At 46.8% G+C, this 69,773-nt stretch overlaps 7 protein-coding genes across 10 annotated transcripts; 3 read left to right on the forward strand and 4 right to left on the reverse strand.

Annotated features, from left to right (window-relative positions):
- Positions 1-13,521: 13,521 nt before the first annotated feature.
- LOC100275497 (uncharacterized) lies at positions 13,522-15,920 on the forward strand. Of its 2 annotated transcripts, XM_008678692.4 has the most exons (3): positions 13,522-13,820; positions 14,285-15,299; positions 15,533-15,920. In XM_008678692.4, the coding sequence occupies exons 2-3, from the start codon at positions 14,353-14,355 to the stop codon at positions 15,567-15,569; spliced, it is 984 nt and encodes a 327-aa protein (XP_008676914.1). In that variant the 5' UTR covers positions 13,522-13,820; positions 14,285-14,352; the 3' UTR covers positions 15,570-15,920.
- Positions 15,921-22,887: 6,967 nt separating this feature from the next.
- LOC100282462 (disulfide oxidoreductase/ electron carrier/ oxidoreductase) lies at positions 22,888-26,284 on the reverse strand. Of its 2 annotated transcripts, none has more exon segments than NM_001155372.1 (4): positions 22,888-23,360; positions 24,628-25,079; positions 25,174-25,430; positions 25,864-26,027. In NM_001155372.1, coding segments are annotated over 4 exon segments (1,077 nt in total). In that variant the 5' UTR covers positions 25,974-26,027; the 3' UTR covers positions 22,888-23,102.
- Positions 26,285-26,537: 253 nt separating this feature from the next.
- LOC100277818 (uncharacterized) lies at positions 26,538-28,519 on the forward strand. Its single transcript, NM_001151287.2, has 2 exons — positions 26,538-26,751; positions 27,070-28,519. Exons 1-2 carry the CDS (start codon positions 26,722-26,724, stop codon positions 28,291-28,293), a joined length of 1,254 nt encoding a protein of 417 aa, NP_001144759.2. The 5' UTR covers positions 26,538-26,721; the 3' UTR covers positions 28,294-28,519.
- Positions 28,520-31,105: 2,586 nt separating this feature from the next.
- On the reverse strand, positions 31,106-32,547 carry LOC103654916 (putative homeobox-leucine zipper protein HOX26). The gene is made up of 2 exons (XM_008681725.3): positions 31,872-32,547; positions 31,106-31,775 (listed from the first exon to the last, which is right to left on the reverse strand). Exons 1-2 carry the CDS (start codon positions 32,349-32,351, stop codon positions 31,446-31,448), a joined length of 810 nt encoding a protein of 269 aa, XP_008679947.1. The 5' UTR covers positions 32,352-32,547; the 3' UTR covers positions 31,106-31,445.
- Positions 32,548-36,934: 4,387 nt separating this feature from the next.
- Positions 36,935-40,343, reverse strand: LOC542176 (putative protein phosphatase 2C family protein). Its single transcript, NM_001399038.1, has 8 exons — positions 40,008-40,343; positions 38,880-39,013; positions 38,659-38,757; positions 38,408-38,566; positions 38,023-38,109; positions 37,834-37,925; positions 37,572-37,646; positions 36,935-37,487 (listed from the first exon to the last, which is right to left on the reverse strand). Exons 1-8 carry the CDS (start codon positions 40,049-40,051, stop codon positions 37,305-37,307), a joined length of 873 nt encoding a protein of 290 aa, NP_001385967.1. The 5' UTR covers positions 40,052-40,343; the 3' UTR covers positions 36,935-37,304.
- Positions 40,344-45,080: 4,737 nt separating this feature from the next.
- LOC103654917 (exocyst complex component EXO70A1) lies at positions 45,081-48,828 on the forward strand. 2 transcript variants are annotated; one of them, XR_004857987.1, is made up of 3 exons: positions 45,081-47,314; positions 48,007-48,349; positions 48,480-48,828. XR_004857987.1 is itself a non-coding variant. In XM_035967561.1 (2 exons), the coding sequence occupies exons 1-2, from the start codon at positions 45,343-45,345 to the stop codon at positions 48,159-48,161; spliced, it is 2,127 nt and encodes a 708-aa protein (XP_035823454.1). In that variant the 5' UTR covers positions 45,081-45,342; the 3' UTR covers positions 48,162-48,462. The 2 variants fall into 2 exon arrangements, 1 of the variants encoding a protein (XP_035823454.1); XM_035967561.1 differs by lacking the exon at positions 48,480-48,828 and having other exon boundaries at positions 48,007-48,462.
- Positions 48,829-49,694: 866 nt separating this feature from the next.
- LOC542450 (Eukaryotic initiation factor-5) lies at positions 49,695-53,022 on the reverse strand. Its single transcript, NM_001112008.2, has 2 exons — positions 52,892-53,022; positions 49,695-51,596 (listed from the first exon to the last, which is right to left on the reverse strand). Exon 2 carries the CDS (start codon positions 51,297-51,299, stop codon positions 49,944-49,946), a length of 1,356 nt encoding a protein of 451 aa, NP_001105478.2. The 5' UTR covers positions 51,300-51,596; positions 52,892-53,022; the 3' UTR covers positions 49,695-49,943.
- Positions 53,023-69,773: the final 16,751 nt, after the last annotated feature.

Below are 69,773 nucleotides of genomic sequence, written 5' to 3' on the forward strand. Positions count from 1 at the left end.
ATCGCCGATAATATCCGGCCATTCCAATGAAGCTCTTGATTCCTCTAGCATCCGTTGGCGCTTTCCAGTTCAAAATGTCTGCCACTTTCTTCGGATCCACAGCCAATCCTTCTTTGTTGATTATGTGACCCAAGAACAGGACTTCACTGATCCAGAACTCACACTTGCTCAACTTTGCATACAACTGGTGCTCTCGCAATCTCTGCAATACCATCCTCAAATGATCTGCATGCTCTTCTTCACTTTGAGAATAAACCAGAATGTCATCAATGAATACCACCACAAACTTATCAAGGTAATCCATGAATACACTGTTCATCAAGTTCATAAAGAATGCTGGCGCATTGGTCAAACCAAAAGACATCACTGTGAACTCATATAAACCATACTTGGTAATGAATGCCGTCTTCGGAATGTCCGAAGGTCGGATCCTGAGCTGATGATAACCTGACCTCAGATCGATCTTGGAGAACACACTGGCTCCTCTCAACTGGTCGAACAGATCTTCTATTCTGGGCAAGGGATACTTGTTCTTGATCGTGACTTCATTCAAAGCTCGGTAATCAATACACATCCTCTTGGTGCCATCTTTCTTCTCCACAAACAAGACAGGGGCGGCCCAAGGCGAGGTGCTTGGCCGGATGTAACCTTTCTCTGACAGCTCATCAATTTGCTTCTTAAGTTCATCCAACTCTGGTCCAGATATTCTGTAAGCTCTCTTGAAGATAGGGGCGGTTCCAGGAAGAAGCTCTATAGCAAACTCAACTTTTCGCTCTGGTGGCATACCCGGTAAATCCTTTGGAAACACATCTGGGAATTCAGACACAACCTTGATACTCTCAATTGGATCTGCTTCACTGCTATCGACAGCCATCTGATAACAACTTCCTTTCTTCGGCTCAGGTGGGACTAACTCGGTCACCACTTCCTCTCCTAGTGGGGACACCAACTTGATTGTCCTTTTATCACAACTGATAACTGCCTGATACTTATCTAGCCAATTCATCCCTAGGATGACATCTATTCCCTGAGTACCCATTACTATAAGGTTGGCGGGAAATGCTATCCCCCTTATTTCCACACTTACATTTAAACAAATGCTATCAGCTCGAATTCTACCACCGGCTGAGTCAATTTGAATGGGGGTTAACATGGTTGTAGTTGGAAGATTATGTGCTTCTACCCATGATGCAGTAATGAAAGAATGTGTTGCTCCAGTATCAAATAACACTTCTGCAATATGGGAATCGACTGGGAACATACCTACTGTCATGTCGGGGGTCTCCTGAACTGCTTCAGCCTCCAAGTGATTCAATCTTCCATGATTATAGCGCTGCTGAGAGCGATTGCCTGCTCCAGGCTGAGGCACATTCTGCTTTGCTGGGGCATTGGGGCCTGACTGCTGCTGGGCTGCCTTCTTCGGACATTGCATCACCCAGTGGCCTTGCTCTCCACAGTGGAAACATGCCCTGTTTCCAACTTGAGCTGGTGCTGCCTGACTGTTCTGCTGATTTGCTGGGGCAGGAAGACGAGGTGCTTGCTGATTCTGCTTTTGAAACTGACCTCCTGACTGATTGCTCTGACGGTTCTGGTACTGATTCTGAGGGTACTGCCTTTGGAACTGCTGATACTGCTGACGCTGCTGATGCTGCTGAGGTGGACGCTGGTTCTGCCTGAACTGCTGAGGTTGATTGCCTGAGAAACGGGGACGGCTGCTGCTTCCAGGCTGGGGTCCACTGATCTTGCGCTTACGATCTTCCATCTCCTTACGCTTCCTTTCTGTCATGATCGCTCTGTCAATCAGGTGCTGGAATGTCGGGAAGGTGTGATTCATCAGTTGGTACTGCAGGGGGTCAACCAAGCCTCTCAGGAAACGGTACTGCCGCTTGGCGTCGGTGTTGACATCTTCAGGAGCATAGCGAGACAATTGCAGAAACCTGTCTCGGTACTCACTGACAGACAATGGCCCTTGCTTGAGGGCCAGGAACTCCTCCTTCTTCACTGTCATCAGACCTGCAGGTACATGGTACTGGCGAAAGCTACTCCTGAATTCTTCCCAAGTGATGGTGTCGGGGTTGGCATGGGTGGCGAGTTAAGACTCCCACCATGATTGGGCTGCTCCTCTCAACAGACGGGGACCATACAAGACTTTCTCCCTGTCATCACACTGAGCGGTATGCAACTCCCGCTCCACAGTGCGCAGCCAATCTTCAGCATCCATGGGGTCAGAAGAATGAGCGAACGTTGGTGGATGACCTCTCATGAATTCAGCACGCTTGTTTCTAGGCATCTGAGGCATCTGAGGCTGGGGTGGAGCCTGCTGCTGTTGCTGCTGCTGCTGCTGCTGAATGGCGGCCAGAGTCTGACCGATGGCTTGAACTGCCTGAGTCTGCATCAGAAACATCTGCTCAATCGACATCGGGGGCGGGGGCGGCAGGTGCTGCTGCTGGGGCACCTCATCCTGCGGAGCGGCTCGCTCCTGCTGAGCACGCCTTCCTCCTCTGCGCCTGTTCTCTGACATCTGCAGAACGCAACCACACATCAGAACTGATCTGGCAAAGCTTGCAGCATAAGAAAAGAGTATAGAATTCTCCAACAGCACTGAACAGATGAGCATCTTCACTGATCTCCAACACAGACCACACAGCTTCTCAGATAAAGAGGAAAGGAGAATAATGGGTTTCCCAACTATATAACTAACTTTATTGACATAGTATGTAAACCAAAATGCAGGGGATACCCACACTCTGGTGACAATCATTACAAAGATCCAAACCAAACATAGTTCATCATGACAAACATAAATGCACAGGATGTAGCAAACTACCCTGTCTAACTAAAACTAACTAAGACCGAGACTAACGCTAAGACTGAAGCTTCTATGTATATATTTTCGTATTAATTACAAGATCCAACTCTAACGATCTATGGTTCTAGGTTGATCTTGGTCTTGCAGGCGGGATTGCCATAAGACTGGTGTCCACGCTGAGGTGAGCGGTACGGGTGCTGAGTTCCAACGGGAGCGGGGGAACCACCGTCCAGAAAACGACGTTCCGCGCGCTCAGCCCGCAGCAGGGCGATCTCAGCACGGGCCCTACTCAGCTCGTCTAGTGCATGGTCCAGCTCCGTGTTTAGCACGGCGGCTAGGTTGACTGTGCTGCTCAACCTAGGATTGCCCTCACCGACAGGTGAGACAATCACGCCTCCTGTGCTGCCAGATGAACGGCGGGGGTAATACTTCAGGTCAAGACCGTCAGCTGCCCCACCGAAAACCGAGCAGTAGTGCGAAAGCGCACGCCGTGCAGCATCTTGCATGGCTGCCTCAGCTGAGTCCCGCTCAGAGATAGAATAGTGCTCTGAACAGGCCTCTGCACCCTGGAGACTGTCCTCCGGGCAGCGCACCAAGCAAGTTGCCTCCCAGCGGTCCGGGTAGACCCCGCGACTATGCTGGTAGACCACACAGCGATACTCGACGGACCAAGTATGCCGGTCAAATGCCCGACGTAGCAGGGTGTCGAGCGCATCATGGAAGTGACACCCGCGAGCAGCGTCGCGAGTGATGGGTCGAGCAACCCATCCTTCCGGCTCAGGGTTAGCAGAGAAGTCGGTGTCGTGGCTCGAGCTGTCGTCGCCTCCTTCGTCGTCTGGGTCTCCTCCAGCAGCTACTTCAGAGGCTGGGGCGCCCAGTGGTGGTGCAGGGGGCGGCTCCAGAGGAAGCACAGGGGAGCAGCTCCTCACAGACTCTATCTCCTGGTGGAGCGAGAAGGAAGAGCTCTGCTGCTCCTGTCGTCGACGCTCCTGCTCCTCACGCAGGCGGTGGTGTAGTCTCTCCAAGTGGCTGGACTGTCCGGCCACGGGACGGCGAAGCGGACGCTCAGCAAGGCGGGAAGGTAAGAAGGGGATGACTGACTTTCGTGCAGTGTGTCTAAGTCGAGCCATCTACAAAAGACATCGCAAGCAAAAGGGTGAGAACAGAATTAATATGACCAGCAAGTAATGAATCATAAATAAATGAAGGATCAGAATAAAACATAATTTTCAGCAAGGTATAATATATAGTAGAACATAGGTTTGGTCAGTAGGACCAACTTTTGAAGGGATATCAAAGTCAAGGAAGAGACAGAGGTCTATAATCCTTAGAACGACCATTCTACTCTAGGTTAGCGGTCCTACAGTCAGCACGCCTTTGATACCACTTATGTCACACCCGGTTTTAGAAGGCAAACCGAATGCGAACCATGTACGTGCCAGGATCAGTTATTCACGTACACAGCAGTTACATAATATGGACATCATCACACAGTGCTCAAAATAGTATTAATAAGGGAAATAGTCGATTACATCATACGTCTGAGACGTCCATATAGTTCTTACAATAAATCAAAGTGCGGAAAAGAAACGTAGATAACACGGCCTTCACAGGCAGCCGACTGGGGGTTGCCGCTAACCCACACCTAGAACTCGTCGTAATCTTGGAACTCCTGGAAGTCTCCTTCCACAGCTTCATCTTCTCCTGAGCAGTGGTTGCAATGCTGACAACCTGGGGGGGGGTTTGGTGTGTAGAGCAAGGGTGAGTACACATCAACATACTCAGCAAGTATCCTGTTTGGCTGTAGTGGACTAGCTTTATGTGGGGATAAGTCAAGCAGTTGCTTTTAGTTGGTCAGATTATTATTTACTAGTAGAAAGCCAAGTTTTAGCATTAACCCAAGTTATTAACCCGATGTACCCTTTCCAAACGGAAAGAATACCACTTACCAGCACCATAGTCATAACCAGAACCATCAATCTCATAACCACCTGTACCACAATGTCTCTGATCAAGTATCACTAATCTCTGGAGCTCCCTTGGCCGCTCATAACCGCGAGCACGGCTGATATATCAGTTTCATAACACTCTGCAGAGGTTGTGCACTTTACCCACAAGCCGTGATTCCCTCTCTGGCCCGGGCTTGCAAGACCCTTATTCACTCCCGAGGTGAATGGCCAGGGATTCACTACGAAGCCTTTACAAAGATTCCCCGGGGCTGTAGCCACCCGTTAGGTTTCCTAAATGCACCGCACTCCTCCCCAAGGGGCGAACCCAAACTTGGCAGAGCGAGCCGCATACACCGAGCCCCATTGACGGCACGACGGCTAAGTGAACTACACCCCGGATCCTCTAATTATTCAGCTAAGGGCACCCCATTCCACCCTCATGGTTGCACTGTTTTCCCGGGCGGTCATCCATAGAACAGGTCCTTACGGAGAGGCACTCGAGAAACCGCTCGAGTCCCCTTGAAAACCACAAGTATAATCATAAAGAAGAACGGGAAAACAGCGTATCATAGATAATCACATCATGTTCATTGATTAGAGTTGAGCAATAGCATCAGACTAAGTAGTAATAATCCGACCCAAATAGGTAAACAAGGACATGGATAACAAAAGCTAGTCAATCCTTAGGTTTAAATGTGTAATGCGGGAGGTGAATTAAAGAATAAATAGGACAGAGATAGGTCAAAGGACACTTGCCTCCACCAAACGACTGCTGCTCAGGGGCTTCTCCTGCGAATTCCTCGGGCTCTTCGACCGGATCGTTCTCTATGCGAGCGCAAACATACATACATACATCCACATATTTAATACAAAAGAACAGTACACCATACAAGATAACAAATAAAGCGAATATGCATCAAGTATGACGTTCGATAACGCATTTGTTATGGTTAGAAAGAAACGGGAAAGGTCTCGCAGGGGGTTAAATCTTATGCACTAATGACACAATTGGTTTTTAACAAAATAATTCTGTTATACATATTTATATATACTAATGGAAACCTAATCACTTTTAGTTGATCAACATTGCACAGGGTAAACAATTAACTACGTGAATCAATAGCATAACGGAATTTTAAATTAAACTTCCTATTTTCCCATAGCATGAACAGTGATTAGCCTACTTAAAATACGGTAATTATGATCACAGAAAGTAAATAAAATAAAATAAAAAAAATAAAAAAAACAGAGGGGGGGGGGCGGTTGAACCGGCCCTAGGGGCGGTTGAACCGGCCCGGGGGCAGGCGGCCGAGCTGGGGCGGCCGAGCGCGGGGGGCGGCCGAGCTGGGGCCGGGGGCGGCTGAGCCGGGGCCGAGGCCGGCTGAACCGGCCCGGGACAGGGGGGGCGCGACCAGGGGCCAGGGCGGGCGGCGGGCGCGGCCAGGGGGCCGAGCGGGCGGCGGACGCGGCCAGGGGGCCGAGCGGGCGGCGGACGCGGCCAGGGGGCCGAGCGGGCGGGGCTGGGGGCGGCCGGGCGGCCGGGCGGCGCGGCCAAGGGCCAGCGGCCAAGGGGAGAAGGAGGGGAGGGGGAAGGAGAGAGGAGGGAGAAGGGGGAGGGGAGGGGGCTCACCGGCGAGGGGGGGTGGCCGACGGCGAGGGCGCGCAGCCGGGGTCGGGGCAGCGGCGGCGGCTAGGGCAGGGAGGTGGGTGGGGGCGGCGGCTTGGGTGGGGAGGGAGAGAGGGAGAGAATGAGGGAGAGGGAGAGGGGATTTGGGGAAAAAGAGGGGGGGGGGGGTGGGGGCGGCTGGGCCTGCTTTGGGCCCAAGAGGGGGGGGGCGCAAGGGGGCGGCTGGGCCGGCCGGGGTCGGCCCAGGGCGCGGGAGAGAGAGAGAGAGGGGAGAGAGAAAGAGAGAGAGAAAAGAGAAAGAAAGATCTTCTTCTCATTTTCGAAATCCGATCTTTCTACATGAATGCATTTGCACTTTCAAAGCAATCAAAAGAAATGCAAGGTTCGGCATGGTGCATCAAGCAACATAAAGCATTTAGGGTTTTTATACGTACGGGAATTCCAAACCGGATCCCGCTAGAACTTTGGAAAAGGTCAAGGTTTAGCGAGGGGAAAAAGAAAAGGAAAAGGTAACGCCCGAATTTTGGCAAGTAAAGAAAAGAAAAAATTCAACTGCAAAATTCGGGGCGTTACATGTAGGCTCCTCCTTCTTTTCCTCTGTCGCCTTGAATGCTACGGGTTGAGCTTCGGACGTGGAGGGATCATCAAGCTCGTTGATCTTCCTCGAGCCTTCGATCATGCACTCAAAACTTACAAAATTCCCGATTACTTCCTCGGGAGTCATTAGTGTATATCTAGGGTTGCCACGAATTAATTGAACTTGAGTAGGGTTAAGAAAAATAAGTGATCTTAAAATAACCTTAACCATTTTGTGGTCATCCCATTTCTTGCTCCCGAGGTTGCACACTTGATTCACCAAGGTCTTGAGCCGGTTGTACATATTTTGTGGCTCCTCCCCTTTGCGAAGCCGGAACCGACCGAGCTCCCCCTCGATCGTCTCCCGCTTGGTGATCTTTGTAAGCTCATCTCCTTCGTGTGCGGTTTTGAGTACATCCCAAACCTCCTTGGCGCTCTTCAACCCTTGTACTTTGTTATACTCCTCTCTACTTAGAGAGGCGAGGAGTATGGTTGTGGCTTGGGAGTTGAAGTGCTCGATTTGGGTCACCTCATCCTCATCATAGTCTTCATCCCCTACAGATGGTACCTGTGCACCAAACTCAACAACATCCCATATACTTTTGTGGAGTGAGGTTAGATGAAATCGTATTAAATCACTCCACCTAGCATAATCTTCACCATCAAATGTTGGTGGTTTGCCTAATGGGACGGAAAGTAAAGGTGTATGTTTAGAAATGCGAGGGTAGCGTAGGGGAATCTTACTATACTTCTTGCGCTCTTGGCGCTTAGAAGTGACGGACGTCGCGTCGGAGCCGGAGGTGGATGCCGATGAAGAATCGGTCTCGTAGTAGACCACCTTCCTCATCCTCTTTTTCTTGTCCCCACTCCGTTGCGGCTTGTGGGAGGAAGACTTCTCCTTCTTCTCTTTGTGTGAAGAAGATTTCTTATCCTTCCCTTTGGAGGAGTCCTTCTTCTTCTCCTTCCCTTTGGAGGAGTCTTTCTTCTCCTTCCTCTTGGTGCGGGACTCTTCCGATGAAGTGCTCCCGTGGCTTGTAGTAGGCTTTTCGCCGGTCTCCATCTCCTTCTTGGCGTGATCTCCCGACATCACTTCGAGCGGTTAGGCTCTAATGAAGCACCGGGCTTTGATACCAATTGATAGTCGCCTAGAGGGGGGTGAATAGGGCGAAACTGAAATTTACAAATATAAACACAACTACAAGCCGGGTTAGTGTTAGAAATAAAAACGAGTCCACGAGAGAGAGGGTGCAAAACAAATCGCAAGCAAATGAAGAGTGTGACACGCGGATTTGTTTTACCGAGGTTCGGTTCTCGCAAACCTACTCCCCGTTGAGGAGGCCACAAAGGTCGGGTCTCTTTCAACCCTTCCCTCTCTCAAACGGTCCCTCGGACCGAGTGAGCTTCTCTTCTCAAATCACTTGGGAATCAAACTTCCCGCAAGGACCACCACACAATTGGTGTCTCTTGCCTCAATTACAAGTGAGTGTTTGATCACAAGAAAGAATGCCAAAGAAAAGAAGCGATCCAAGCGCAAGAGCTCAAATGAACACTACAAATCACTCTCTCTAGTCACTAAGGCTTTGTGTGGAGTTGGGAGAGGATTTGATCTCTTTTGGTGTGCTTTGCAATGAATGCTAGCTCTTGTATAGTGGTTGGAAGCTGGAAAACTTGGATGCCATGAATGGGCTCGCCTCGATGTCCGGTGCACACCGGACATGTACTGTTCAATGTCCGGTGTGCCAGTGCGCGTGTGCCTAGAGATGGCAACGGGTACAAACCCGCTGGGTTTTGCCGTCCCAAACCCGTACCCGTGAAAAATTTCTATGCCCATTAAAAAACCCGTACCCATGACGGGTTTGAGATTTTGCCCAAACCCGTACCCATCGGGTTAGCGGGTACCCATGGGTTACCCGCGGGTTTGATCTCTAATATACTTGTTCTTCTCATAATCAATAAGTATCGTAATGATTAATGATATCATGATCCAAAATCTATGTAATGAACAACGAGTTCATGATTTGGTATAAAAATTATTAGTAAAGAGAATGAAATATAAATAATAAGTTGTATAATTAAGTAACCTTGCACTAAGTTATCTATCCACCACATATATAACGCTAGTAAAAACTATAATAGCAAGCAAGCAACACTCTCACCGACTACTGATACATTAACCGATTGATAAAAAATACGAAGTAAATAAGGAATAACAAGTTTATTGTTCGTTTATAAAATAAAATGATAATATGCACTAGGTTTGGTCGGGTTTAAAAAACCCACGGGTTCACGGGTTTGGGTACTATAGGAACAAACCCGTACCCATAAACCCGTCGGGTATAGATTTATGCCCATTAACAAACCCATGGGTATTAAAATTGACCCAAACCCGTACCCTAATGGGGTAAAAACCCATCGGGTTTCGGGTTTCGGGTACCCATTGCCATCTCTACGTGTGCCTGACTTCTGCGCGCTTCTGGCGCGCATTAAATGCGCCTGCAGGTGACCGTTGGCGCGAAGTAGCCGTTGCTCCGCAGTCGCACCGGACATGTCCGGTGAATTATAGCGGAGCAGCCGCTGCGTTTTTCCCGAAGCTGGCGAGTTCCTGAGGCCGCTCTTCCTTGGAGCACCGGACACTGTCCGGTGTACACCGGACAGTCCGGTGAATTATAGTGGAGTGCCTCTGGAATTTCCCGAAGGTGGCGAGTTTGAGTTGGAGTCCTCTGGTGCACCGGACACTGTCCGGTGGTGCACCGGACACTGTCCGGTGTACACCGGACAGTCCGGTGCGCCAGACCAGAGGTGCCTTCGGTTGTCCCTTTGCTCCTTTGTTGAACCCAATGCTTGGTCATTTTATTGGCTGAGTGTGAACTTTTTACACCTGTATAATCTATACACTTAGGGCAAGCTAGTTAGTCCAATTATTTGTGTTGGGTAATTCAACCACCAAAATCAATTGGGAAAATAGGTGTAAGCTTAATTCCCTTTCACTAAGAAAACAATATTATCTCACACTAGGTATATCTTAGAAATTGGCTTAAGAATATTAAGGACTTGATAGTTCCAGGCCTCCAAATATAGCTAAAGCCAGTGAGCTATAGCTTACAAAAATAGTGAAAATATGGAAATCTATCCAAGAACATCGAATATCAAAAGTCCACAATAAAAAGTGAGTCCAAGGAAAAATATGGTTGAGTCCCTAGATTGTCACGTTTGATATGTCAGGACAAATACACAGAGATCAAGTAATAACAAATCCAAAATAGCAAAAAAAATCATAACCCCGTGTATTTAAGTTCCTCGCGGGTGTAGTAAATATAAATAAATTATTATTTGTGAGCAGTGTTTACAAGTCGGATGACCAGCTGGTCGAGCTAGAGCAGCGACCAGACGCCTAATCGTGATTAGGGCGACGATTAGGTCGACTAATCGGTCCTGGTTGACCTCTCGTCGTGCGTTAGTCGTCCTATAGATTTATGGACATATGTATATGTATATAACTATATATTAACTATATAAGCACTGTATTTCTGTAATAATATAGGCATAATTAGTAGCAGACTAGCAGTAATTCAGTAAAAGTGTAAAACTGAATCCATCCAAAGTCCAAAGTCCAAAGTGAAAGTAATATAGGCATAATTACTAGCAGTAATTCGGTAAAAAGTATTGCATTACCTGCTGGCTGCTACCTAGAGCATATCAGCATCCAAACAAAATGCATCAACAGCAGCACCAGTGATAATAGAGGGAAGGTAGACTGGGAGATAATCAGAGAAGGGAGAGCAGGTGCTACCTTCAGATGAAGGGCTCATCTTCAATTCTTGACTAGGTGACAGATGCCGGAGCACTGGAGTACTGGACACCGGTGGCAGACGCTGGACGACTGGAGTACTTGGAGCAGAGACGTTGACAGAAACTAGAGAGGACAGAAGAGAGGAGTAGGGTTTACTGGCGGCTGGGAGGGTTTATGGCGGCTGATTTACTGCTGGAGGGGCGGGCTACTGTAGATGGGCCAAAAACTAGAGTGAAGCCAGGTACCAAAATTGCGACGACAAGAAACGACCAGGAAGCTTTCGACCGGACGACTAATCGCCCAGGTCGACGACTAGTCGGACGACTTGAAACCCTAATCGTGTCGTCCACCTAATCGCCCTCTTCCAGGCGACCAGCCTGAATCGCGATCATAGTAATCAAAAATCCAAAATAGCAAAAAAAAAATCATAACCCCATGTATTTAAGTTCCCCACGGGTATAGTAAATATAAAGAAATTATTGTTTGTGAGTACAAACTAGCTATGAAAATGTTGTCTCGAACTAAGTACATCCTGATGACCTTAATAGTGTTATAAGAATGCCCGAGACTCAATAGTTTCGAGCCCCTCAAAACTCATGAAACTAGTGAGTTATAGCTCATAAATATGATGAATTTTGGGATAGGCTCGTATAAAAACTTTGGAAAATGGTGTAATCTCAAAACCCAAACCAAATAACCTACTCTATTAAGTAAATTCCAATCCTTTCAAAATAAAGGATCCAAACGACTCCTAAGGGTTTGTTTGAGAGTACATGTATTGGAGGAGACTGAGAGGGCTAAAATTTTAAACAGTAAGAGATTCTAGCTCTCTAAGAGCTAGTTTGGGAGCCATAAAACCGGAGAGAATTAGAGAGGATATAATCCTCTTTTTATTCAAATTTGAATAAGAAGAGGATTCTGTCTCCTTCAATCCCCTCCGGTTTTGTGTCTCCCAAACTAGTCCTAAATCCCCTCAATTATCCTTACTTCCGAACAAGACTTTTAAGAGAATAATAAAGTTTCTCTCAAGATTTACATTTTCTATACTAACAATAACGAGCCCAAGTCTATGAATACGAGGTCGTCAGGCCGAAAGCGATCCAGAGAATAGCACAAGAGCAGAAACGGTAGAGCCGCTGGAATCTTATTCTATTCCGGCAAGGGTCGTATGGGGCATCGCAAACAAAGATTATTAGGCACATCTCCATGGCTTTCCACACTTTTGATTCTTTCCACACACCAAGTCGCTTTCTTTGCTCCCTTTATGACGCGCACCTTCCCTCCGCCTTCAACTTAACAGAAGAGCAAAGTAAAAGGTGGCGACGGAGTTAGTGATCTTGACAGAGGTTAATGAAGATGCATGCCCCCTTAAACTGCATGCTTCTCTTAATTATATATATGTGTATTATGTGCCATCCACATGTGTCTTTGAGATGGAGAGAGGAGGCCGGCGCTGATTCGTCAGACATTTGCACGGGGACTCTGAATGATTGGCTGATATATTATTATATGGATTCGACGACTGAATCATGCTTGTGGAGCTTAGCGCATGCCACCTCTGATCGATCTCGACAAAAGCTCAGCAACATCTTTCAGCTCTAAAAATGCATACTTTGCATGATAGCTTTTTGGGGACATGTTGCATTGTTGATGTAGACATGTAGGCATCGTCGACAGCATTTTGCTGATCGGCCGCGAAAGGGCCTCTAGCTGAGTTGGTTAGGTGGTCTGAGTAGCACTCCTCAGGTTCTGGGTTCGACTCCTCGTGGGAGCGAGTTTCAGGCTGTTGTTAAAAAAATCCCCTCGTCTGTCCCACGCCAAAACACAGGTCTAAGGCTCAGCCCCGATCGCGGTCGTTCTCAATGGGCTTCGATGCCGCTGTGTATGAGTGGGGCAGGGGTTCGGGGGTTTTCTCGACCTGCATGAGAAAGTCTTTTTCTTATTAAAATGCTCGGGGGTTGTCTTACCCGCGCTGGTCGAGTTTTTTATTTTGCTGATCGGCCAGGCAGAGCTACCTGTTGTGTCGTGTGTAAATTATTGCAGGTGTGTGATCACTGATCACCCAAGTTGAGATTAGCTAGCTAGGGCGAGGGGAAACAATCCTCTTGGGCCACTGCGATTGAATAATGAGTGTATTTATTTATTTATTTTTGGAAAGAGGGAAACAAATACAACTTTTTTTATATTCATTTTGTCCTTTGTGTGTTGCATTTGATTGCTGATGTTTCATTGTTGGACACACATATTGGTGGGAGAGGACACCTTGTTGTAGTCATTTTCTCTCATCTGTTTGTTGCATCTGATGATGTACATCTCTTCTCTGCTATAAAGAAATAGTTTCCATCGTCTCCAAGCACAAATAATGATTCAAACTGTAGTTGTTAACTCCAAACCAACATTTACATCCACCTAATCAATAAAACATACATATTTATATTTTATACTCTATATTTAAACATAAATAAATAAAACTGTAGCAACATAGAGTTCTGTTTTCATAGTGAGTTGATATTCCATCTACGGTTGTTGAGACATGAGCCACGGGGACACCGGACACCTCCTAGACAAGCTATAAAAAAAATAAACATAAACACTCTCTTCTCTTGTGTGCTAAGTGTTTGGTTTTTCAGTAATTTTAGATAACATTTTTTATAGAAATATAGAACTAATTAATAAAAAATATATTTTTTTATAATTTATGATTAAAATACAGATGCCTAAATTTTTAGCAAAATTCTAAATTTAAATGGTTGCTTGTCAAACTTAATATAACTGAACCACCGGCAACCGCGTGCTCTCCTCCACAGGACCACCGCCGCCTCCTCCTCCTCCTCTCTGCTGCGGCCGCTGTACCGTCGGTCGCCTGGACGGGTGCGGCGGCCACGTCTTCGTCTTCATCGTGACCCACGACGGAGAGGACACACACACACACAGAGAGAGAGAGAGGCCTGGCGTCAGGGAGGAAGACGTCTCGCCTCGTCTCGTCGTCTTCTGCGGCGTCCGTTCTTCAAGCCCTCCCCCGTCGCCCACCAGTAGCCCGCCCGCCCGCTCCCCAAGGAGGACGCAGCGGTACGGCTCGTCCCCTCTCCTCCGCTTCGCCGACTTTTGGCCGGTCTGCGTGCGGTTGTGCGCCGCCGATCACGTGTTCTTCGTCTTTTTTTCCTTTTTTATTTCAACTAAGTAATTCTTCAGTGGTACAGGGATTGTATAGTCGTGGGAGCGCTGGTTTTTGGGAGTAAAGGATTTTGATGAAGTTTCGTATTTACCAGTCGATTTCTTAACCCGATGCCTGTCGATGGTTTTGACATTTGGATTCAGTATTGTTCTTCAGAGGATTTATCGAGTCCCCCCCCCCCCCCCCCCCCCCCCCCCCCCCCCCCTACCTCCCGAAATCTGTTTAATTTCTAGTTTGGAGGCGTGCTGTGGATTCAAAACCGCATCTGTCTGATACTGATAAATATGGGGAAATCCATGCGACATGCTAAAAACTATAGCGTTGAGAGGCTAATTTTCTTGCCGCTTGATCGATGCAGGTTTGCCATGAGAAGACAGCTTTGGTTGTGCCAAAGCCAAACACGAACACCAGCCTAGGAATTCCAGCATGGGTTCAGGGAATCTGGTAACGAAGAAGGTGGTAAGGAGGCCCAGCTCCATCGACCAGGACATAAAGTTCGATCAAAGCTGGGTGGAGGATGTCGCGTGCCCAATCTGTCTCGATTCCCCCCACAATGCAGTGTTGCTCAGGTGCGCCTCGTATGAGAAGGGCTGTAGGCCTTTCATATGCGACACCGACCAGACTCGCTCCAACTGTCTCGAGAGGTTCAGAGGCGCTCATGGACTGCCACTGCCAGTGCCAGCCAACGCCAGAGCCTCCTCCCGTACCGTGGCTCCTCTCAACAGCATCCATACCATTACCATCTCTTCGTCGAATGCAAACAACAACCGCCCGGCTTGCCCGCTGTGTAGAGGCGATGTGATGGGGTGGTTCGTCATCGGCGAGGCTCGCTCGCACCTTAACCAGAAGAGAAGATGCTGCGAAGAGAGCCGCTGCTCGTACGTCGGCAGCTTCCACGAGCTCCAGAGGCACACCCAGCAAAAGCATCCGGACTCGCGCCCTTCCGCGATCGACCCTGCTCGCCGGGCCGATTGGGAGAACCTGCAGCGGTCTTCCGACGTGGTAGATGTCCTGAGCACAATACACGCGCAGGTTCCAAACGGTGTGGTTCTTGGAGACTATGTCATCGAGTACGGGGACGGTGACGAAGCTGGAGACGACGACTACGAGGTTTACCACGGGGTTAGAGCAAGCTGGTGGACGTCCTGTATCTTCTGCAAAGCGTTCTGTAGGTCTTCCCCCCCAGGAGGAGTCCGGAGAAGGACGAGAACAGGGGAAAGGAGAAGCAGTGGTGGAAGTGGAACAAGGAGCAGCAGCAACAGGTCTAGCTCTAGTCAAGAAAGGTTCACTCTTGATGAAGTTGACGATGGATATGTAGTTGCAGGGGCCATGGCCAGGGCTGCCGTGTCAGGGACAATGGATGCTCGTTACAGGTCTGTTTGGTAACTGTGCTGTTGTTTCCTGCTTTCTGTTATTCATCAGAGATCATATGGTTAAATGCCATGCACACATACAGAATCGAAGATATCATGAGAAATGACTTTGTTTTATTTAAGTTCTCCATTTGTACGCATTTTTTTTTTTGTTTCGTCGATGTAAAAGTGTGTCCAATTTTAGTACCCTGTCTCTGATATATATGAACTATTTCATCCATTCATCAATTCAGGGATCCAACACTTGGACACCGACGTTCGCATTCCTAGGAACATTAACCGGGGAGGAAAATAAGGAAAGCTGTGCTGGTGTAGGATGCAACAAAAAATCAGATCCGTTCTACCTCTGCTCATTTTTATTCTTTTTTTTCTCTTGGGAGCTTCATGTACATATATATATAAATATATAAAGATTGTAGGGAACTTTTTTTTACTGTTGATTCACAGCAGGTTCCAGCATGTTAGGTTCTTCGGTGTAAATATTTAGCTTCCTTCCCACTACCTGGTGGCAACGCTGGAGACCGACCAGCTTCTCCTGCCTTGGAAATCCATCCTTTGTATCTCAGATTGCTTCTCTGAAATACAGCCACCTGTTAAGGCGCTTCCAAGCTGGTTTTCTCACCCATCTCTTTCCAATCCAAACACTGTGACGCTGAGATCACAGGAGTGGACGTACGGCGATACAACTTCTGCATTTTTGGATTTGGTTTGGACGACGCTTGTGTTGCTGGAACTGTGAGAGACCTTCCGTGTCGGGAGGCGCTGAAAAGGACCTGTGCTTGGGCTTGTCGAGAGCTTTCGTGTGCTACCCTGCCGGCTCTGATGGCTTCCATGGTGTGTCTTCTTGATTCCGGTTGCTTGCGTGGTGTGTCTGCTTGATTCCGGTTCGCTTTGAAACACCGAGTGGCTAGAAGAAAGATGCCTGGCTTGCCAGGATGGGCAGCTCGTTGCCGCTTAATCTTCGTTTATTTGTGGTCGACTTTGTTACGCATCAGCATCCCTTTTTTTCTCTCTGTGACCCAAAAATAAAAGGAGACTTTTTAGAGACGGCGAAATAGAAAACTCTGGACCGGTTACAGTTATCGATCAATATGAACAGCCGGTCAAGCAGTTTCTGGATCAATATTAACGGCGAGTTTTACTTTTTAAACTAAAACACGACAAATAAAAAAGAACTAATGAAGTACTAATTACACAATGAATCGTCGTAAGATGATGGAAAGCAAATAAATCTTTTGAGAGAATAATCACATGGCTGTCGCTGGATCCTCACTTGTTGGTTTGCCACTACCAATCCTAATCCCAGCTAAGAGGCCTAGGGGGGAAAAATCTAATATTTACAAGACCATACGGATACTCGCTGTGTCTCTATCCCTCTATCCAGGTCTCTCTCATCACATCTATTTTAAACTTGGGTAATTGTGGTTTGTTATGAGATTTTTTATAAAGCTATACAAGATGGTGCTAAAAGGATTTAAATGCTAAATATAACAATACAGTTAGATCTAGATTTAACAGAACAAAAGACCTGTTTACCGCTTACACGATGGCACCTAATGGTTGCTTACATATTAGTCGATGCCTTTAAACTTTACTCTGTAAACAGCACAATCTACTGTGTAAAACAGTGATCTACATTACAAAACAATATTTTGCATAACTGACGGAGACGGTAGATTTTTTTTTCCTAGAGACAAATTGCAATTGACATTCAGCGTCAGACCGAAGTCATTAACGCACGATAAATGTACAGATAAGACGGAATTGCCGATATTCATCCTTTGATGATCAGATTAAAAAGAAAAATGTTACAAGTATCACTATCACCTGAGGTAAGCATAACATAAAGTGATACAAAAGCAAAACTAAAACAACAGGTGTTTGTGTTACACTGTTACAGCTTCACCGGAAAGCAGCAGTTGAGTAAGCACGAAGTGAGGCAAAAGCATTGCTAAATACGATAGTGTTACAGCTTCGCCAGAAAGCGGCAGCTGATGGGTCAAAAATCAGAAGACCACAGAGTCATTTGTCACGGACGATGGCGCAACCACAAGGCAGAGTACCTGTTGCATTGCATCGGGGGCTCCAGCTACACAATGCGAATCCCCTTGGCAACATGATAAGAACTGTGATTAGCTAATGGACGGGTGCCAGCTATTTCATCATGGTAGAAGAACATATAAACAACAACGGCAGAGGTTACTTCTAGACCAGCCTGCCTACTCCCAGGCATGGCACAGGTAATCAGGTCTGGTTGTCCACTTCACCAACCCTTTTGCTTGCACGTTGCACCCCACTGTTGAAAAAAAAACAAATAATCAGCCTCAGTCACATGAAGAGGTAGCTGCCTGGTCTCCAGAGGCATTGCTACAAGGAAGACGCAAAGCTTGCTGGGACCTTCCCATCTTCAGACTAATGAGCTTGCTAGAGAAAGCTCATGTATTTCTGTTAGTGTCCACTCTTCTCCAGTTCCTCCTCCAATAACTATTGCCTTTGTCCCTCCAACAACACAAGTACTATGGCCCCAGGCGAACCGTGGAGGATGCCCTGGAGCATTCAGAAGCCTCCAGGTCAGCTTCTCTTCAGTTGGATCCAGGAGGTAAAGTTTTGAAGCAGAATGAAGACCTGCCACAGACCCACCAAATATCAAAACTCTCCCACCAGGAAGGCTCACAGCAACATGGTCGAGGCGAGGAAGTGGGCCAACTCCAGCAGGATTACCAGCTCCTGGCATCTTGCTGCCAGTGATGCACAACCAGCGAGGTTTTGTTGGTGGTTTGTGGGAAGGACAACAACAGTCTTTTTTGGTCTTTGCTACAGGACAGCAGCCCTGCAACCTATTTGGTCTTTGCTACAGGACAGCGGTCCTGCAGTCTGCTGGTCCTTGCTGCAGGACAGCAGTCCTTTGGTCTTTGTTGCAGTTGGTCCTTACTACAGGACAACAGTCCTTTGGTCTTTGCTGCAGTATGGACAGCAGCAGTCCTTGCTGCAGTGTGGTGTGGACAGCAGTTAGCATCTGCTTTTGTAAAGATGTAGGATGCTGCAGTATGGACAGCAGCAGTTCTTGCTGCAGTGTGGTATGGACAACAATTAGCATCTGCTTTAGTGTGGACACCAGTTAGCATCTGCTTTTGTAAAGGTGTAGGACATCATCTACGAGCATATGATCGGCACTTCGGCAGCTCCTTGGGCTATAAGTATGTATCTCAACCCTTAAAAGGGTGTGACATTGTGTAGTGTTTGAGAAATAAACAGAAAAATTGCCCCAACTCATAGTGTCATCCTCTTGATGAGAGTTAGAGTCCCTCTACTTACAATTGGTATTGGAGCCAAACTATCCTGCAGCCTAAACATCTCTTGCTCATCTCCTTCCCGCGCCTCTCCCCACACTCAATCGGCAACAAGAGCTCCAAATGTTCCTTTCTCTCCTGCTCAGACGAGCAGTCTTTCGTCTGAGACAGCCTCTTCCACTCGCAGCGACCCCTCACTAGCTCATCATGTCCCTACGCTCGGTCACTTCGAGTGCGCGGCGCCAGCAGGAGGCCGAGGTCGCCGAGGCACAAGAACGCGAGCGAGCAGCAGCAGCGGCTGCAGCGACAGCGGCGAGGGCAGCACGGCTGGCGGTAGCGGAACTGGCAGCAGCGAGAGCGGAAGTAGAAGCAGCGGAGGCGGCAGATGCTGCATGTGCGGCGGTAGCAGAGCTCGAGGTTCTGCGCGGCAGTAGAGCTGGCAGCTCTGCTTCTGTCGACGACAACACTGACGAAGAGCTCAAGCTGGCGAGGGAAGCGGCGCGAGAGTAGGCGGCACAGTGGGCAGCCGCGCATCCCCATGAGGGCGCGCGTGGCGGCAGCCCAGATAGGCGTCGACGCGCCGACGACGCTCAGGGCGAGGGCGCACGCGGCAGCAGCCCAGACGGGCGTAGACACGCCGGCGGTGCTCCCGACGGCGGCAACCGAGTCGACGGAGATCGCGGCCTCTACAGGCGGCGCGATTCTCCCTCCTCGGATCGGTACCATGGTCGCCGCATGGCCCAGGCCATTGTCTGGGACATCGGTCCCGGCGGTGGGTGGCTTACCCTCACCAAGACCAACTACGTTGAGTGGGCCACGGTGATGAGGGTACAGCTCCAGGTTCGCCACATGTGGGAAGCAGTTCGGTACGGCGACGTCAACTACCACGAGGATCGGCGGGCGCTGGATGCCCTCATTGCTGCAGTCCCGCCCGAGATGCAGTTTTCGTTTTTCAAGAAGCGGGCTGCCAAGGAGGCCTGGGACGCCATTGCTGCGACCCGCATCGGCAGCGACCGTGCCCGCAAGACCACACTGCAGGCACTTCGCAAGGAGTGGGAGAACCTGGCCTTCAAGCCAGGTGAGGATGTTGATGACTTTGCTCTCCGCATCAACACTCTGTTGCAGAAGATGGTGCAGTTCGACGACGACACCTACGATAAGGAGAGAGCTGTTGAGAAGCTCTTCCGTTGCATCCCCGAGAAGTACAAGCAGATTGCTCGCTCGATCGAGTCTCTGCTAGACCTCTCGACGATGACGATCGAAGAGGCGATTGGTCGTCTCAAGGTGGTCGACGGCGATGAACCACAGGCTCCCTCTGGGACTATCACTATCGGTGGGAAGCTACATCTCACTCGGGAGCAGTGGGAGGCCTGCCAGGGTGACAAGAAGAAGGGGGAGTCCTCCTCGACAGGAGGCCGCAAACACGGCAAGCCGCAAGGCGCGTGGAGGCGCCCAAGCCGGGGCGCGAGGACATGCTGAGGGTGGTGCCCGTGGAGGTGCCCAAGGCGGCGCCGTCGGCAACTAGAAGCCGGCACGAGACGACGGCTGTCACAACTGCGGCAAGCTTGGCCACTAGGCCAGGGACTGTCGACAGCCACGACGTGGCCAGGCCAACGTCGCACAGGCGGAGGCGGAGGAGGAGGCTCTGCTCCTAGCACATGCAAGCATCGAGCTATCTCCAGCGGCACCGGTCGCAGTGGCACTCCTCCACCTTGATGAGTCGAAAGCACGCGCTTTCCTCGGCGATGGCTCCAACAAAGACATGATCGAAGGATGGTGCCTTGACAACGGCGCCACTCATCACATGACCGGCCGACAGGAGTTCTTCACCGAGCTTGACTCTAGCATACGAGGCTCCGTCAAGTTTGGGGACGCCTCCGCCGTAGAGATCAAGGGCGTCGGCTCAGTCGTCTTCACCGCTGCGTCTGATGAGCACAGGCTGCTCACTGGAGTTTACTACATCCCCGCGTTGAGGAACTCTATCATCAGCTTGGGACAGCTGGATGAGAACGGTTCGCGCGTGGAGGTCGAGCACAGAGTCATGAGGATCTGGGACCCCTCTCGTCGCCTTCTTGCCAAGGTACGCAGGAGTCCAAATCGGCTATACATCCTCAATGTGAAGGTGGCACAACCTTGCTGCTTGTCGAGACGACGGGGCATGGCAGTGGCACAAGCGCTTCGGGCACCTTAACTTCGAGGCCCTGAAGCAGCTCAGTGCCAAGGAGATGGTACGAGGCCTGCCGTGCCTTGACCATGTGGAGCAATTCTGCGATGTCTGCGTGTTGACAAAGCAGAGACGGCTCCCCTTTCCCCAACAGTCGAGCTTCCGAGCCAAGGAGAGGCTCGAGCTCGTGCATGAGGACTTGTGTGGCCCAGTGACACTAGCCACACCAGGAGGACGACGCTACTTCTTGCTGCTCGTTAACGATCTCTCCCGCTACATGTGGGTGATGATCCTTGGTAGCAAGGGAGAGGCTGCGAACGCCACCAGGCGTGTGCAAGTCGCTGCGGAGGCGGAGTGCGGCCGCAAGCTGCGCGTGCTGCGCACCGACAACGGCGGCGAATTCACGGCGGCTGAGTTCGTGTCGTACTGCGCGGATGAGGGCGTTCAGCGCCACTACTCCGCGCCGTATAGCCCGCAGCAGAACGGCGTCGTCGAGCGGCGCAACCAGACGGTTGTAGGGATGGCTCGGGCTCTCCTCAAACAGAGGGGAATGCCGACTGTCTTCTGGGGAGAGGCGATGGTGACAACGGTTTACATCCTCAACCGCTCGCCCACTAAGGCTCTCAACGGGATGACACCGTACGAGGCTTGACATAGGCGCAAGCCGGCAGTCTCTCACCTACGGGTCTTCGGCTGCCTCGCGTTTGCGAAAGGTGTGGGGATGAGAAGGGAGTATCTATACCACGTCGGGACCGGACTGGCGAGGTTAATCACGAGGGTAGTCGGCGGAGGGCAAGCCGGCGGCACTGGAGGAGGCAGCGACGAACGAGTGGAGGACGACAACGAGGCGAGGCGTTTGGGATTTGGGAAGCTGGGCGCGATCGGTGGACTATCCGCGACGTCAGATCTCATGATCAGGACGGGTGGACGGCTGCGATCAAGATTGTAAATTAGAAAGAGATTGAATGGTGTATGGAAGAGGCTAGCTAGATCATGGAATGACATTTATGTATAACCAAAGATTCTAATCAGTTTTTTTAAATATAAGAGACAGCTAAAAAACTATACGATAAAATTCTTAGTATTTAGATCATAAATGCATATAAGAGACAATATATACGAAGAATCATGTAGAGGCAGACTTTTCGTGGAAATCTCGTCTCTTATTTTTTTTATTTACCTCTAGCCAAACAAAAATACATTAAATGCAAAAAGAAAAACATAAATCTTAAAAAAAAACTACATGTCATCGTCATTTTCTTACACATCTAGTTTAAATCATTTGATTAGTTTTTTCGCGACCAACAATGTGGACTAATCCAGCAACTTCGTGAACTATCCGTATAATGTCCATTGATTTATATTATCGCTAGCCTTGCAAAAGCTGCTTCACAATGGCCTCCTTTTATATATGGGGCTCATTGCTTGCTCTTACCCTTGTGTTACGCTTTTGCGCTATCATAACTAATAGAGCGTGATAGTTCGACACTATCGGGCGATGCAGACCTATAATTGCTCTCTAAGTTGAGGCAGAATCGCTTGCACCACTTAGGTTGATAACGAAGAACATACAACATATGCTCCAGCTTGAATTTAGTTTCATCGGACCTGTTGCAAAAGCTCTTATTTACCACTTCGAGCATCATAACATCATCTGGTCCGTTTGATCGGGCCATGAACAAGCAATTATAGATGTTATTGGAGAGAGTGAACTCTCGTTGCTCGTGGACCACCGTTCCTTGAGCTGTTTAGCGGTGCAGTGACAACGAGGTTTAGTTGTGGAGTTGTACATGACACCATAATTTCGTCCCAAAAGGCCAACTTTTTTTTTTTTTGCAGACATTAACCGTGAATACTACTCCGTACAGGGAGAACAGTGCAAGCCCAAGCACGGGAACAGATTGCAATGGATGGGCACTGGACACTCGTGCAGTCCCAGACTTGCACGGCTGCTCCAGGCGCCCATAGCCCCATAGGACCAGATGTCCAGATGCACATATATCTTCTCCATCCATAGGCCGGCCCATAGGCATCAAATTGCCACTGCTGACATCGTGTTGCCAGCAAGCAAAGATGATTTCATTGTTTACTTGCCAGCAAACAAAATGCGCCCATACATACTACAGAAGCAACATTTTGTTGGACCAAAAAGGTCCATGTATACATGTACGTAGCATACACTCTGCTAGTCACCATTCCAAGCATCCACACGACGACACCATCACACGTACAGATACAGAACGAACACATATGGCCATACGAGCAAAACACAAGCTGTGTGTAAAGGAATCCATCGTCTGTATATAACCCAGGACCCGAGCTATTTTTTCAAGCTTCCTCGGACTGGAGTCAACCATTCAGGCCCATCTGCTTCCTCGTCTTGCTGACGAATAGATCCCCGGATTTGATCATGCCTGGCAAGCACCCGCTGAGCGTCAGCAATGGAAACTGAGCCAGCCCTTCCTTCCTTCCAAGAGAGACGAGCGCCAGCGGATAGCCGGTGCTGTAAGTCGCCAGTTTGCTGTTAGGGAGACCCTTGGTCAGTAGCTTCAGGTTCTTCGCCACTAGCAGCGCGTGCTTCTGGGCGAGGTACCCTTGTTTGATTTCCTGAACAGCGATGGACATCAGTGCCAACAACTTCAGTGTTTTACGTTGCTAGTTCCAACATTAAAGATCAATGATGATCTACAGGGACCCTTTTCTTTATTTCAACCAAGGATGCTCCATGGACAGCATAAACAATTAAGAAACGCGAATCTTAATGATCAGTAATCAGTATCCACTAGACAGACAAATCTTTATCTAGTGCATCGTAATTGAGGATAAGGAACACCTTTAGGCCCCGTTTGGTTGAACCAACTAAATTTTGTTCACCGTCACATAGAATGTTTAGATATTATTTAGAAGTATTAAATATAATCTAATTACAAAACTAATTACATAGATGACAACTAAACGATAAGATAAATCTATTAAACTTAATTAGTCTATAATTTGCTTATGTGATGCTAGTAAACATTTGCTAATCATAGATTAATTATGCTTAATAAATTTTTCTCGCCATTTAATCTTCAGCTATGTAATTAGTTTTATAATTGGACTACATTTAATACTTGTAAATAGACATTCAATTCGGACACGAACTAATTAAACTTTAGTCCTTGGAACCAAACACCCCCTATAGTTTGATAGTGAGAACTGTCATATCACGTAACAGAAAAAAATGAACTCTAGTAGCAACTGCCAAGACATTGGTTACCACAGCAGATTTATCATTTATACTATTATCTAACACCAAACAGCCAAGATGCCGGAAGGGCATGGGTGTAAATGGAGTAGCTAGGCGATGATTTTCAAATTTCAAATACCAGTGGTGTCCGTTGAACAAAAGTCATGTTAGTGTTAATGTGTCATGATGATTTAGTATTACATCCGTGGGTGCGAAGGGGACGATGACAAAATGGCAGGAGGTTTAGGGGTAACCATTTAACGAAGCGTGTCACATGCAAAAGAAATGAACTATGGAAGCCTATGTATCCATCTACAAAGACGTGCACTAATAGAGATTGGAGAGTACTCACGCTTTGCAGAGTTTTGGTAGAATCTCATTTAAGTGAGCCAATAGTCACCAAGTGCGAATTTTCAATTTGTTCTGCTGGGGAAACTGATAGTAATCAGCCCACATTGATATGCACTAATTACTAGTTCAGTCTGCACAAATTTGGCTAGTACTTCAGTTTAGGTCGAATGGTTGCTATTCTCTACAAATTCAAGTAATGAATGGTGGTTGGGACAATGAGAAAAACCAACCTGAATAAAGTAACATAATAAACAAAGCAGAAGGAGAATTACAAGTTGGGAGTGAAAAACTTACAGGAATATCTGTGATGTCACCAATCGCAAAAATGTTATTAAAACCTTTCACTCTTAAATCCTTTTCCACCATTACTCTCCCCTTGCTATCCAAGGATTCCTTTAGGATGGTATCATGTAGCCACGACGAACTCAGTGGCTTTCCAATGCATACAAAGTGGCAATCAGCTGTTACTGTTTCTCCGCCTGATGTCTTGTACACCTTCTCTGTGTCTGATAATGAGCCCAACTCAACTGATTGCTGAAGGAGCACGTCTACTTTCTTTGAAGTCAGCCAATCAAGGCACTTCTTTGAAGCCTTATCTCCAATGAATTCGAGTAAACGCGGTCCTCTATGGATAAGGGTCACCCTCTTCCCCGGGTAGTCTACCACAATCTCTCCAGCCAGTTCAACACCAGTTGGACCACCCCCAATTATCAGCACAGATTCTGACGACTCTATCTTCCCATTATCTGCAGCAAGCATACAAAAGAAAATGTAAGTATGACAGGGAAGGCCACAAAAGCACAACTGTTTTTTTCCAGTAGGCGCTTTGACTGCAGCTACCTCTCTGGAATTCTTTTATCCTCTCAGCTCTGCTGGCAGGAGAAGCCAAAGCATGGCCAGTCGCTATGATGAGATAATCATATGGAAGAGAGTGGCCGTCAGCAGTAAGGACCGCGTGTTCAGTGATATTGACCGCAGAAGATGTCACGATGGTCGCATCGCTGAGGTAATCTTTGTGGTAGATCAACGATCTCTCAGCAAAGGACGGTTCGACCATGGAGCGCAGCTCAGCCCAGGGGATCTCCAGGTAGTCTTTCCTGTCATCATCAGAAGAGAATATATAGCATGTATGAAGGGACTTTCCTATTATGATTTAGTGTGAACCAGGTGATGCATTCAACATCAGGCTATTAAGCTAAGCTGTCATAAGCACAGAAATGGATCAGGCAATTAGATTCAGAGCTTGAAGTACGTCTGTAGAAAGAAAACTCAAGGTCATCCCCCATTTCTACCCCCCTCCCCGATGCAATACTAGATCCGGTCATATCTCTAGGGCCGCAATGATTCGGGGCCGCCATACCGGTGGAGAGCCAAGGCGACCGAATCACACACATGGGCCGTGGAAGCACGCACAGCCACTCAATGACACACGCACCCGGCACCCAGTCAGAGAAAGCAAGCAGCCGGTCGGCTCGGGATTTCCGCAAACGGGTAGCAGGCGCAGGGAGGGAGCGGGCGAAGAAGCCTTACGGGTCGAGGAGGACGACGTCGGCGTGGCCCTGCATAGTCTTGGCGAGGAGGGAGCCGGCGACGCCGCCGCCAACCACCACGACCCTCGCCTTCTCCTCCGCCTCCGCCATCGCCTGACGCTCGCGCCACCCAGCTGACAAACTCCCCACCCACACCCAGCTCACGCGGCGTTATTAACCAAGCTCGCGAGGACATAAGTGGCGGCTTTGGAAGAATCGGGTGCCGAGTGCTGACCGACCGCTGACGACTCGAGTACTCGACCGACGCGTCGGGACGGACGGTGAAGCGCGCGCCATGGTGCTGCCACCCCCTCTCAGGCTCTCACCATCCGACCGCATGTGACCTACCGACATGTGAATGCAGTTCTTAACAATTCTTCTACTCTACTGGACTACTACTACACGACTACTATTATTATAATTACATGAATAAATAAGCTGTCAATGAATCTATTTAAACAAAAAAAAAGTTGTCTTTGCCATGACAGGGCATGGTCGCTGTCGCGTGGTCGAAAGTAGCCTTTGCCAGCAGCGGGTAACCGAAATAACCGTCGCGAACTACCCTCCGAGCCGTAGGTGTACAAGAGCGGCTGGGGATGCTGCCACGTGGGCCACCCGGGCGTCTTTAAACCGGCCCGCTGGGAGTTCCATGCTTCCTCGTCCCTCCCTGCACGCCTGGCCTGGGCTGGCCGCCTCCGACCACCGTACGTCCTCCACCGCGTCGCCGCCGGCCGGCCTCTGCCCAGCCCGGGCTGCCTGCGAGGGCTTCTGATGGCCCTCGACGCCGTCCTTTCCTCCTAGTGCCCAGCTTTATTGCAGATCCAGCCCTCTGATCCTCGTCTTCTTTCACCTCTCCAACATGAAGGTCAACACCAAGATCAAGCTGGAGGTATGCAGCTGTTGCATTGCATCCCCTTTCGGCGCCATTCATCATGATTCATAAGGATGTGAAAAAAAGCTTTTTTTGGGGTTAATTCCCTATATATGCTTGTGTGTATGTTGTTCAAAATCTCCTTTATCTATTTACATTTAACCCAGTACCTATTTTACACTTAACTCCTTTCACATAAAATCGTTGGATCAAAATGGATGTTTTGGATGATTTTATAGCACGTTTGCATTAAATCAGTGATTGCACAACATATATACTCCTATATATGGCACGGATATATCTCTTACTGTTGTTGGTTCGCATATCGCTAAGCAGCCGGTCATGGCGCCGTCGTCGTCCCTGCCGCGGAGCGCCAGCGAGCTACCCGACCCGCCGTCACCGTTCAGCTCCAACACGGCGCACCACCCCGTCTCCGTGCCCACCACACCTAGGTTGTCCTTATCGTGCTCGTCGTTCGGCCACATGGTGACCCCGCCCACCGACACACCGCCGATCACGCCCACCAAGAAGCAGGACGACAAGCCGAAGCCGACGCCGGAGGCCGCCACCGCGGCGAACTACGCGTCGTTGTGGTCGCCCAAGCGCCTCATGCAGCGCGCTGCCCGCGCTTTCCGCCGCAGCAGGTCGCGCGCCCGCGTCAGGACGGTCAAGGACCTCGCCGAGGAACGGGCCTCAGTGCTCGCCGCCAGCAGCAAGGTCTCTGATGAGGCGGCGGCGGCGGCTACCGCGGTGCCGCCTGCAGGTGCCAAGACCTCCAGCAGCAACGATGCCCGCGACGGCGCCATGGGCAGCGTGCAGGACGAGCCGCGGCAGCAGCGCCACGATGACTATCACCACCCCGAGATCGTCCCCGAGAAGATCATACACGAGGACGCGTTGCCGGTCGTTGCTGCGGAGAAGGAGACTGCCGCCGCCGCCGCAACCTCGAAGGAGGAGGAGGAGGTGGAGTCGCCCAAGAAAGGAGCGGCTCTGTCGCCGGTGCCGGAGGCTATCGTCATCGCCACAGCCGCAACCTCGAAGGAGGAGGAGGAGGAGGTGGAGTCGCCCAAGAAAGAAGCGGCTCTGTCGCCGGCGCCGGAGCCTATCGTCATCGCCGCCGCCTTAACCTCGAAGGACGAGGAGGAGGTGGAATCGCCCAAGAAAGAAGCGGCTCTGTCGCCGGCGCCGGCGCCGGAGGCCATCGTTGCCGTAGCAGCAGTGGAAGACGTGGTGGCGGACAAGTTCGTGACGGTTGTGAAGGAGGCGATCAAGAAGCAGGAGGCGGAGGAGGACGAGAAGGAGGAGGCAATGCGGAGGTTCCAGGGCAGCCGTGTGAGGACGGCGTTGGAGGCGCGAGCGGAGTCGGAGCAGCCGCGTCGCCGAGAGGTGGCGCGGAGCAACGACGTGATCGAGGAGGCGCGCACGAAGCTGCTGGAGAAGCGTCGGAGCAAGGTCAAGGCGCTCGTCGGCGCCTTCGAGACTGTCATCGACACCAAGAAGGACAGCGACGACGCGGCCGCCGGCAAGCCGGAGCACCACAACCGCAACAAGTCGGCTTAAATGATTAAACGTATACGCTTCGTGTCTTCTCCTTAATTATTATAATTATTACTGGCCAGCCCATCGCCGCATGGATGCATGCACGGCGCTAATTAATCCTTCTTGCTACTAATTAACTCCGGTTAATTGGTGGCACACCATGTATAGCGTCGTGGAGTTCTCTATATTACACCATAGAGGGAAATGTGGAGACCGGTGTTGCATTCTATACAATTTCTTCTTATAATTATATGATTCATCGGTTTTATTCTCCCCTAGAATTGTGTTGGTTTCTCAGGTCACTCTTATTAGACGCGTTTTGCTTGGACTTTAGTTTTTATGATCCATTTGGAACAGCTACACCGCCTTAGTTCCTTTAAACCCAAACTTTAGGGACTAAAACTGTCCTATATTTTTTTGGAAGGCTTTATTTAGTTACACGGTTTGATATTGACAGTTTATAGACTAAAAGTGACTAAATTTGAGTCGCTGGGAACGAAAACCGCCTAAATATAACTACACTATACAGTCACTCCATCAGTGAATCATCCAGTATGGAAAGTGTCTAGCAGTGGTTGGAGACACAGTCTCCCAGGCTTTGCGTCTTGGCCACACTGACCGAGCCGTCGAACTGGTGGATGAATTCAGAACGGCAGGACGCATGCGAAGGCATCAGTTTCCTTGCGAACTGGTGGATGAACAAAAACCCCCTAAATATAAGTCATATAACGGAGCATGTACGATGGGGTCTCCTCTCCTCAGAGACAGCCCATTGCTACTGCTAGTGTAGAGAGCACCAACATTCTCTTCCAGTTATTACAAGGAAAAGAAAGAAAAAAGCGAAGGATGGTGATTGATGAGAATGGCTGAAATGGGCACAAGCTTGGATGCCTACATGATGACTGATGAGCAAAGGAACGGCATGCACAGAGCACCAGTGAGCTGCGTGAAATGCCCTTGGGGCCATCCCATGATCTCAATCTCATACATGGACCCAATGGTGCACTGCAGCCTTTTCTTCATCGAGGCCTCTGCTCTCCTCCTCCTCCCCTTCATCTAGTCCTCTCAATGTTCTCTCTGCAGCAACAGATGGAGGGGATTCATGGCTCATCAATATGGGTTGGTGGCAGTGGAACGCGGGCTTTGTGTCCTGGCCAAAGAAAATCTTCCAACCCAGGTTTCCATCATTAGCGGTCTTACCGAAAAATGTGTTTATCAGATTTCTCGGTTTTTTCGTTTTTAAACGTGATTTTCGGTTTTCTCGAAATGTTTTCGCTGAGAATTTTATCCATGCTCTCAATATCATCGTCGTCCATGACTTCTTCAGCTCCTAACTTGTAACTTCACTCACCATTCTCCTGCTGCGAAGCCACACACCTGGCAGTGGCAGCACTCGGCTGTCGGCTGTCGGCTATCGGCGGCAGCAGCAGCTGCTGATAGACTGCTACTCGGCGTCGGCAGTGCAGTCTGCGCCACTGTGAGTTGTGACAACGCTCCACCACTAGTCTCTTCCCTCGCCTCCGCCCACGTACGTTAGCCTACACACGTCCACTTCCACCCCGCGCCCGCCATGAGGACGGGACGGTGGGCGGCGCTCGGCGGCGAGCGGCCGCGCGCGTGTCTCCGCCTTCGACGCTGCCATCGCGCGGTGCAACAAGAAAGTGAAGAGAGCTGGCGGCCCGACCTGCGCGGCGGCGGCGACGACAAGCGGGCCGTGCCGACCGGCTCCAACGGTCCAACCCCTTGCACAACCGATGACAAGAACAAGATCGCCCGTGCTTTTGCGCTTCGCGGCCAAGGACGTGGGGCCTCTCTGTCGCTCTTGCTCTGTATATATGCGCCCTGCGTCGTCACTCCATGGCGGATGGATTGGTTGGCTTGGCGGAGCGGAGCGAGAAGAAATGGAGCTAGCAGAGGAAGGAGAACTTCATGGCCAGTGAACTAGGGAGGAACAGAACTACAGTAGTGTAAAATCGGTTACTTATACTATTTACTGATGTCCGATCCGACGTGTTAGTAACTGGTAGTTCTTCTTGTTCCATGATCCCTGCTATCGGCTGGCGTTCGTCAGATATCAGTTCTTTGATCAACTGAGCCGACGAATTGTAGTAAGCCACGGTTTGGAACGCCGGGATTTCGTGGGATTTTTAAGGAAGCTGTATACGTTTCTTCCTACGAAGTCCTTGCGTCTCAAACAAGGCCCAGAATTGGGGTAATGAACTCTAACCATTAACTCTTGTCAGTTTAGAGTTAGCTAGCCTATGTTTAGTTTTTCAAATAGGCATTTAAAAATATGGGCTAATTGTTAACCCCCCCTGTATCCAACAGGCCTATAGTATGTCATACAATCCTAACACACAGGAGCATGCATGCTTTATTGGCATGATTATATACACATGATTATTCAGCAGCTCGTAATCGTGTTAGAAAGAATTTCGTAGTCGCTTCTGACACAATCCATCCGATCTGATTTGGTGAACAGGGAAATGGAGGGGATCCACGGGAGAGGAATCTCCTCCCTATTTAAAATTGAATAGCGATGAGATCCCTCTCCAATGGACCCTCTCCATTTTCCTGTCCACCAAACTAGCCCTAAAGTATCACTAAGCATAGATATTTTATTTCTTTTGAAAGAAATAAAAAAACCACTAAACACAATCACGGACGTGTACATGGAGCTAATCAAGTCCAGTCCAGTTAAAAGCAAACAAATGAAGAAAAGGAAAAACATGGAAACAAATTAATGAAATGAAACAATGAAAGCCATGCTAAATTAAAAGAGTGAACGGACAGAGACACAAATTTGAAGAATATCCGCGATAGTCGATGCCCATTATCAAAAACATATACATATGTTGGTGATCAATTGAAATCGTCTCTCTTAGATATATATATGGAATACATATTTTGGAACGAGTTAATCAATAAGCTCGTGTTTGTAATATATATAGTAAAGTAGTACATAGTAATTAATTATTACCTTTAGTATTATGCATGCATACCTAATTAATAAGCATATACTGTATATGGTGGTCACTAGTACTGTACTAGCTAGCTGCTCCGTTTATATGTACAGAGAGAAAAATGGAAGAATGGTGGTCACCAGTACAAGCAAGCATATGGTGCTTCATTCCACGGGCGAATATTGTTGACGGCCGCCGTCAGGTGTCAGGTCAGGTGAGGTGAGGTGAGTGACTAGGCGAGGCGACCGACGGCAGCACGTTGTCGGCGGCGGCGGCGAGGGCGAGCTGCCTGTCGGCGCCGCATGAGGCGCAGCAGACGACGGCGCCGAGGCCCGCGGACGCCGCCGCCGCCCGGCGGAGGTCGGCGAGGTCTCGGCGGAGGCGGTCGTTGTCGTCGGAGAGGCGGGCGCACCAGCGGCGGAGCAGGTCGCAGTCGACCTCCGTCTGCTTGAGCTTGGTCCGGGCCCTCCGGTTCTGGAACCACACCTCCACCTGCCGCGCGCTCAGCCCCGCCTGCCGCGCCAGCTCCTGCTTCTCCCCCTGGTAGATTCGACCCATCAGCGGAAGAGATGACGAATGGAGAATTACGTACGTGTGTATGAAGGGTGCGTGCGGTGCGTGCATGAATCGACATACGTGAGAGAGGATGTTGTGGGCGCGGAAGCTGTCCTCGAGCAAGGTGGCCTGCGCGGCGGTGAGCCGGAGCTTCTTCCTTCCGCCGCCGCCGCCGCCGCCTCCGTCGTCTCGGCGCGCCGCCGTCGTCTTGGTTTTCTTGCTCTGATGATGATGGCCATTGGCAGCGGCGTCAGTGGCGCTGGCGCCACCAGCGGCGGCGTCCCTCCTCTTCTTCTTCCTGCTCGCCGCCGTCGGCCGGCCCGTGTGGTGATGACGAAGAGCTTGCGCTTCGTCACCGTCCTGCACCGACAGCACCTCGCCGAACAGCTGCACTACCGTCCGAGACGGCGGCAGCGTTGTTAGCATCCTCTTATCTCCTCCGCCGCCGCCGCCGCCGATCCCTAAGGACAGGTGCGTGCCGACGACCTCCTCCGCGGACACGGAGTAGCAGTGCTCCTCCATGCTGCTGCTGCTGCTGGCGGCCGTGGTGAGGCTCGACATGGCGAAGATGGAGGCTCGATCAGTGCACAGGGTGCTGCTGTGCTGGTGGTGCTGGTGCGTCCGCTTATATAGGTGGCAGTGGCAGAGTGGCACACGAGCAGCGTTCCACTTCCACACCAAGAACCAGCTGATGGTGGCGGATTGGAGCCAGGGGACAAGGTCGTAGTACGGTTTCGTGTGGTGGGGGGGTTAATGAAGGGCAATTAAGGTTGCTAATGAATGTGGGGGGGTAATGGCGGGAGTTTTAGTACGTACGCGTTGATGCGTGCGTGGTTGGGTTGGAATAAATGCCAAGAACAGGAAACAGCTGCTGCAGGGGCAGGCAGGCAGGCAGGCAGACAAGTCGTCGGTTTCTCGGACGGTCAAGATCAGGTGTCTGTCTCACGATTGGGAAACCGATGACGACAATTTAAGATAGTGTTGTGATTACTTATTTGGCGTAAATCTATAACAAACTACTCCAGGTGCGATTAGCTCGACGTCGTTAGATCAAAAAAATTACTGGTATATATATATATATATATCCCTCATTATTTTCCTGTTTTTCTTTTACATAGTTTGATTTAAGTATTGAAGTTTTTTTTTGTATCTCTCTGTAGACAGATGACTACTCGTCTCCAAAAGAAAAAAGAAAAATCAAACTTTCAAACGAATGGGACATCTCAGTCCTGTGTTGTACTCTGCACTGCCAAATTAATGTCGTCACTGGGAAATATAGCAAAAGTGTCAAAAAAAAAAACAAATTCTTTGGCGTGATGTCGATCGATGATGTGATGACCATATCAATGCTCCACATACATGTCTAGTTGATAGTTATGCGCGTGCGTGAACGGTCAAAAGCAGTGTGGATTCCGAATAATCTCGAGGGGCAAACATGCGTGCGAACGAGCTAGAGCCTGGCTAGGCAGTCGGTGTCGTCAAGGATACATGCATTATACATGCACAGAGTGTGACGCACGGGCATACGAATAATTAAACGCACATGTAAGTAAGCTAGCTAGCTGGCTATAGGTTAGTTAAGTGATTATTAATACTGGCTGACACTTGACACGCACGCAAGCGACGGACGCAATGATCGGGCGAGCGAGCGAGCGCGATTGACTTGTCGTCTCTTGACTCTTGTTGCATGCAACAACAGCGGCTCGAGCGCGGGAGCGAGCAGCAGCGCAGTGTGTGTAGCTCGCGCGCTCAGTAGAGTGTCGCGCGCGCGTAGACCGTGCAGCGGTGCAGCCGTGCAGGCAAGCGCAAGCATGGAGCGCGCACGGTACGGTACGGTAGGTGGGGTGGGGAGCGCTGCCGGCGGCTCGGCTGCATGCGCCTGCTTGCTTGCTCATCGATCGGATCTTCCAAGCGACGACTGGTTCCATTCCACACGACGCTATATCGGCAGGCTGCTAGGGGCGAGCGACGACGACGACGGGGGGGTTTTCTTGCGCGGCTAGCTAGCTTGACCAACCTGTCATGCATGCAGAGTAGTCGTCGTACTCGTACGTACGTGTCGGAGCCACGCGCCCTGCCTGCTGCTGTCCACGTGGACCCGGGCGAAGGACACGTACTAGCAGTAGATGAGTAGAGTACCAAGCAGGGAGCGAGAATACATCGTCGCCGGTCCGGTGATCCGGTCGGTCTCCCCCTGCCCTGATTGCCGGCACACATTGTTCACACACATGCATGTATACGCATCGTCACTGCTAGATCGATACGTATGTATATAGGAAGCGAATATGCATGCACGCACGCACGCACGCCGTGCAACCGACGCCGACTCGTCGTCGTCTCGTCCACGTACACACGGCGGCCGCTGATCGATGGATTATACGTGACGACAAACGCTCCGCGCCTGACCTCACACATGTGGAAACTGCATGTGTGTTGCGGCAGCACAGCTGGGTCAACGTCCACGACCTACCGCCGCTTTCCGCTGTCGTCGACACGGCCGTACAAAGTCCATATGCGTGTGTGTGCGGCGGCTCTGCTCTGCTTCCCCCTCCCACACGTGCCACGACGCGCTGGTCAATGTCCCTGTCCCCATCTAGCTCGTATATAGTACGTGCAAGGAGATCTCCACTGCTTCTCGATCATCTTGACAACATTCTTCCGTATACCTTCTTCCTGGAATGAATCTTGAATCCATCAATCTGCTTGTTGAGCATGCACGGCGTCTAATCCATCTGATTATTGCTTGCAGAGGAGAGATCTTGTCTCCTCTCTCTCTCTCTCTCTCTCTCTCTCTCTCTCTCTCTCTCTCTCTCTCTCTCTCTCTCTCTCTCTCTCTCTCTCTCTCTCTCTCTCTCTCTCTCTCTCTCTCTCTCTCTCTCCTGTACATCAACCGACGTTTATTTGCATATGGTATGATTCCCTACTAGACCGCCCGTTCGAAGCCTACCATCATATGCATGCATGCACATGTGTCCTGCACCGTATACACGGATCGTCGTCGTCGTGGAACACGTCAACCTTGGTAAGCTTACTACTAGCTACGAACGTCACTCGCGATCGACAAAACAGTCAAAGCTCCGATCCGATCCGACGACGACGCGGATGCGAATTGCGCACGACGAAAACGACGTGCATCCACACTACAGGAATCAGGAAGATTCCCGTCGGCCATTTTAATTCTCGTCGACCCGAGCTCGGGCCGACGGGAATTAAATAACTCCCGTCGGCTCCATTCTAGCCCACGGGCTTTATCTTAACTCCCGTCGGCCAGCCGCCAGCCGACGGGCTTTAGTTTAACTCCCGTCGGCCCAGCCGCCAGCCGACGGGAGTTAACTAATTCCCGTCGGCCCTGACGCCAGCCGACGGGAATTAATTCTTTATGTGCCCGACGCCGCCGCCGCGCGGCTCATTTTCTCGCTTGTCTCTCTCGGTTTGACGCCGCCGCCGCTCACCACCGACGCCGGCCAGCCGTGGGGCCGACGGGAATTAATTAATAACTCCCGTCGGCCTAGGGAACCGACGGGAATTAATTAATAACTCCCGTCGGCCAGCAGAACCGACGGGAATAAGCCGTAATTCCCGTCGGCCACTATCTAGCCGACGGGAATTAATTATTCCCGTCAGCCGCCGATAGGGATAACCTTATCCCCGACAAGGGACGCCCGTCGGCCTGAAACCGACGGGAATTAAGTGTTTTCCTGTAGTGCCATATATACATGCGTATGCGAAAAAGAAAAAAAGAAAATTGCCCGTGACCACATCAATAATATCCAAAAAAAAAAAGCTCTCGCTCGCTTAGTCGCTTTGTACTCCTATGTCTTTAGCAAAATAATGACGTACGTACTACTAGTGCCTTTTCTACTTATGATGATGGTGATGCTGATAGTTGTCGGCCCTCAAACTCATGACCTGGTAGCTTATTTAGATGGTGTTTGAATGAACTAGAACTAATAGTTAGTTAGCTAAAAATTATTAGTTGGATTAGCTAGCTAACAAATGACTAGCTAACTATTAACTACTTTACCAAAAATAGCTAATAACTGAACTATTAGCTAGAGTGTTTGAATGTTTTAATTAATTTTAGCCACTAACTATTAGTTTTAGTGCATTCAAACATCCCCTTAGTTTGGCTTCAAATTACAGGCACTACTACCACAGAACGCGCGCAAGCGGCACCTTTTGCACTGAGGCTGAGGCTGGTGCCTGTCCAGTCGATCAGTTTGGGCGTTCAAGAGAAACCGTGGATAGGGATAATTTCTTATATATCTTCTTAGACGATAGAACTACCGGAGTTACTCTTAGAATCCTTTAAACTGTTGCTCTTTCGAAAAGCGACTTGTCCGAGAAGCAGATGAAGTAATGAGAGACTGCTGTTTAGTACGACTTCTGCTTAAATCTACGAAGAAACTGTGCGACAAGTTATACCAAACAGAGGATAGAATCCTTATGCAATGCGAGGTCAGGGCCGTCAGGGTCAGGCCAAGTCCATATTGCAGGCCCAATGCAAGCTTGACCCCTGAATCGGATGCACGTGCCTCGTCATGCACTTAGAGTCAAGGCATAATAAGATTGCCGAGACCCATGTCATGGCCTCTAGCTAGCTTTTTTTTTTCCGCATCTCCATTTTCAAGTAGGGTCGAGACTAGCCAGCTACCTCACTCACGCTACTACGACTGACCGAATCAAAGCCGGATAACCCAAGGCAAGGCCAAGGCACCACCAACTCACCCCTACTCTAACCCATCTGTTCCAAAATATATACAAAGCCAGACTTCTCTAGCTTTAAATAAACAATTCTATACCAACTATTTTACAGGTGCGTGAATGTGGGTGGGTTGACAGGGACACAAGACAAGAGTCGTGGGACTTGTCAGCAGTCAGCACCACGAATTCTTTTTAGTTCCATGCACTTGCATGTTCCTGATTACGGTTTAGATCGAAATTCATATATTCGTTCTTGTTTGGTCGAAATTCATATATGTACCAATCAATGCGCTTGATAGTACTATGATAATCCACGCACTTGCTCTGTAGAATCTCGAGCTTTCCGATTCCTTGCACACCTCCATCCACGGCTTGGTAGCAATTTTCAGGAGGCATGACAGCAGAACACCACAAGGCGAATGTAGGGGGGGAGATTTTGATGGTTACATACTGCAGTGTACAATTTTCGTCCAAATTGTTCGACAGTTTTACAGGCACGCACTTACTGCCAGGAAAAAATCTCTAGCATGATTTCATGAATCAACAGCACGGGCAGCTACATCACAGAGCTTAATGGATGAAAGGGGAAAGAAGAAAGAAAAAAGGACCATACTGTAACAACAACACCAGCCCCAGTCGTCATTCTACGGCAGCGTTCCCGTCGAGGCGGCCAGCGAGCCAGCCAGCCAGGAGCATGAACGGCGGTCGGGGGAGTCAGTTTCCTTGCGGAGCAGCAGCCAGCGTCTACTCTGAGCATCAGGTACAACAGCCAGAAGAACACACAGCACGATGGATCCCTACACGAGACAGCTAGGAGTGTTGGTCGTTGGTGGTCTCTTTGTCGTCGCCTGATTTCTCACCGGTAGTTCCGTCTATGAAGCGGACGATGATAACTGTGATGTTATCGGAGCTTCCCCTTCGGGAAGCTTCTTCGAGAAGCTTGTTTGCTGCTTCCTGGGGGTCCTGGATAGGCTTGACCATGGCAACAGCTTCCTGTAAAATACATTACATCAGGTGGAGTGACAGACAGACAGACCAATTGCACCGAAGGAGATATTTAGTAACATCTGTAGGTACCTCATTAGTGACAACATCCCAGAGTCCGTCGCTAGCAAGGATGAGGAATTCAAGGGAGCTGTCGACCACCTCCTCCTGATTGTAATAGCAAAAGCCGTTTTCAGATGGCTACAGGGGGGTTGGGAGTGATGTATGACATTGCTTATGATGGGATCCCCGTTTTTAGGCATTTATTACAAACGCACCATATTTCCTCAAACCATGATATGTTTGGAAAAAATATCCAGGCAATCCATAGTAAAAACAAAAATGCATGACAAACCTTGATTTCAGGGTCAGCAACAACATACGGCTTCAAGAGTTTATCACCAAATGCTCGAGAGACAGCGAGAACGCCACCCACTCTCCATGTCCCTACAGATTTCGAATAATCAAACAGTACAAATAACAGTAACGGCACGTACTGAGATAGATGGTTTCTTTTTATTGAAAAATTCAGAGGAACCATTACCAGCCCACATAACAAAGCCCCCTGCATCCTCAATTCTTTGCCTCTCATCTGTCTGATCAGGTTTGTGATCCCTTGAAACCGCAATTGCTGCAGGTCAAGATGGGGAAAACATCATAAAATTGTTGAAGTGTAATGCGATTAGATTGGAATCCTGACAAACGATTTGAGAAACTGATTCTGATTCAGCACCAGAAACGTTTCTAAGAAGAAACTGAACCCAAAATGTTTCTGAGAGAATCTGGATCTCTACCAAATGCACACAGTTCATCCATTCGTTATGGGGAAATACTCGTCCAGGAAAATACACAGCAAACAGAAGTTTCTGATACATGTGTAAGTATAGGAATAGACACTGAGATATGCCATGTTACGACGGTAAACTTACCCTGTCCTCCTTTAGAAATAACAGCTCTAGAATCTCCAACATTTGCAACAAGCAAACGATCACCTACAATAATAGCTGTTGAGGCAGTTGAGCCAGCATCTCGAGTTTGAGTGCTATCAGCTTTCAGAAATTCTGAATCTGTGCGGTTGTAAGTTTCAGCTGCAGCAAAAAAAAAAAAAAACGGGAGGATATCAAGACCATCATATGTCAGTGTAGAAGTCAAAAGTCCTCAATAGTTAGTATGAGCATACCAATAGCGGCCTTGGTATCAGTGATGAACTTTGGGTGTTTGATTAAATTGCTGAAAAGATGCTGCTTAACGTACTCAGCTGCTCTGACTCCTCCGTGACCTACAGAAACAGAAAAAACATGCTCACCTTATAAGTGAAAATATCAATGCCATCGTGGAGCGCTGGCATTAGAAGAACCAACTGAATTGATATGATTTCAGATGTCACTAGGCAATACATACCATCATACACACCAAACATTCCAACTTTCTCTCCGTCAACGTCGTCTATCCTTGCCTCATAGAAGTCCTCCATCGATGCTCTTTTCCCGGGAGAACTTGCAACTCCATAACTGAACCGACCATTTTCACTATTACTGCAGGTGGAAACGTTGTGTGTCAAATAGGTGTGTATTCGGACTCACACGACATTGCACGCACTGTTATATACAGGGCAGAAAATCAGTATGAGGAATTTCCTATGGCATAGATAAACTGATTGAGCTGACAGGAAGCTTGGGTGCTTCATGTTCCAGAAAAATCCAGGATCTAACTCCCATCAAGTTCATCAGAGTAACAGTAACTTTTTCTTTCTGTTTTAATTAGTTTGGAATGGAATGCAGTCTATCTAACACACTAGTATGCTAAGTTATTACATTATAAAGATTAAAGAACCAACATAAGCTCGTCAGCCGTTTGCCACCAAGCACCAAATATAGACAGACTTGCAGACAGAGACATCTAGCTAGTCAGGTCTGTATTTAGTATGAAAGAGCATGGATGCAATGTTTGCAAGGGGTATACTTAAGTGCCCCAATAGATCAGCGAGGCCAATATGGCTAATGAGCACACGAAATCCTAGAGAATCCTCGGTTAAAACAAAAGGCACGAGGTTTAGTTACTGGAGCTTAGATCAGTCATGTATGTCCCCAATCTTAGCAGATCCTGACGTTTCCGGCACCGGAACCTGAGAAGTGGCTGGCAGCGACAATCATGAGGAGAGGCAGGAGATAGGTACCGAACGATCTGACCCCAATCCCAGGGCAGGCAGCGACCCGCCCTCACCATCGACGTGATCAAACAAGTGGCCACAAGTCAGGTTACTATATCAATCGCGCAGATCAAGACGAAAGAATGGGCTGGTCGCGCTCAAGCCCGGTGCCCAATTGCGGCATCACTAATCCACGGCCTCAGACAAGCAGGGGGAAGGGGGTGGTACAGCGTAATCCATTATCCATCCCCGATGCCATGGATCTCGGCTCCGAGGCGTCATAGCCTCCTAAAAGGGGTAGCGAAGGCAACCGGATTGATGGATGGACAGATGGGGGCCAAAGCGAAAACAGAAAGACAGGGAGAGGGAGGGGATAATACCTGAGGTTGGCGGTGTCCGCCGACCCGTCCCCGGCGAGCCCCATGAGCGCCACCTCCGCGCCGCCCTCCCGGCCCTGGCACCAGCAGCAGGAGGAGGAGGAACAGGAGAGCGCCCGCCCCGGGAGCAGGGGGAGGAGGAGGAGGAGCACCACCGCGAGATGCGCGCGGATGGAGGTGCTGGTGGTGGTCCCCACGGCCCCTCCTCGCGCATGAAAAGGGGCGTGCAGGGATGGGGGGAGGGAGAGCCGGGAAGCAGGGGAAGGGGGGAACGGATGGACGAGAGGAGAGGGAGGCGTGCAAGGGAAGCTGCTCGCGTGCTTTCCTTTGAGTTTGAGGAAAGCAGAGGAGTGGATGAGAATGATCGGGGAGCGGTTGACGTGGCGGGCCGCCGCGACTGGACGGTGGACGCACCCGACCCCGGCGACCCGGCCGTGTCGTGGGCCGAGAGATGAGTATGTGGGCTGACGGTCTATATTTATTACATGTCGTACTGCTCTAAAATTTAAATGTTTTTAGGCTGTGTTAGGCCGAACGGCCTACAAGTATGGTAATACTCACGATTAGCAACGGCCACATTTCTATGGATAAAAACTCTGAGTGTAGGTTTAGATGTAAGTTCGTTTTTATAGACATAGACATAGATACATGTTTGATTCTCGATCTAATATTTTTTTCTCGCAGGTATAAAAATGGTAGATATAAAAAAAGTAACACATATTGAAACGATATATTATAGTAGTTATGAAAGGTTTATGAAGAAATAAGAGGAGCATACCAAAAGAAAACAAGATATCACATCTTTCACGCTCAAAAAACCATTTGCAAATTAACAACCCATTTTCATGGATCTTATTGTAGTTTTTTTTCTCGCAGTACCATATTCTTCGTCACCTCGAACCCTTGATTCTCCTTATTTTGCATCTTCGCTGGTATCGATGATGATATCAATTACCATGAATTAGGGCTAGTTTGGAAACTCAAATTCTCTTAAAAACCACGTCTTTTTGTTGAGTAATCCATATGGGTGCGATTTGAATAAGATAATTAGTTATTAATTGGATGTAACCCCCTTGGTTTTGGCTCTCCTTGTGTCCAAGGTGGCCCTTAGTGTCCTCACGGGAGAGTGTTCAAGAGCGTCGCTCCCCTTGCATGATAATGCAAAATAGGCTTATTGTTGACAAAAATCAATTTATATAGTAGTAGTTTTAGTGTAGCAAACAGTAAAACCATCCAGTTTTGTTGGTATGGCTTTTAAACTAAATCTTAAAAAAGATCTAGAAATTTGTCGTAAAAGATAGGTGTTTTCTAAGCAAACTCGGCCCCGGCTGCCCGCCGCGACTGGACGGTGGACGCACCCGACCCCGGTGGCCCGGCCGTGTCGTGGGCCGAGAGATGAGTATGTGGGCTGACGGTCTATATTTATTACATGTCGTACTGCTCTAAAATTTAAATGTTTTTAGGTTGTGTTGGGCCGAACGGCCTACAAGTATGGTTATACTCATGATTAGGGACACCAACGACGGTCACATTTATGCGGATAAAAACTCTATAGTGTAGGTTTAGGTGTAAGTTCGTTTTTATAGACATAGATACATGTTTGATTCTCGATCCAACAAATTTTTTTTCTCGCGGATATAAAAAATGATAGATATAAAAACAATGCAACACATATTGAAACGATATATTATAGTAACTTGCAGAAATAAGAGGAGTACCAACAGAAAACAAGATATCACATATTTCACGCTCAAAAAATCATTTGCAAATTAACAACCTATCTTTACGGATCTTATTGTAGTTTTTTTTTTCTCGCAGTACCATATTCTTCGTCACCTCCCTTGATTCTCCATATTTGCATCTTTGCTGGTTTCGATGATAATATCAATTACCATTAATTAGGGCTAGTTTGAAAACTTAAATTCTCTTAAAAACCACGTCTTTTCGTTGAGTAATCCATATGGGTGCGGTTTGAATAAGATAATTAGTTGTTAATGGATGTAATCCCCCTTGGTTTTGGCTCTCCTTGCGTCCAAGTTGGCCCTTAGTGTCCTCACGGGAGAGTGTTCAAGAGCATCGCTCCCCTTGCAAGATAATGCAAATACGCTTATTGTTGACAAAATCAATTTATATAATAGTAGTTTAAGTGTAGCAAACACTAAAACCATCCAGTTTTGTTGGTATGGCTTTTAAACTAAATCTTAAAAAAAGATCTAGAAATTTGTCGTAAAAGAGAGGTGTTTTCTATGCAAACTCGGCGGAGAGCAAACAAGGTTTCCTAAAAGACGATGACAATGGCGGTGGTAGCGAGAAGCAAAAGGGTGGCGAGGGTCGAAGAAGTCAAAGTATGTATAATTTATAAAGGTGGCAAAGAATCCTGGAATGGATGAACAATGTCAGCAGTGTCAAGAACCTAACTATTTAGGGGTGCTTGTGTTGAGAATCTTCATCAACAAAGTATGTATATCACAACAATTGTTGGATTCTCCATCCAAACAACAAAACCATGTAATCAATGATACAACAAGCCTGTTTTGTAAATTTTTAAAAGGTTTTTGTTGTACTAATTTTATTACACTTTGTAGTCTTTATCCACTATAAAAGGGATGCAGTAGGGCACACACCATGGTTTTGCTAAAAATAGTAGGAATGGACATCGATGCACTTCTCCTTTACATATGTATGTTTATGGCTTACACAAGTAAAATGGTGGCTTCCCGTTGCATCAATAGTTCCATTTGCATATACACTTAGGAACCACTTACTCCTAATGCTGAAATAGCATAGCATGTTCTATTACGGACAGACCCACATGAAGGTGTAGGTGGACCATGGCACACCTTAAGCCAAGCCCATCAAGGCCCCTCTCTCGCCCCGTTCGTCCGTTCCGACCAAACTTCCAACGTTCCTTCGCCTTTAACCTTCCACATGTGACCAGCGAACGCCCAAGACCAAGACTCCATGAGGCGCGGTTGCGCGAGTCCACCATGTTGTTGTCCACCATCCACGAGGCACAAGTAGGAGACCGAGACGCCAATGTCGCTCGTGCCCCTAGCCCTAGAGCCACCTGCTGTCGCGTGTCGCCCTTGGCCTTAGCGCTCGCCACCGCTGCTCCTAGCCCTAGCGACTAGCGCCCATCACCGTGCCCAACCAGTAGACGACCAACCCTGCGCCTCGACCTTTACTCATGTGAGCTATCCTCTCTAGCAAATGTAGATATATATTGCAATTTTCTTGCGATTATTAATGTTCGATTGTAGATATTTTTCAAGGTTTATAGTTTTAACATGCTCAAATTATTTGTATTTTAATGTATACAACTTTCGCACTTAATTGTTGAAGGTTAGACTTTATATCTATTTATCGAATTAATTACTTAATTTACTATATATATAATAGAATTGTATATGAAACATTTATTGTGGTGTGTTTTATGATTTGCTCAAAAAATACACAACCATCAAAATATGTCCTATTTTTCTCTAAATTATTTAGAATATGTTGTTTGCGGCATCTATATGAGTAAAATAACAACTTATGTGTTATGAGTTTAGTCTCTGTGATGAGTTTAATTTATGAAACTACTATGTTATATAAAATAAAATATTGATGAAACCTACGCTCTCAATGGATGATTTTGTCATTTTGTATTATAGACATTTAGTTCATGGCTCAGAGAGTTTGCAATTGTGGCAATAAATTTTTATCCCATGAAACTCACTTTTTTTTTAAAAAAAATAGCATATGATCAAAAGTGTTTATATGATATCTTTTTTCAAATATACTTAGTTGTTGTTTGATAAGGACTTCGTGAATGTAAGTGAAAATGTAATGGTCGTCGTGATAGAATAAAATGTAACCGAAGCCTGTGATTGATTGTTTACGACTTGTTTGGTCGGATGCGGATTGAAGGATGAAATTAGTTTATTTTTCCCTAAATCTCATCCAATCCCCTTTTAAACAAAAAAGCCCTTAGACTCTCTTCAACAGGTTCCATCTACCCTAAATTTTAGAGGAGATTCTAATCCTTTATGTATCCAACGACGTTCTCTAAACAATTCTCTAAATATAGAGAACGTTGCTAGATTATATATATATATATATATATATATATATCCGTTTTAATGTTTAAAACAATAGATTTAGTAGAAACTAAAATATGTACAATACATTTGAGAGTATGACAAGTATATACATATAAAAATTAAAAGTAAAATATATCTTCAATATAAGTCTTAGGGGATATAGGGAACATTGTTGGAGAGAGGGAGTTATAGAGAAGAGAACCTTTTTTAGAGACTATAAAGCACATATATAAAGGATAGATTTAGGGCATGTTTGTGACCTTGGCCCGACAGTTTGGCTGTGCTCGCGGGATGCAACGCATGTGTTTATATGGCTTGACTTGCTTTGGAGCTCGGTTCTGCTCGTGCAAAATGGCTCTTCAGTCTGGCTCCCAGGAAACGAAGGCAGACTCCATTTTTTTTGAGCTCAATTGCTCATGGCGCAAACCAGTTGCTCGTGGCTGCTCCCAAGAAACAAAAGTGGCTCTTAACCTGGCTGCCTACGTGTGGCAAACATCAGTTCACTTAGCCAGACTTATTTGATACAAGTGCGTAAATAAGATATTTTGTTACAGTTGAGAATTGGGATCGACTAACTTCAGGCTGGACCATACGAGCCGAGCCGACCAGATACGCGTCACAAACATGTTTTTTTTCTTTCGACTGCGTAAGGGATCGAATAAGCCATATTTTGTTAACGATGTGATCCGTTAAATTCATACAATCATACGCAACCAAACAGATGGAATCAATTTACACTGTGAATTGATCACAGCCCGAAAAGCCACGACCAAACAACACCTTATATGATAACTTATTAAAAACAAATAAAACTATGATGAATATTGTCTGAAGTAATTCTAAAAAAGTCATATTATTTTGCAAAAGAATACTTTTGAGAAAGTTTATAAAAAAGCGACAATTTATTCTAACTTTTTTTGTGTTTATTACCACTTTTCTGCAACCAAGAAAAGGCAAACCCACGCGCGGGCTTATCCGAAGTTCCAAAACAACCCCTTCGTTTTGCTTCCCCTCTTCGATTCGGTCCTTTCCTTCCCAACCAAACCCCCTCAAACCTGCGTTCAGGGAAAAACATCTTTCTTTCTCTCAGTCAGTCTATTCTCCTCCCACTTGCAATCCAAACGAAAGCAAGAAGCCGCCGCCGCTTACAGCTAGAGGAGAGGAGAGAGAGGGGAGGGAAGGGAGGGCCCGAGAGGGAGGCTCCAGGGGCCCTGCATTGCGTCGGGCTCGGGACTGTCGATTGGGCCGCCGGGATGGATCACGGCGGCGAGGACCGCGTCGTGGCGGCGAGCCTCGCGGCGGCGCGGCGCACGCTGCGCGCCGGCTTGGACAAGTCGCGCGCGCTGGGCCACGCGCTAGCCCGCGCGGGGCCCCGCCTGAAGGAGATCCAAGCGGCGCTGCCGGTGCTGGAGGCCGCAGTGCGCCCGATCCGCGCGCCGCGGGCCGAGCTCGCCGCCGCCGGGCCCCACATCGACCGCGCCGTGGGCCCCGCCGCCGCCGTGCTCAAGGTGTTCGATGCCGTGCACGGTCTCGAGCCGCCGCTCCTGGCGCCCGGCGCCGCGGGCTCTGGCGCGGCTGGGGACTTGCCGGGGTACCTCGCCGTCCTGGCGCAGCTCGAGGAGGCGCACAGGTTCCTCGCCGACAACTGCGGGCTCGCCGCGCAGTGGCTCGCCGACATTGTCGAGTACCTCGGCGACCGTTTCCTCGTCGACCCGCGCTTCCTCGCCGACATCGAGGTCACGCTCGACGAGCTCAAGGCACCCCCTACCGGCGACCTCGACGGAGGGCTCCTGGCCGCCGCCCTCGGTATCCTCGAGGCCGAGTTCCGCCGCCTCCTCGCCGACCATTCCGCGCCGCTCGCGATGCCGCAGCCCGGCGCCGCCGCTGGCTCAACCGCGCCATCCCGCGTGCCTGCCGCTGCCGTCCACAAACTCACCCTCATTCTCGATCGCCTCGTGGCCAACGGCAGGCAAGACCGCTGCGTGGCCGTTTATATCGACGCGCGCGGGGGTGTGGTCAGTGCCAGTCTTCGCGCTCTTGGCCTAGACTACCTGCGTGAGCCGTCTCAGGATGCACAGGCATTGGGACCTGCTCTTGAGCTGTGGGGGCGGCATCTAGAGTTTGTGGTCCGCCGTCTCCTCGAGTCGGAGCGGCAGCTCTGTGCCAAGGTGTTTGGCCTGCATAAGGATGTCGCGTCCGCATGCTTTGCAGAGGTGGCGGCACAAGCTGGGGTTCTTGAATTCTTGAGGTTTGGCCGTGCAGTTGCTGATGCCAAGAAGGATCCCATCAAGCTTCAGCGTCTGCTCGAGGTGTTTGATTCTTTGAATAAGCTGAGACTGGATTTCAATAGGTTGTTCGGTGGCAAAGCATGTGCGGAGATTCAGAGCCAGACAAGGGACCTTGTCAAGTTGTTGATAGACGGTGCTGTCGAGATCTTTGAGGAGTTGATCGTGCAGGTGGAGCTACAGCGGCACATGCCTCCCCCAGTCGATGGGGGCGTGCCACGCTTAGTTACCTTTGTTGTCGAGTACTGCAACCGTCTGCTTGGTGAGCAATACAGGCCCATGCTTGGGCAGGTGCTAACTATCCATCGCAGCTGGCGCAAAGAGGTGTTCAATGACAGGATGCTTGTTGATGTGGTGCTAAACATTGTCAAGGCCCTTGAAGCTAATTTTGATGTTTGGTCCAAGGCATATGACAATGCTACGCTCTCGTATCTCTTCATGATGAATACTCATTGGCATTTCTTTAGGCATTTGAAGGCTACTAAGTTAGGAGAGATCTTGGGTGATGTGTGGCTGCGAGAGCATGAACAATACAAGGACTACTATTTGTCAATGTTCATCAGGGAGAGCTGGGGAGCACTTTCGCCACTACTGAACCGGGAGGGATTAATACTGTTCTCCAAGGGCCAGGCTACGGCAAGGGACCTGGTGAAGCAGCGCCTCAAAACATTCAATTCAAGCTTCGATGAGATGCATTGCAGGCAATCATCATGGGTTATACCAGACAAGGATTTGCGGGAGAGGACATGTAATCTTGTGGTGCAGACTATTGTTCCTGCCTATCGGAGCTACTTGCAGAACTATGGGCCACTTGTTGAGCAAGATGGAAACACCAGCAAGTATGTAAGGTACACTGTTGATGGTTTGGAGAAGATGCTCAGTGCCCTTTACATGCCCCGGCCCAGGAGGGCTGGGAGCTTCCAGATCAAACACTCGAGTGGTAAGATTGCCAGTGCAATGACCAGCTTGCATCGGAGTGCTTCTGCAGTGAAATAGCCTCCATGGAATAACCCAAAGATTGGATCAAAATGATGCAATAACCGCTATGTGGCAAATGATTCATTTGACCCAGTCGGCAAAGAGGCCCGCACTAGATAGGTGACCCAATAAGGCAATAATGAACCCATGGTCAGAGTAGTGGTGTCATTATATGAACATAAGTTACTATTTAATTAGCATGGAGAATAGAAGGTGGCGATCATTTCCTTAGCTCCTGTTAGTGTCCCTGAACATAAGTTACCCATGGTCTGAGATGTTACATCTTTCTGAGCTATCTTCTCTCGGTTTGTACTTCTGTTAGTGTCCCTGGCACCATATCATTCATTTGGAGATATTCAATCAGCTGTGTGGCTATGTAAAATTGGTTGTATTTTAGGTGATCTGTGAGCATTAACTTTCAATGTACCAAAAATCGATCTTAATATATGAGATGGATTATATGGGGAAAAAAATTAGGCCCTGGATTTTTCAGTTAGGATGTGCTATTTGTTTGGTAAACTAGAGCAGATATATACCCCGATACAATTGCATTACATTTAGGCCCTGTTTGGGAACAAAGTTTTTCTTCATACCGGATGCTATTCAGTTCATGGAGTCATGGGCTAATGATGTTTATCGTGTGCATTGATGCAGGATGGATGGAAGGAACTAAGGAACTTGAAATCATGGACACTGCCACACTGCACTATTGGGCATTCGCATTCAGGGCAATAGAAGCATCTGAAATCCGTTTGGAGAATTTTGTTTGTTTATTCCCCATTGCACTAAGATACCTTGGAGCAATCTGACAGTCTTAATGGGCCACAGAAAGTTTGGGCAGGAAACAAACACTTAGTGGCAGATGAAATAGCTTTTGATCTGGACTCGCATCCAATAGCCGAGACACCCTTCTTCCATGCCTGCATGGGGTCATTTAGACGCCGGGGAACTGCAGCTGCCTACCAAACTCTTGATCGAGCTCAGCACCAGCCACCAGGTACATTACTATTTACCATTTGATAACACGGAAAAGCTTTTTTTTTAACCCTTCATCCGACCAGTCCAACAAATCAAACCCATAATGTGGAGGAATGGAATGGGAGTTACTGACACACTGGAAGGTCCAGATTGAAATTGTTGGCAGGACATGGACGTTGGATGAGCATGGGGATTTTCAGAAGGAATGGTTCGTGCAGAACATGCCAATTGTCATAGAGCCATGGAGGTCCTCTAGCGGATCAATCAAGGCCACAAACATGCAAACACAAGAGTCAAAACAAGCACAGGTACCTTTCACAAAAGAGGGGGGGGGGGGGGGGGGGGGGGGGGGGAGAGAGAGAGAGAGACGTAGGCCAGGAAAGGCAAAAAAAAGTTTTGTTCTGAGGTAGGTTGCTACAGCGATACTGTTATAAGGCTATCCGCATCTATACTACTCCAAATTCATATTTTTTTTAAAAAAAAATATCCTATGCTGGTCAGCAAAATTATCTATCCTATATTAGGCTGCCTGCAGTGGGATGCTCTATCATCCACGCCACCGAACGATATAGTCACGCTAGCACGAAAACCAGCTGCAGTGGCATACTCTATTAACTATCACACAGTAGGGACTTTGAAACGCTATATACAGCGCAATACGCCATCGACTCTATCAGTCTTACGCTCAACCGGAAGGGGGGAAGGCGGGCGAAGGGCAGTACAATTGAATAAAATATACGGTTGGCGAACAGCGCAATACGCTACTCCCTCCATTTTATTTTAATTGTCGCTGGATGGTGCAAAATTGAACTATCCAGCGACAATTAAACTATCCGGCGACAATTAAAAAAAAACGGAGAGAGTATCTTCTACAATCATGTTTACTTTATATCTTAACTCGATATCAACTACTTCATCCGTTCTAATTTATAATTTGACTTTTTTACCCTAAATTTTATCGGCTCGTCTTATTAAAAAATCATAAGTATTGTTAATTTTTATTATGATATTGTTTAGTATATAATATACTTTAAATGTGGTTTTTAGTTTTTCATTTTTTTGAAAAAAATGAATAGAATGAGTCAGGTCAAATATGGTAAAAAAAGGCAAACAAATTATAATTTGAGATTAAGAGAAAACTATATCTTTTATCATTTTTTTTTTTGACTCTATTCTTTTCTCACCCAACAGACCGCTTCCTCCTCTCCTCCGATTGGGCGTTCTCGCACTCCGCATTTTTCGAGTAAGAGCTGCATGTACTCTACAAGTACCGGTCATACTCTACAAGTTCCCGCTATGAAGACGACTACGCCGTAGCCTTACCTGGATTTCATAATCCTCAACCCTTAGAGAAGCAACAGTGCAATCATAAAATGTTACATCCCGAAAGGTTATACAACACATCCGAAACAAATACTTGTATAGTAGCAATCCATAATAAACTGTGACATCCAACAGACAACCAAACTGACGACGACACATGCAGCAACAGAAGAGTATGCTGCGCCACACGACAATTAACAGTTTTAAACACCGACACCAGGCAAGCAAAACAAACTTATTGAAATAATATTATCAAGTTCGGCCATTAGCAGTAGAGCAGCGTGGCCTCTTCACTCGTCGTCACCCTCTTCATCAGACTCGGCACTCTGGAGCCACTCGACGAACGGCTTGGCATTCTTGACAACCTGGGAGTCCTTCCCAGCTGCGACAGCATCATTGTACCAGTCCACAATGGTTTCCTCGTCCAGGATATCTCCATCGTAGAGGGCTTTGAGGACAACGGGAACCTCCTTCAGCGCCTCAGGGTTGCACTTCCCACCAAAAGCCTCAATGGCCTGAACCAGAAGGGTCTGGGCACCCTCATCTGGCACAGCAACTGCAAGGTACTTCTTGTTCTTCACAACCTCTTTGGTGAATCCCTTACCCACACCACCAAAGAGAGCCTCCAGGAGAGCATTCATCACGTCCTGGGGAGGAAGGGTTGATGAGGCCAGCACAGCCTTGAGCTGGGTAGGGGTCGGAGCACTTCCTAGGCTAGCCTTGATGTCTCCAATCAGTTCTTCATAGGGACTAGGCTTAGTGACGGCAGGCTTGTCATTAGGGATTTCTTTTGCTGAACCATTAGTGCTTCCATCTTTGTGGGTTGCCTGTTTCATCTTCTTCTCAGTCTCCTCAGTCGACAGCATCACCATTTCAGCAGTTGCTGCACTCAGCTGCTCTTGCATGCGCTGCTTCGCAGCCTCAATTGAAGTGTCAGTCTGCCACTGGACATCATCGTCATCATCATCTGCAGCTGCTTTGTCACCATCATGGCTGCGAGTTGGAGAGGATGAGTGATCCTCATCAGAGCCAGTAGCAGTAGTAGCCTTCTTCTTCAAACCCTTAGCAGTGGAATCCTTGGAACCCTTCTTCTTTGCATCCTTCTTCAGTTTCTTCTGCTCCTCATCAGCAGCCTCACCTTCCTTCAGCCGTTCCTTCTCAGCTCTCCTCATGGCCTTCTTGTCTTTTCCGCCCTTCTTCTGTTCTGGTGGGTTTTTCAGAATGAAGGTTGTGAGCTTGTCCCTCATATCAACATCTGAGACGAACCCACAGGCTGCACATTTCAGTGATATCATCTGGGTCTTTGAGATGAGAATCTCTGTCTCAGGATTTCCACACCCATAACATTGGACATACTTCTTGATGAATACCTCAAGGAGACCAGCCAGCTTTGCAGTATCATGAGCCCCGTTAACCAAGGAAATCCCTGTCTTCTCATCAAATTTGGACTGTGCACCAAGCTCACATCCAAAGTACTTGGTTGTGTAGGAAGCTGGCCTGGCAAGTGCTTTTGCTATGTCAACCATGTTCACAACATTTGTCTTGATACCATTACCACGGCCTTCTATCTTGGTAATCATTCTGGGCATCTTGTACCTGTAGAAGGCATCATCCCTGTTTGAAGCACCAATGTTTTGCAGCGCCATCTTGGATAAAGATTTATGAAGTTGATATCAGATGCGACAAAGTCCACAATCAAGAGTAGATGCTGATCCTTCGAGGAAACCAAGCCGGCTTTGAGCACCAGCAAATGACAAATCAGAACAAGAAAACCAGACAGTCTCTTGACGCATGCAGTGGGACGGAACCTTGTGCCTTTTCCTAGTTGCACGAGAGTACTCTCCCAACAATCCCAAATAAAGCAAAGATTGTTCAGACATAAAAGAAGCAGAAGCTCCTAAGCCCTCCACTTTGTCAGACTGCAGCAGAACAGTTTCTGCTACCTGGTACATACAGCACAAACAGAGAATTGAATGTCAGGAAGTGATCAGACAGTACCAATGTGAATGGTGTCCAACCTGAAGGTTCCCTTGTAGGAAGGGCAGCATATTGCATTGGTTGTATGACAGAATAGCTAGTAATGTGAACTGAGGTGCAATTCAATCACGTAAACTGACAGGAAACTAAACACAAATGATTATTCTGTCACCAAGAACCAAACTTCCATGTAACTACCAAATACTTCCAAAAAACTTTGGAAGAGAATAAAATTTGGTTCAAAGTATACATGGAGATCCATCATTCAACATATTATTGTATCGATTTACAATAATGAATTTCCTGGATGAATGCATGTTTAGTTTGATAGCTCACCAGCAAAGGAAACAATAAATTAACAGCTGGGAAACAATTCCCAACCAACAGTCCAAGTCATTGCATCCCATGTGCATAAGGAAATACTAAATACAGAAAACCATACCAGCATATATAAACAGAACTAGCAAATAGGCGATTATTGTCCTTAAGACTACAACTGGTTGGCAAACTATACAGCATCATTGCCCCAGATATTAAGATAAGATAAGCTATTAGAAATAATAAACCCAGACAGCAATAATAAACTAAATCCATATCCAAACAGAGCTAGAATGCAAATATGCCTACCAATATAAACCACACATAAATAGCAGCAGGCAAGCACATATATATTACAGGATCCAAATTGTTACTACCTATCCAGACAGAGCTAAAACTCGAATAAGCAACAAATCTATACCAACAGTTCAAAAAATTATTAATCTGACGTAAACTAAAATGATACCACAACCTAGCATATAGGTGAACGTTTAGGATCACCAAAAATACCTATTCAAACAGAGCTCGAACGCAAATATACAGCAAATCTGTTGTAGATGCACAGTTCAAAAATTCACTAAACCAGTCACAAACCAATATCGTATGACCACCGAATCTGGGTGGTGTTACCAAGCAAACCCTAACTAAATCCTGGTTAAATTCCTGCGGATACTCAAACCCTGGGTGGTGCTACCAAAGAAACCCTAATTAAATCCTACTTACGGTTGCTTACTGATACTCAAGACCCTGGTTGCCCGCATCAAAACCACCCGGGATCCGATTCGAAACTTACGAACCGTTCCCGTCCTGCCCATCGAAAAACGCCTCGCCTATCAGCTACCACGCGCGGCGCGCAACAGGATCCAAAGCCACCTAACCCCAACCCAGACGAATCGAATCCCATCGCAACGAGCGGATCGATGAACGGGCTATGGATGCTCACCTGGAGAGGGCGACGGAGATCTGGAGGGGACGACGCGCCGGGTCGGACGAGATTGGGTCGATAGGTTGCGGGGAACAGCGGCGAGGCGATGCGGTGCAGGCGAGAAACGGAGGCGGGCGGCTTTTATAGGAGGGCAGGAGGTGTTGGGGATCAACCACAGACCTAGGGTTGCCGACTTGCCGGCCTCGCATTCTCTGATTTTTGTCGATTTAAAACATTTTTGTCTGCTTTTCTTTTATTTTCTTTTTCGTGTGACCTGGCGTGAGAGCAACTAGAAGCCTTTATATTCTTTTTAATTATTATATATTTTTGGTAAAAAAACTCCCATAGCTTTTTAAATATTTATTTAAATGTAGTTACTTATTTTGAATTTCTCGTTGGCTAAATCTATAAACTAAAAATAATACTTTAAAGTATATAAGTAAGATACAAAAATATCAAAATATAAATGTATATATATAGCGATTTTATATAAATAAATATTCTCTTCAAATAATTTAGAGAGCGCAATTTAAAAAACTTCTCTTGTCCGCTTTAGTATTTCTCAGGTTTGCTTTATTTAGTTTATTTGTTATTTAGAACAACTTCAAAAGGCTAGGTATAATTGAAGTTTTGAAGGTTGTAAAAAGAAATAAATAGGATTGATGTATCCAACAAGCTCTCCAATTATAAATAATAAGACTAGCTCCAAAAAAAATCTCTAAAGGGTCATGTACCCTAAATTTAGAGAATAAAGTCGTCATCTATTCCCTCCAGCAACGTCCTCTAAATTTAGAGAATGTCGTTGGGTACTCTATATATAGAGTTTCTCTAAAAAGTTCTTTATTCATTTTAATACTTCAAACAACTAGTTTAGCAAAACTAAAAAAATATATAATACATTTAAGAGTATGACAAATACATATGTATAAAAATAAAAAAGTCTCTAATATAAGTATTTACGTATAGAGAACGTGATTTAAAAGACGTTGTTGGAGAATAAGAAAATATTGGGGATGAAATATTTTAGAGAATACTGTAAAGTACGGATATAGAAGATATATACGGAGTACGTTGCTAAACTCTCTAATTATAAATAATAACTAATTAAATCTCAACAACCCAATATTGCGCAAGAAATTTCTTCTCCGTACCACCGGACCCCTGGAAATTGTTTGACGGCCGCTGGATTGTTCGTTCCCAGCAACACGGCATCTCCTTCCCGGACAACACCTACGGCCGAGACTATGGGGCTGTTTGGTTCAGCTTTTTTCTGGTCAGCTTTTCTGAAAATCTGGCTGTGGGGAGAATCTGGTTGTGGGAAAAATTTGAGTATCATTACGATTACGTGTGGAGGAAGATAAAGTTGTTCATAGTGCTCATGATCTAGAAAATGACGGATTCCTACTATTACAACGACTCAACCGATTATGTGTTTATGTTGATTTTAGATGGTTTTTGTCCTAACGAATTTTATAGAAGCTGGCTGAAAAGCTGAGCGTTTGGCAGTCCGCAGCAGCTTTTGGTGGCCAGAAGCTGGCAGAAGCCGAAACAAACAGGCACTACGAAATCTGTGGATGATCTTCGATAAAATATCTCTTTAGCAAAAACCCAACGTGACAAGTGACGTAGAGGGCAAAGGTCGTAACGAATTAAAGAAGTTTCACATAAATTTAAAGAGAACTCTCGTGTCGAGCACTATAATTATAATATAACTAGATGAGTGTTCATGCGTTGCAACAGTAACATATATTGACTGTATTTGCTGGTGCTTATATCGCGGGATGCAATGAGCTGGTGTTTGGTTGTTGTCAAACAGACTCTACGCATGCGAGGTATGTGTTTGGTTATCTGCGTGCAGATGTGGAGCCAGGCTCACACGATACTTAAAGCACTCTGGACCAGGCTTTGCATGCGCGAGCAAATTGGTCACATCTCTAGAGCCAGGATCCCGCCGGCCTGGCTCATGCAGCCGGGTTACGCGGAGAAGCAAACCAAACAAGCGGATAATATCACGATAACTTATATATAAATTATGTGTTATATTGTTACGAGAAAAGATTTCATAATTCATTTGTGGTCTTGGTCATACATAAATTTTGTTATATCAATCTAACTGTTTCACCACTACATTATAACCATGAGTATCATGCAAACTTCGATATATGCCACAATTTGTTTGGTCTCATCATTAGAGAGTACGTCTCACACCTGATGGGAAAAGTTGCCTCGTACATCGTCAATCATCAGGCATACACCAGCATACATGCTTGCCTAAATAAAAAGACAAGTGTGTGTGTTTGCGAAGAGAATTAAAGGCATATCAGGACAAAAGCTACCCCGACGGTGACGAGAATGACAAACTTGCCATTGTTGTCGGTCCTCCTCTGCATCACCTCCGGTGCCGAGATGACGCCACAGTCCTTAATAGAGTAGTCGTCGAACGCGCGTGACATAGCGAGTACCGATGACTCTTGGCTGGTCTGCCAGACGAAGTGCACCCCAGGCTCATCGGTGAGGTAGTACACCTGACTGTTGCGCCACCGGATGCGCTACTCCTCTACATACATCATGTTCGATGACACTCACACCACGTCAGCAACGGTTGTCGTTACAACGCACAAGAATTCATGGTCGGTAGTAGCGACTTACGTGGCATGAACGAATGGTCGAGAGACACACGCTAGAGAGGATTCACGCTACACTAATGTCGTAGCTTTTTCGATTTATCATTGATATATATCTCTACTACTCTATAAAAGCCAACAGTGGGCATCCACATTGCTACACCATGCCCCCGCTCGCGCAAACCTCGCCCCTGCATTCGCTCTCTACGCTCGGACAGACGCCATTCTCCCTCACCTCCGTGATTATCGCCTCTGCGGTCCTCACCCCCACTCCACGCCCTTCCATCACACTCCCGTCCAGGTACATCCCCGCCCCCGCACTCCACGCCCTTCCATCGGCGCCTTCTAGGTACACCACCACCCACGCCCCGCAATCCTCGTCGTGTGCATCATCCGATCCATCCGCCACTGGTCGGCCGCTCCATCGTGCCCTCGTAACCACACACGATAGCAGCCCCCTGTCGGTATCTAGTGTCCGACCGCACACCCAGAGGTCCCCTTGCGGTGCTTTTGGGTAGGACGGTGTTGTTGATTGTGGCTCGATAGTTCGTGCTATGAGCACGAGAGAGAGAGATAAGCGATTTTCTACAGGTTCAGGTCGCTTTGAGAGGCGTAATACCCTACTTTCTGGGATGGCTCTGTATGCGTGGTGGGTTACAAGTGGCGTCTCCTGAATGGAGAAGGGTTGATGATCATGAAATGATGGGGTTCCCCCTGGGCTATATATGTACGACCGTGGGGCACTCCCTACGTACATGATGATCACGTTCTTCTAGTATATCCGCTAACTAATAGTGAACCGATTTAGCTTATCTCAATGAGAACCCACCGACTCCATCCTGATTCGCCCCCGACGTTCAATGGCGTCGGGCGCGGGAAAGTCAGACGGTTCCTTGAGATTGCGCGTAATCCACGGACGATCCGGGTACGAGCCTATCTGTAACACCCTAAATTTGGGGGTATAAAATTTCTTTTCTAATATCCACCAAATTCAGGTGTTACCCTCTCTTTTCCTTGCTTTTCTTTTCTTTTTCTTGAAGATTTATTTTGTTTTATATAATTCTAAGCCGAGTAAAATAAAACCCAAAAAGGGTCATAATTATTGCACGACATGCTGGATCATCTTTTCTTTTTGTATGTTGATTTATTCTAGTTGTGCATTCACGTAATCCGTAAATTTGTGTTTTGAAGTTGAATTCAAAAGAAAATAGCATAAATAGAAGATAGAAAACAAGAGCAAGAAATAAAGAAAATAAAACCAACGCTTCCCAATCCTCCCTGCGGCCCAGCTCCCAGCCCACGTCGCGTCGCTGAAAGTCGCCTAGAGGGGGGGGGTGAATAGGCGGAACCTGAAAATTAAAACTTTATCCCCCAACTAGATCCCTTGATTAGTGGTTAGAACAAGATATACAAATATCGGAGAATAGAAACTAAGTTCTTGCTTGAAAGGAGTATTGCTAAATAATGCGGGAGAGATAAATCAATACAACTAATAAGTTATAGAATAACAAAGCAAGAACCCTTAGATGAGAAGAGCACTAGAACAAGTTCTTTCTTGCAACGTGTTGCTTCACTAATTGGAAATTTAACTTGAAGCAATACCAAATGAAATTAGCAAATAATGGTGCAAGAAAACTTAGAGCAAGAGAAAGCAAACAAATCACAAGCAATAAACACAATGGACACGGGTGATTTGTTTTACCGAGGTTCGGCCCTCGAAGGCCTAGTCCCCGTTGAGGAGTCCACTTAAGGACGGGTCTTTTTCAACCCTTTCCCTCTCTCCCCCGATCACACAAGGATCGGTGAGCTCTTCTTCTTCTCAAGGATCACTCTCGATCCCACAAGGACCACCACAATCTTTGGTGTCTCTTGCTAGCTTTTACAAGCCTCCAAAACTTTGGAGGAAGTTCAATGGGAGTCAAAACTCCACGCGCAAATGAACACAAAGATGAAGCACACACTATCTCTCGATGAATCTCACAAGGCACTAGTGCTAAACTCAAATGAGTAGCTCTCTTTTGCTTGCTCTCTCTTTTGTGGCACTTGTGTTGGTTGTAGTGGTCTAAATCTTGTGTATAGGATGGATCAATGAATATATGTGGTTGGGAGGGCTTGAGTATGTCAACTAGATGACTTGGAATGTTGCTTGGGCTCCCACACCTTGAAGTGGCCGGTTGGGGTGGTATTTATAGCCCTCAACCACCCATATAGCCGTTGGGGCGTATCTGCCGGAAATTGCACTGGCGGACGGTCCGCGGCTAGGGCCCGGACGGTCCGCGACCCTCCAACGGTCGATTCTGACATCTTCAACGGATACTTCTGACAGATCAACGGTTAGATCAACGGCTATCTGCCTCGGTGACACCACGCGGACGGTCCGCCTTTGGTCCCGGACGGTCCGCGCCAGCTATATAATTCCTTTTGCTCAACTTGTCACCTTCGGGCTGAACCAGGTCTTCACCTGCGGACTGTCCGCAAATTATAGCCGGACGGTCCGCGCGTTGTAGCTGGACGGTCCGTGGTTTATTCGGACTGTCCCTGATTTATAGTTCCTGGTCGAAGTCAAAGCGGTGACGCGGACGGTCCGCCGCAAGGGCCCGGACGGTCCGCGCGTGGTCTCGGACGGTGCTTGCTCTTCCATCGGACGGTCCGCAGTAGAGACACATGTTTTTGCATTGGTTCTGTCCGAGGTTTATTTAGGTGTCGCGGACGGTCTGCCGCAAAGACCCGGACGGTCCGCGCTTGGCCTGATTTTCCAAAAAGCTTCTCCTGTCCGGAATAATCTACGGTATTCCGGACAGTCGATTTAGTATAGTTGTAGATGAACCTTTGGCACCTGTAGAGCATATAATCTAGAGCAAACTAGTTAGTCCAATTATTTGTGTTGGGCAATTCAACCACCAAAATCATTTAGGAAAAGGTTTGAGCCTATTTCCCTTTCAATCTCCCCCTTTTTGGTGATTGATGCCAACACAAACCAAAGCAAATAAATAAGTGCAGAATTGAACTAGTTTGCATAAGGTGAGTGCAAAGGTTACTTTGAAATTAGACCAATTTACATTTAATGTTTTAGACCATGCTTGCACCAATTGTTTTGTTTTTGCAAACTCTTTTGGAAATTCTTTTCAAAGTGTTTTGCAAAACAGTCAAAGGATAAATGAATAAGATTTTGAGAAGCATTTTCAAGATTTGAAATTTTCTCCCCCTGTTTCAAATGCTTTTCCTTTGACTAAACAAAACTCCCCCTCAATGAAATTCTCCTCTTAGTGTTCAAGAGGGTTTTAAGATATTGATTTTGAAAATACTATTTTCACCCCCTTTTGAACACAATAAGATACCAATTTGAAATTTACCAATTGAAAATTAGTAGTTTTCTAAAACTAGGTGGTGGGTGGTACGGTCCTTTTGCTTTGGGCTAATACTTTCTCCCCCTTTGGCATGAATCGCCAAAAACGGATACTTTGAGTGAAATATAAGCCATTGAATAACTACTTTCTCTCCTTTGGCAAATAAAACATGAGTGAAGATTATACCAAATACGGAGAGACGGCGGGATACCGGCAAAGAGTGGATAATACCAATGGAGTTGAGTGGAAGCGATGTCTTTGCCGAATACTCTATTTCCCTTTCAATCTAAGACTTAATACATGAGATGCTCATGAAAACATATTAGTCTTAGCCTTGGCACACAATGAAGATAAGAAATATGCAAATGTACCAAAGGAAAGAGACATGATTAAAAAGGATATGTCAATTAAGCTTAAACAATTCTATACAATATAGATTGCTCCCCCTAAATATGTGCATAGAGAGGAAAACAAATTTTTGGTCTAAAATGCCAAGTGCACATAATTAGGTTAATGAGACCATGTTTATATCATAAAGAGTGCATTGTGTCATAGTATAAGTGTGATGTTCATGACATTTTATGCACTTATGAAAGCATGTTATAAATATCTCAAGCATTTACCCTTAAGGATTTCAAGGAGACTTAAGGACCATCCACCTTTTGGAACAAAAGGTAGCTTATCCTTGTTACAAGGTTAAGCTTTAAGCTCCTTGACAATAAAAATACTTCACCTAGTTTAAACAAAGATGTAAAAATGAATGTTTGAGAAGTTAAACTAGGTATGAAGCAGGGTTAATGCATGAACATGCTTTCTCTTCCTTTTATACAAGATATGCAAGGAATGTAGGAAGATTTAGGTACATGTATAATTAAGTATTGAATGGTTTTACCTTTTTGTACCTTTACATGGTGATGCTCTCTTCATTGTGCTCTGTCCTTAGTCTTAGTTGCTTTAAGACCTGTACTCAAGATAATATATGGAAATATTTTGTACAAGAGAGAGTTCTACGACTTGTGATCCTTTTCTAAGTCATGTTATTATATATATCAAGTAGATCACAAATTGCATAAATATATCATGAATTCTCCTTTTAACTTAGTGCATATCAAGATAGATGTCGATTGAAATTACTAATTGAAATCAAATTGAAATTGCATGAAGCATTAAGAAGCATAAGTGATAATTGAAGTTATTCAATGATCATACAACAGGTGCGATCAAAAGAACAACATATGCATTAGATTTTCAAACATGCTTATAAATAGGAGAATCCGATAAATATGCTACTCTGACATTGAAAGCTACAATCCTTGATAAAGGTGACATTATTTTACCAAGATGAATTGAAATGTAGTAGCATGCCTTATGAGAAACTTGTTCTCATACAAGAGACTATATGAGATTACTAAGGTAGCGTGCTAGTCTCAATATAACAAAGATATAGAAATAGGCTCCCCCTAGAGATATGCATCAAAAATGAAAGAATTGGGATGCACTTATTTTTAAGGGCAAATGGGGAGAAGCACTATTTATCTTTGATCAAGGCTTATACGATTTGCAATAAACAACTTAAGCCTTGTGTTCTCACAATGAAAAAGATTTAGAATACTCACAACCACACCATTGATGCTCTTGACAAACTTATTGTCCAAGTAGGTGTTGTTTCACTTAATGTCTTTCATGTGAGTGTCCTCCCTTTATAGTTGACTCTTTTTCCTTCCAAACTTAATGAAAATACTTAAGAGAGATGTTAATAGCACAAGGGAGTAAAAGATGAATGATGATTTCTTTAGATAGAAAATAAAGACAATTCATCATCCATAGATCATACATACATGAAGTAAAGTCCTTAACACTAGTGCACATTATTTAAAAGGAGGAACATGCACTATTTAAACATTTGATTAATCATAGGAATTTACTTCTTCATATTGAATTTATTGATCATTACTTAAAGGCAAGTCAATATGAGAACATATGTAACAAAGGTATGAAATAGATTCTAATGGATAAGTGTATTAATGAAAATGAGATTGGATGCAAATCTTAGCCAATCTAAATTCAATAAAGAATCTATTTCTTCACAAAGATAGAATATGATAATTTAGAGTGAATAACTATTGATGGGAACTAAATCTGATAAATAAGGTGAGTTCCCATACCTTCGCTTTTACCTTTCTTTCTCAGGGTGAAGATCAACCCTTTGAGGCTTGTGGCTTTAAACTTGCACTTACTTTCTTGTAGATTTTCATAAGTAAGCTCAATAGAAATGTTAGTAGCAACACAAGCACTAGTTTCCCTTTTTGTAATCATTTTTGATAAGGAATGAAAAGTGGATTACTAAAGCATGGAAACTTCATAGCATGAACTAGATTATCTATAGAAGATGTTATGCTCAATTTTGACTCATAAAATGAGCATAACCAATCCTTTAAGATTATGGGAATAAATCTAACCATAACATGGAGAGCGATAAATGTAGAAGAATCATATCCAATTTAAGCAATAGGACATACAACATAAATTATTGGATTGATTTGTCTTGTTATGATAAATTACGCATCTCCAACGAGAAACATATTCTCTACTAGTGAGATTACATGGGTTACTTAGATAAAAGCATTTAGTCTCACTATTCTAGACATAAAGAAGGATCCCCTTTTAAAAGTGTCTTTAGGATTTGAATTTCTTACATGACACCTTATTCTTTTAAGAACATGGAATCTTTTTCTATATCTAGATCATGGCAATTATTGGATAATTAAAGTAAAACATGCCATGGTAACTTGCAACAATTTTAAAGCGTGTAGATTGCCATAATATAGAAATGAAGAATATGCAATCTACCATATGAGAGGAATTTCTTCAAAGAATGATGACATAATTTTAAAACATCCTTAAGTGCTTTCTATTTCTATGTGACTACACAAGACACATGACAAATTAAGATAATTGCACTTAAGAATATAAATGTTACCATCCCTTGACTTTCCTCCATGTTGTAGGCTTTGATATTCCGCACATGATAATTCTTTAATTCCTACAACATCAATATCTTCCCCGAGATGATATGGGTTTTGAATAACATGTTGAAATAACCTTGGGTCAATCTTGAATATGTAGATTATTTGAAGATTGATAGCTTGAGTTGATAAGAATTGAATTAACTCCCTCAAGCACCCCAAAGGTTCATACCATCTCCTTCTCCTACAAATCTTGTCAAGCACATTTTGGTACCCATCGCTTGATGGGTCCGTTAAGGTTAGTAAACAAAGATCTAGGAACCCAAGTGTCCTTTGTGCTAGCGCTTGGTAAACTTGTTACCTTTCTAGCACAAGATGCAACCTTGGGTTGCCTAGTTATATATGAATCAAATGACAAGTTAGGAGTGGGATTTTTACCAATGGGACAATCTTTGCATTGATGTCCCTTCTTTCGGCATGTGTAGCATAGGCGTTTTCCAAGTTTTGAAGATTTCTTCTTTCCTTGTTTGTTGCTTGCTACATGGTTAGTAAAAATTTTCTTTTCTAACCCTATGCCTCTTTGTTTTAAATGGGGACAAGATCTAAGTAAGTGTCCCTTCTTGGAGCATTTAAAACAAAGTCTATCATCCTTGTTAATAATCAAGCCATTAATATAGGGACATGACCTAATCAAGTGCCCCACTTCAAAGCATTCACTACACCTCTTAATGTGAAGTGTGGCTTGATCATTACCTTGGATGTTACCTTTTGTGGAGGCGTGGTTGAGGCTTTTGGAGGAGGTGTTGAATTTCATCTTTTGTTTCCTCCTCATGGCAATCCTCAAATTCTTGACATTTTCTTCAAGGGATGTAGTGCATGCCGTGGTTTTTCCCGTCTCAAGCTTCTTCACCATGTGATCACGGTTATCTTGAGAAGGTTGGGCAATGCATTTCCCTTTTAGTTGTGTCAAGCTCTTCCTTAGCCTCTCATTTTCTTCTTTGAGCTTTTGATATGAATCATCATTTGTTCCTGCAAATTCTAGCTCAAAGGAAGATTTGCTTGTTGACAAACAACAAGCATTAGCACATGGTAATATAGTATCAATTTGAATACATGTGCATGAGTGAGGTTGTTGGGATTTTAAATTTTCTATCACAACCTCATGAGCAATGTTTAATATGATATGATCATCTCTAAGATTTTCATGAGAGCATAGGAGCATATCATATTTTTCTTGAAAAGCTAGATATTCAATTTTTAGCTTTTCCACTTGGTCCTTAAGCAAGGTATTCCTATTTACTAATTGAGCGATACAATGTGAAGCGTTATCTTGCTCAATTGAAATAGTTTCATACCTTTGGACCAAATCAACATGAGAGCACTTTAGCTCCTCATGTTCTTTAGTCAACTCGTCAAAGTGTTGCATCTTTATGGAGAGAATATCTTCTAGCCTTTGACGAGCTTCGCTTTGCTCTCTCGCTCTTTCTAGAAGTTTGAGCATGACCGCCTTATCTTCTTGGCTTAGGCGAGCGTAGAGATGCACAAAGCTTCTTTCTTCCTCCTCATCCTCATTTGTGCTTCCGCTATCATTTTCATTAGCCACACAACACATGTGGGAATCGAAATGGGAAGACAATTGGTCTCCATCGTTCATTTTCTCCTTCTTCCTTGCAAGGGTTAGTATCACAAAAACTAAAGGAAGTAGAGGCATCAAATGAATTATTATGTTTGGACTCATCAAACTTGATTTTAATTCTAGTCCAAATATCATGCGCATCGGGAATGGATTCGTCATAGTTTGATATGAAGGCACGATAATCTTCTTTGCTAAGAGAATTGTTTAAGATGTCAAAAGCTAGGTAGTTTAAGCGATAACATCTTTGATCCTCCTCGGAATTAATTTCTCCATTAAAACTAGAGGGAAAAATACTCTTGTCAATAATTTGTTCTAATTGAGGATGTACGGTTCTAAAGGCATTTATCACACTAGTAGACCATGAATCATAATTAGAACAATCATCACATAATATTTCAAGAGTTACCTCCTTTTGAGTTGTGTTCGATGGAGGAGTCTTCTTGTTCTTTTGGGATCTTCTATGAGCCATCACTTCGAGTTGTTAGACTCAAGATGAAGTGCCTAGCTCTGATACCAATTGAAAGTCGCCTAGAGGGGGGGGTGAATAGGCGGAACCTGAAAATTAAAACTTTATCACCCAACTAGATCCCTTGATTAGTGGTTAGAACAAGATATACAAATATCGGAGAATAGAAACTAAGTTCTTGCTTGAAAGGAGTATTGCTAAATAATGCGGGAGAGATAAATCAATACAACTAATAAGTTATAGAATAACAAAGCAAGAACCCTTAGATGAGAAGAGCACTAGAACAAGTTCTTTCTTGCAACGTGTTGCTTCACTAATTGGAAATTTAACTTGAAGCAATACCAAATGAAATTAGCAAATAATGGTGCAAGAAAACTTAGAGCAAGAGAAAGCAAACAAATCACAAGCAATAAACACAATGGACACGGGTGATTTGTTTTACCGAGGTTCGGCCCTCGAAGGCCTAGTCCCCGTTGAGGAGTCCACTTAAGGACGGGTCTTTTTCAACCCTTTCCCTCTCTCCCCCGATCACACAAGGATCGGTGAGCTCTTCTTCTTCTCAAGGATCACTCTCGATCCCACAAGGACCACCACAATCTTTGGTGTCTCTTGCTAGCTTTTACAAGCCTCCAAAACTTTGGAGGAAGTTCAATGGGAGTCAAAACTCCACGCGCAAATGAACACAAAGATGAAGCACACACTATCTCTCGATGAATCTCACAAGGCACTAGTGCTAAACTCAAATGAGTAGCTCTCTTTTGCTTGCTCTCTCTTTTGTGGCACTTGTGTTGGTTGTAGTGGTCTAAATCTTGTGTATAGGATGGATCAATGAATATATGTGGTTGGGAGGGCTTGAGTATGTCAACTAGATGACTTGGAATGTTGCTTGGGCTCCCACACCTTGAAGTGGCCGGTTGGGGTGGTATTTATAGCCCTCAACCACCCATATAGCCGTTGGGGCGTATCTGCCGGAAATTGCACTGGCGGACGGTCCGCGGCTAGGGCCCGGACGGTCCGCGACCCTCCAACGGTCGATTCTGACATCTTCAACGGATACTTCTGACAGATCAACGGTTAGATCAACGGCTATCTGCCTCGGTGACACCACGCGGACGGTCCGCCTTTGGTCCCGGACGGTCCGCGCCAGCTATATAATTCCTTTTGCTCAACTTGTCACCTTCGGGCTGAACCAGGTCTTCACCTGCGGACTGTCCGCAAATTATAGCCGGACGGTCCGCGCGTTGTAGCTGGACGGTCCGTGGTTTATTCGGACTGTCCCTGATTTATAGTTCCTGGTCGAAGTCAAAGCGGTGACGCGGACGGTCCGCCGCAAGGGCCCGGACGGTCCGCGCGTGGTCTCGGACGGTGCTTGCTCTTCCATCGGACGGTCCGCAGTAGAGACACATGTTTTTGCATTGGTTCTGTCCGAGGTTTATTTAGGTGTCGCGGACGGTCTGCCGCAAAGACCCGGACGGTCCGCGCTTGGCCTGATTTTCCAAAAAGCTTCTCCTGTCCGGAATAATCTACGGTATTCCGGACAGTCGATTTAGTATAGTTGTAGATGAACCTTTGGCACCTGTAGAGCATATAATCTAGAGCAAACTAGTTAGTCCAATTATTTGTGTTGGGCAATTCAACCACCAAAATCATTTAGGAAAAGGTTTGAGCCTATTTCCCTTTCAGTCGCTCCCCGTGTGGCCCGCCTGCGCGTCCGCAGCCCAGTCGCCTCAGCCGGCCTAGGGCATGGTCGCACGCTACAGCTGACCGGTGGGGCCCATGCGGCCCTGTTCATCTTCCCCCAACCATCGCTTCCGCACGTCCTACGCCCAGCTGCCGCTCACGTCGCCTCTTCCCTTGCCAAAACCGCCAGCCACCATCCTCTCTCTCTTTTCCCACGCCAGATCCATCGCAGCGCCTTGCCTCATGCCTGGAGGCCTCGACGTCGTGCCCAGCATCCCCCTTCCTGGAGCCTTGATTGCGCGCGTTCGGAGCTTGCCGTTGAGCCTCTTCGACATCCCCGTTCGCGACGTCTAGTGTTGCCAGGGTCAGTACTCTGGTCTCCCTAACCCCTTCTTCTCTGGCCTTCTTCCTCGCACAGCCATGGCACTTGGGTGAACCCTCTGTGCGCGAGCATTCCCTGGCCCTACCCGCCGCCGGCTGTGGTCTTCACCAGGCACGGCACGACGCGGTGGCCTGGCGCGACAACCCCCTGCTCGCGCTCCCGCCCCCACGCAGCGCAGCAGCGCGGCCATGGCACCCAGCTCGCCCCTGCCAGGAAGCCAGCGCCCCGCTGCTGTTGCCACGCGCCTTGCCCACCGGTGAGTCGTCGCAGCCGCGCCCAGCCTCGCCTTTGCCTTGCCCTTCTGCGCAGTAGCCGGCTCCTCCATACCTTTTCCCCATGGCGGTTCCCTGAGTAGAGGAAGAAGAACGGTTGTTGCGTGGGATTTGGAAAGAAGCTAGCCACACTAGATCCCACTCCTTTTCATCCTATGTGGTTGTGTCCCCATGTGGCCCTTCGTGTGGTTTCACTTCGACCAATGGAATCGCGCCACATAGTTTAAATTCGAGAAATGTTATTTATTCAATATAATTGGCGTCGAAAACCCGTCACGACTCGTCCCAATTGCGTTAACTTCGTAACAGCATCAATTCCGTATTAGTAACATTATTTTGGTATGTCGCGGATCTCAAGTAATTAATTATTTGTTCATTCAATAGTGATTAAAAAATGACTTTTCAATTAAAACTAATTTACAGTTCTAACTTGCGCTTTACAAATACTCATTAATTTGATTAATGCAAATTCAAATATTTTACATTAATACTCGCTTAGTGTATGCGCTTTATATATTTAAGTATTTATCGTATGTCGCACATGCTGTTCCGCGCGCGATGGCGTGCTGGATCGCGCATGCTGTTTTGCACGCGTCACCACACGTGGTCTTCACGTGTCGCGCGTGCGGATCGTGCGCATCGCCGCATGTTGTCTACGCGCTAAGTCGCGTGTGTCCGTGCGTTGTCGCATATTATTCGCGCGCTGTTTGTGCGTCGTCGACATTCCTTCGCGTGTTCGTGTCGTGCATCTGGTTCGCGTGCCGCACGTATCTCGCGTGTCAATTACGCGTGCCGTGCGGCGTCATCGCGTGATAATAAATTGTTTTCGCTTATAGATACTCATGTTAATAACGTTAATTCGTCAGGTCGCATATTTTAGATAATTAACTTAAAGTTTGCTCGGCTAATATTTATTAGATTAATATTTCAATTAGATTAAATGTGTAGTGTTCAACTTGGGTTTTTATAATAAACATTGACATGACAAATATCAAGTTAATTACATTTTATGTAGTTAATATTTGTTTAGTACAAATGTGTCACCTGTTTAGTTTTTCGCCTGTCGCGTGTGTTGTTCCGCACGTGGTAACGTGCTGGTCCACGCGTCGTCCGCGCGCGGTCGCCTGCACTGTCTCGTGCGTCGTTCGCGTGCTATGTCGCGTCTGTCCGTGCATCGTCTGCACGCTGTCGTATTGTTTCGTGCGTCGTAAATTCGCCTCTCTTAGAATCCCTCGTGCTAATTATATTAGTTATTTGTTTGATAGCTACTAGTGTGGTAGATTTAATCAAAACTACATAGCGGTTATAAGTTATATTTTATAATGTCAAATTAAATGTCCTGACTACTACTTGCGTAGCGTAAACGTTATAACTTCTCGACCGTAGCTTCGATTATCGCGTTTCTTTTTCTCGCGTGACCGTAATAACGCGCTCTATTTCATTTTGCATGTTTTATTATGTTTTTCTTTGAATGGTGTAATGTTCTTATGCATATATGTTTGTTTGCTTGTGCCTGTTTGTCTTCGCTTCACGTTGCGACTAGATTGCGATTTGGTTCCAAGCTTCGAGGAATCGACGATCAAGCGCTGGCGACCAAGTGATCTGGCTCTTCGAGTTCTACGAGGTTGAAGACCCTAAGCATCTGTTTAGTGAAGGCAAGTGTCCTCTGACCCATTATGTCCCATTTACTTTATAATTCACTATCCCGCATGCTGTGAACAACCTAAGGATTGACTAGCTTTCTATTTACCTTGTCCTTGATTACCTTTTGGGTTACTACGGTTAGATTCATGCTATTGCTTTACTTTAATCAATGAACATGATGTGAACACTTACGATACGATGTTGTCATTATGATTATGATGTTGGACTGGTGATACTTTAGGGGGCTCAAGCGGTTTCTCGAGTGCCTCTCCGTAAGGACCTGTTCGTTGGATGACCGCCCAGGAAAACAGTGCAACCATGAGGGTGGAATGAGATGCCCTTAGCTGAATAATTAGAGGAACTGGTGTGTAGTTCGCTTCGTCGTCGTGCCGTTAATGGGGCTCGGTGTATGCGGCTCGCTCTGCCAAGGTAGGTTCGCCCCTTGGGGAGGAGTGCGGTGCATTTAGGAAACCTAATGGGCGGCTACAACCCTAGGGAATCTTTGTAAATGCTACGTAGTGAGACCCTGCTTATTCACCTTAGTAGTGTTTAAGGGTTTGATCGGCCCGAGGCAAGAGGGAATCACGACTTGTGGGTAAAGTGCGCAACCTCTGCAGAGTGTTATAAAACTGATATATCAGCCGTGCTCGCGGTTATGAGTGACCAAGGGAGCTCCATTGATTAGAGATACCTTGATTAGAGATGGTTGGTTTACAGGTGGTGACAAGGATGATGTTTATGCTTATGGTAATGGTAAGTGGTATTCTTTCCGTTTGGAAAAGGTACACCGGGTTAATAACTTGGGTTAATGTTAAAACCTGACTCTTTACTAGTAATAATTACCTAACCAACTAAAAGCAACTGCTTGACCCTAACCCCACATAAAGCTAGTCCACTACAGCCAAACAGGACATTTGCTGAGTATGTTGATGTGTACTCACCCTTGCTTTCATAAAACACCAGGTTGCCTTTGGTGCAATCTATGCTCAGGTAAAGAAGAAGACGTCGAGGCGGACCTCCAGGAGTTCCAGGACTTCGACGAGTTCGAGGATTAGGCTAGCGACCTCCCCCAGTCAGCTGCCTGTGGCGGGTTGTTTATGTTGGCTACATTTCTACTATGTGTACTTTGATTTATATTATGTAAATGGCTCTAGTCCGTAATATTATTACTTACTCTATTGTTATTCGAAGCATTGTGCTTGTAGGAAACGGGTGACGCCTAAGAGGGGGGTGTCGGTGTTTTGGGTCCGACCGCACACCTGGGGTTGCCCCTCGAGGTGTTTTTAGGAGTAGGACGGTGTCGACAATTGTAGCAAAATGGTTCGTGCCGATTGCACGAGGGACAGTGGACAGGGTTTACAGGTTCGGGCCGCTTAGAGATGCGTAACACCCTACGTCCTGGTGAGTATGCTTGGTGGATATGGTTACAAAAGAGCTCTCTGGATTAAGAATGCAGAGAGTTGATGTAGGAGGCTAAGTAATAGTGTCGATCGTTCTGAAGGGGTGCCCCCTAGGCCTTATATACTCGACCGTGGGGCAATACATGTGGATATGATAACAACGAGTAGCTAAAAGATAGTGAACTGCTTGAGTTCATCTCCATGTAGTTCCGCCGACTTATCCTCGCATGGCTCCGTTGCATGGGGGCTCCAGCGCGGGAAAGTCGGATTTCTGTTGCGGTCACTCGCTCGACGTTGTGGGTCGTCCGGGTTTGCACCAATCCGGCCTCATGTCGATCTGCTTTGCTGGTTGTCTCTCCCCAGGCCCACGAAAGAATGACCTTACGATTTATTGGGCCCTTGGGCCTTTCGTGAGGTCTTTTACTCTTTTAGTGGACCCGGGGGATATCTATCCCCCACAAGCCCCCGATCTTTGGGTTAATT

Source organism: Zea mays, chromosome 4 (genome assembly GCF_902167145.1).
Source record: "Zea mays cultivar B73 chromosome 4, Zm-B73-REFERENCE-NAM-5.0, whole genome shotgun sequence".
NCBI classification, from domain to species: domain Eukaryota; kingdom Viridiplantae; phylum Streptophyta; class Magnoliopsida; order Poales; family Poaceae; genus Zea; species Zea mays.

Coding starts and splice junctions, on each gene's coding strand:
- LOC103654917 (XM_035967561.1), top strand. CDS start 45,343: ATGGATCACGGCGGCGAGGACCGCGTCGTGGCGGCGAGCCTCGCGGCG. Junction 47,315..48,006: donor CCAGATCAAACACTCGAGTG/GTAAGATTGCCA, acceptor GCATTGATGCAG/GATGGATGGAAGGAACTAAG.
- LOC100275497 (XM_008678692.4), top strand. CDS start 14,353: ATGGGTTCAGGGAATCTGGTAACGAAGAAGGTGGTAAGGAGGCCCAGC. Junction 15,300..15,532: donor ACAATGGATGCTCGTTACAG/GTCTGTTTGGTA, acceptor TCATCAATTCAG/GGATCCAACACTTGGACACC.
- LOC100277818 (NM_001151287.2), top strand. CDS start 26,722: ATGAAGGTCAACACCAAGATCAAGCTGGAG. Junction 26,752..27,069: donor ACACCAAGATCAAGCTGGAG/GTATGCAGCTGT, acceptor ATCGCTAAGCAG/CCGGTCATGGCGCCGTCGTC.
- LOC542450 (NM_001112008.2), bottom strand. CDS start 51,299: ATGGCGCTGCAAAACATTGGTGCTTCAAACAGGGATGATGCCTTCTAC.
- LOC100282462 (XM_008679026.3), bottom strand. CDS start 25,973: ATGGCGGAGGCGGAGGAGAAGGCGAGGGTCGTGGTGGTTGGCGGCGGC. Junction 25,080..25,173: donor GATAAAAGAATTCCAGAGAG/GTAGCTGCAGTC, acceptor TGCTTGCTGCAG/ATAATGGGAAGATAGAGTCG. Junction 24,465..24,627: donor GTGACATCACAGATATTCCT/GTAAGTTTTTCA, acceptor AAATTTGTGCAG/ACTGAACTAGTAATTAGTGC.
- LOC103654916 (XM_008681725.3), bottom strand. CDS start 32,351: ATGTCGAGCCTCACCACGGCCGCCAGCAGCAGCAGCAGCATGGAGGAG. Junction 31,776..31,871: donor CCCACAACATCCTCTCTCAC/GTATGTCGATTC, acceptor CGAATCTACCAG/GGGGAGAAGCAGGAGCTGGC.
- LOC542176 (NM_001399038.1), bottom strand. CDS start 40,051: ATGGGGCTCGCCGGGGACGGGTCGGCGGACACCGCCAACCTCAG. Junction 39,014..40,007: donor GCGGACACCGCCAACCTCAG/GTATTATCCCCT, acceptor TTCCACCTGCAG/TAATAGTGAAAATGGTCGGT. Junction 37,647..37,833: donor TTGCTGACCCTGAAATCAAG/GTTTGTCATGCA, acceptor TATTACAATCAG/GAGGAGGTGGTCGACAGCTC.